Raw genomic sequence first — 72,089 nt, 5'->3', positions numbered from 1 at the left:
GATATAACCAATTAACAGTAAGTTGACCCTTCACAAATTTCTCGTAAGTACAGTTGGGTCAAAGTATCGTTTTACTCCTATAGTTACATTTAACTTCTTAAGTAATACTGGTCCTTCTAAGAAACAATTAGTTATAGTCCAACTATAAACTAGACCTCTCTGGTTAGTGAAAGGGTGAGGTGTCTCATTGTTCAAGACCCAGAATCAGCCCTTAAGGGAGCTATTCATCTACATTCCCTTAAAACAAGAAGGAGTAAATTTCATCTTGTGTGGTTTTGTTCCTATCTCTTCATTCAAATAAATCCCCAAAATGGTAGGCATATGAGTCGGTGAATCTGGCCACTTTCACCCATAAAGATCAAATAATTGCCCTCATAGGTAGGAGTTTACAACTCACTAAGGATTAAGGTTAGGTTACTTATGGTCATCCTAGTAAAATGTAAATCTTTTCAAGGAACGGCGTTACAAAAAAAGACTAATCATTTCGCGGTTCGGTCTTATACAAACTCTCTATATTGGATACCTCTATTCACATGTCTCCACATGAATGATTAAGATCAAATCATTTGTAAGACTTTACAACCATTGTAAAAAGTTACAAAGTGGGCCGCATTTGTAGTATCACCCAAGATAAGTCACCCAACCTTATCTATATACCACAGACCATTTAGATTATTACTTAAACATGATTCACTTGTATGCCAACCACATATATGTTTAAGATACATTAAATAACCTCGAATCTTGTTTATTGGATTGAGTTATACAATTAAAATAACTTCTTATTTTATTAAATAAATGAACATTGTTTATACATCACAAACCATGAGATTTAGGTCATAATCCCCAATAATCTCCCACTTGTCCTAAAGCTAATGGGGCGTATAAAGCAGTAAAAACAACAATTCCAATACAATAATGTACACTAATACAATAAACTAGGGAATACACTATATCCAATATAAATTGTTTCATACAAGATTAAGAGAAATCCATGTGTTTATCCTAAGTGGTGTAAATTGGACTACGAGACAATATTTTGCTTGTGAAGCAATAATTTCCATAGTCATGATATATCCTTAAATATCTAAAAGTTGTTTCAAATATGAATTAGTCTATCCACTATATGAGATAATGTGGTATGAGGACTAAGTTTGAGGATATTAGTAAGCACCAAGTTGTAGGAATATAATAGAATGAGAGAAACATCATGGTGGTGACCAGATGGCACTTGTTGACATTACAGTTTGAATTATATAAAAGGATTCTCTAGGCTAAAGTGTGAGATGATGTTCTAGAATATCTAGGACTATGAGACATGTCTTTAGTGTGCTAAGGTAAGTGGGAGAGCATGTTGGGTGTAGAGTATGCCCTAAGATACATGTCTTATCAGCTTATGTTTCACCGACTTTAGTGCAAGTGGGAGATTGTTGGGATGTATGCTCTAAAGCCTCGTAGTTAATATGTTATTTGAAATAATGGTTGATTATTTCATATATGCAATTATCCATTAAAGAAAGATTCAAGATTATTTTATGTAGCTTAAACATGTATGCAGTTGACATACAGGTGGATCATGTTTAAGTATAACCTAAATGGTTTGTAGTATATGGATAAGGTTGGGTGCCTTATCTTGATGACACTATGGATACGACTCACTTTGTAATTGTTATAAAAGTTGTAAAGTGTTACAAACGATTTGATCCTAATCGTTCATGTGGAGACATGCGAGTGGAGGTATCCTATACAAAGAGTTTTTATAAGAGCGGACAACGAAATGATTAATCTCTCTTTATAATACTATTGACTAAAGAGATTAACATTTCATAGGATGACCATAGGTGACTCAACCTTAATCTTGAGTGAGTTATGAACTATTGTCTATGAGATCGGTTTTTTAATCTATATGGGTGAGAGTGACCAAATTTGTCGACTCAATATGCCTATCATTTTAAGGATTTGTCCGAGTAGGAAGCTAGGAACTTAGATACACGAGATGGAATGTACTCCTTTCCATCTTTAGGGTAAGTAGATGAATTACTCCCTTAAGTGCTAACTTTGAGTGTTGAACAATGGGACTCCTTCCTATCATTGGCTCAAAAGAGTTTTGTTTGTGGTAGGACCATAACCAAATTGTTCATTAGAGGATCAATGGGATTAAGAAGTTAGATGTAATTACATAGGTAAAACGGTAATCTGACCCAGCTTTAATACGAGCAGTTCGTGAAGAGTTGACTTACTGTTGATTAGTTATATTCGTTGACACAGAAATATATCTACAATGCGAATAGTGCAGCTGTGGATCTTTAATGGAGTGACCTGTAGTTAATGAATGTTGAATAACTTAATTAAATAGTTTAATTAATTAACCTCGTATCATTAGAGCTTCTACTCTGTAGATCCATTATTAAATAAGAGAATTAATTGTATAAGATACAATTAATATAATATATATAAATACATTATATATAAAGTTAATTTTGAATAAGATTCAAAATTATACTTTCTAATATATGAGAGATAAATATTTGAATAAGATTCAAATATTAATTATATTAATGAGATTCATATATAGGTTAAAAATTAATATGAGATTCATATTAAAATTATAAGTTACCATGAATATGAATAAGATTCATATTAAAACCATAGGTTACGTGAGAAGATATTATTTGAATATGATTCAAATTAAATTAAATATTTTATATTTAATTATTAGTTAATTAATATTATTATTTAATTATATACTAAATAGGGTTTAATATATTATTTAAATAATAGAAAATCAGGAGTTATTTTACATGATGATGGAACAGAGTTGTAACTCCCTATCCATCCATCTCTCTCACTTAGTCTAATAGGAATTTTTTTGCAGAGTGAGTTCATCGAAGGCAATTGTTTATTTGGTGTTCTCTACAAAAAATGTTCTCTAAAAAACCAAGACCTCTCTCAACACACTTTTACAGAAACGTTGTTCTGTGAATTTCTCCCCTTCCAAAGGATCTCACAATCCTAATTCTGTCTAAAGAATAGTAAGATTTTTGAGTGGTGGTGTCCTTGTTCATGGTTGTTTGTGAGATTGCAGAGAAGAAATTCTTGAAGAAAGTCTTCAAGAAGTTCGTGCAAAGGAAACTATTGAGGAAGGTCTTCAAGGGTATGTCTTTTTCCTATAAAGCATACTGTAAATTCATGTTTATCCTATTATGTAATTTCTATTTTTTTCAAATTTTCAAAAACGAAGTTTACCAGCACACACACGCATCTTCTGAGGAATTCGATTCCTTCACTTATTTGGCTCGAATTTCCACAATGGGCTTGAATTGTGTTACACTTTAGACCCAAGCAACTTTAATTACTAAACTCTATCCAAATGGACTTGGACTTTCGTTATGATGACATGACAACTTGTGATTAGTTGAAATTTCTCATATGGCACACACAAAGCTTTTGACCAAGGGTCACACCTATTTATTCCAAAACAAATGAAATGGAGAATGTTATTCCAAAAAATCTGCTTTGTAATATTGATGGCTTGATTTTTACTTCTTTTTAGAAAAAATAATTTAAATGAATTACTCAAGTAACCAGAACCATCCCAACCTACATATTTCATACTTGGGTTAGGTTGGTTTTTATCATGAGTGATTTTTACCAAATGACATAATCAACAATCATGCAAATGGCATAAACAATATAGTTGAGAAGATAATAAGATTCGGCCCAAAAGTGTCAACTTAGGATCAAAATAGGCTTAGAATATGGGGCTGGGTTAGGCCAGGACCAAACAAGTATGTTGGATCTCAGTTAAGGTTGAGGTCAAGCCTCACAAAATATCTATTGGGGCTTGCCTTGCACATATCCCAACCTAAGGGATCACCCTAGTCTCTGAAATATTACAAAGATAAAGTGTTCTACCTTGGCTTGTTTGTCGACCCTAGCAAAATAAAAAATGGATATTAAATTGATCCAAGAAGGATAACGAGAGTCTAAAATAACCCATAAAGCTAGGCCCAAAAGAAGGTCTAGGAAAAGAAAAAGGAATAGGTCAGAGCCCATTCGATCTCTTTGGCCTCAGCCTAGGCGAGAGCAAGCCTGATGAATCAACTGGCACCCCTTAGGCCAATGAAAGCGGAAGAAATGGGTTGAACCCCATTTCGAGCCCGACTAATAGACCTAAAAGTTGTCTCGCTTGCTCTGTACGATCTAAAAGCCTTAAAAAGACGCTTTATAGATTCTGAAATCTAATTCTAAGAGGATTGGGGCATGAGAACTTTAAATAGACCATGGAAGTGTTTGGTTTATTTCACTTTAAGTGAAAGGTCCACAATTAAGGTCCACTAGGGCCATATTAGGTTTGTTTTTAAACCAAAAATAGCAACAGGTTTTTGTGTATCACGCAAACCGAAGAGAGAAAGAAAATGGTAATGAGATTTGAGGATTGATTTGTGGTTTGATCGACCTGAAATTTTGGCAGTGTGTCCTCGACATGAGGTCTTCAATCTAGATGATGGAGATTTCATTTGGAGCTACCAACAATCAGATATCGTGGATAATTGGTTGCCACTTCAAGTGAAACGTTTCTAATTTTTTTTTTCTCAATTTGTTGTCGTTTATTGCCAAGATTGTTAATCTTGAGATATTTACTGTGTATACCTCTAGTTATGACTAAAGAGAACTCGTTGTAACCCATTATTGATTATAGTAGAGATTTTGACTTCAGCTCGTGTTTTTTTACTCCTTAAATTGACGAAGTTTTTCCACGTTAAAATTGTTTGTGTCCTTACTTGATTATTATTGTTGTTTCTAGTTGATTAGTATTATATTAGACTCATATAAGAGTGAGATAATTGATCCAAAAGATATAGTGTTTATTCCAACGAAGTGGTATCAAAGAGTAGGTGATAGCACCAAAAATGTGATTTCTTCCTTTACTTAATTCGGGATCGTTAAGCTATGTAATGTGTTTAAATTGATGGTTTTGTAGGACTCGAGTCTACAAAAGGTTGAATGAAGCGTTCGAAACAAAAAGACATTAAAATAGCCAAGATAATAGCTCAATTGCACAAATGGAGAAAAAGGACCAAGAAAATAGAAGATTCTGCCCAGTCGAAGCATTACAACGCTTGAATTGAGTGTTGCGCATGGCTACAAGGCAGCCCATCCATGAAGAACAAGACAGCATGTTGATGCTATATATAGCATTGCAATGCTACGAACTTGAGGCGGAAGCGCTGGAGATAGGACAGCATCGTGACACTGTGCATAGCGTCGCAACACTACGATGGCTTCTTTAAATAAGTGGTTAGTCCAAGAGTTTAAAAAAATAGCCACCAATCCGATTTGACTCGATTTTTCCCTCTCCTCTGAACAAAATATTGAATTTATCTAACCTTTGAACACCATATAACTTGAGAATTCAATTTAGAAGATGATTTGTGGCTAAAGGATAAGTACTCAGCTTAGGTTTCGTAGTTTATTTCCATTCCATTTCATTCTTGAATCTTTGGTTTGTAATTCTGTTCAGACTTTTCTTATCTAGAAGCAAGGGTTGAGTAAAATTTGTGAAGTTAAATTGGGATTTCATTTTGTAAGCATTACTTTCTAACCTAGATAAATTTCACTCAAGTAATTGAATAGATGATGGAAATCGACTGTTTGGCTTAGTGTTGCCTTTTATCTTAATGCTTGTTGATTTGCTGTTTAGTTAAGGATTCTCGCTTTTTTTCTAATTAACTTGATTTTATAGACTACCAGTTAGGATTCTAAATGAGTAGGTTAAGTTTTAATTGGAATTTTTCACATGATATTTTGAACAAGTTTATGATAGAAGTGAAAAAGGAATGGAATAAACTAGAACGATCCAAGCTAAGTGTTATGTTTGATTGAAAATTTTTACTCATTTAATCTCACCGTGTGTTTCAATTTTCACAACCTCCCCCATCCCACCCCCCCCTCTAATTACATCCTATAAGCTTGGCTTGAAACTTGAGAAATCTAAATCAGCTCTCTGTGGGATTGACTCCATACTTCCCTTGTTATATTTAGTGAGTAAATCATGGAATTTCATTTGGGCACGATATGACTTAGCATGTGGTTCAAACCGTAATACACCAGTAGGTTAATTTTAATTGTGATTGCCTTGTGTTAGATATGGATACTAGTTCAGCTAAGATGGTTATGCTTAATGGGTCAAATTATCAAGTTTGGAAGAGAAAGATGGAAGATATTTTATATGTGAACGATTTGCATGTTCCAGTTTTTTATGAAAAGAAGCCTACTGATAAAACTGATAAAGAATGGGAATGATGCCATAGGAAAGTGTTTGGGATTATGAAACTATGGGTAGAAGATAATTTTCTAAACCATATTGGGGATGAAACTCATGCACAAACTATGTGGAACAAGTTTGAGTCTCTATGTGTTCCTAAAACTAGTAATAATAAAATGTTCTTTTATTAAACAAATGATGAAGTTGAAGTATCAAGATAGAACACCCATGTTAGATCACTTGAATACATTCCAAGGTATCATGAATCAGTAATCTAGGATGAATATAAAGTTTAAGGATGAGATATGTGGGTTATGGGTCCTTGGTACATTGTCGGACTCATGGGAGATATTCATACTTTCCTTATCGTACTCAGCCCCGAATGGTGTACTAAGTATGGACATAGTAAAAATTAGTGTGTTGAACAAAGAGATGAGAAGAAAGTCATAGGGCACTTCTTCACAATCAAATATTCTCGTTGCTGAAAAAAAGGGAGGAGTAAGAGTTAAGGTCTAAAGGGTAAAGATAGAAGTAAAAGCAAAAGTGATAATTTGCAAATATTGAGTGTTATTATTATCATGTGAAAGGGCATATAAAGAAGCATTGTCAGAAACTTAAAAGGGACGATAAAAATGATAAAGCTAAAGAAAAAGAATAATGACAATGGTAGTTATGCAAACACAATTATTGTAGCCACCGAAGATTTTACATCTTATTTGATGGTTATGTTATAAACCTTGCTACACAACAGAGCAGTTGGGTGATTGACTATGGCGCCTCAGTTCAGCTACATCAAAGAAGGATTCTTTGCATCCTATACACTTAGTGATTTTGGCAGTGTTATGAGGATAATGATGGATCAACAAAAGCAGTTGGCATCGGAGATGTATACTTGGAGAACAAGAATGGTTCTAAACTAATTTAGAAGAATGTGAAACACATTCCTAATATTCGCATGAATTTGATTTCGACTGGTAAGCATTATGATGAAAATTTCTACAATACCTTCTATGATGGTAAATGGAAGCTTACTAAAGGCTTTATAGTAGTAGCTAAGAGAGATAAATATTCCTCATTGTATTATATGGAGGTTGAGATCATTAATTGTCATATAAATACAGTGGATGATGAAGCGAGTGTTGAGCTTCGACATAAGAGATTCAGTCACATTGGTGAGAAGGGTTTGAAGATTTTAGCGAAGAAAAATCATCCACCTGATATAAAGACTGCACCTCTAAAATGTATCCTCGTTGTTTGGCAGGAAAGCAAGCAAGAGTTACTTTTAAGTTATCTCAGCATTCAAGGAAACCAAATGCACTGGACTTGGTACATTATGATGTATGTGTTCCCATGAAAATAAAAAAAAGAAAAAAAGAAAAAAAAGAAAAACACTTGGAGGTGCGTCATATTTTGTTATGTTTATTGATAATCATTCAAGGAAAATGTAGGTCTATAACTTGAAGACTAAAGATCAGGTGTTACAAGTGTTAACAATTTTATGCCCTTGTAGAGAGAGAAACTGGTAAAAAGTTGAAGTATATTAGGACTAATAATAAAGGTGAGTATTGTGGACGTTTTGATGAGTATTGCAGAAATCTGGTATTCGACATCAAAAGACTCCTCAGTTAAATGGGATAGCTGAGAGAATGAACATAACACTAGTTGAGAGAATGAGATACTTGCTTTCAGAGTCACAGTTATCGCAATCATTCTGGGGTGAAGCATCAAATACAGTTGTACACGTTTTTAATCTCACACCATGTGTTCCTTTGGGATCAGAAGTTCTGAACGGAATATGGTCAAATAAGGATATATGTTATGATCACTTGTGTGTCTTTGGTTGTAAAGCTTTTGTTCATGATCCTAAAGAAAAGAGATCAAAGCATGATGCAAAGACTAGACCATGTGTGTTTCTTGGCTATGACCAAGATGGCTTCGGTTATAAATTATATGATCTAATACAGAAGAAGCTCATAAAAAGTCGAGATGTTGTGTTTGTAGAAGACCAAACGATATTAGTCATTGAGAAGATAGATAAAACCAAGTTTGAGCACAGTGATGATCTGATTGATTTGAGTTCAATTTCTTTGACACGACCTTCTACACATATAGAAAATGAGGTTTAGGATGATTAGTTTGTTGATACAGATGAGAGTTTTGAACAGGTTGAGACAGATGACAGCGTTTAGGAATAGTTGTCAAAAACAAAAGTTCATACAGATGTTTCACTTAGGAGATCTGTCAGAGATGGACGTCTGTCAACAAGACATTTAGCTAATGAATATTCATTATTGATTGATGGGGGAGAGCCTGAGAGTTATGAAGAGGCCATAGAAGATGAGCATAGAAGAGAGTGGATTGATGCCATGGAAGATAAAATGAAGTCTTTACATGAAAACCACCCTTTTGAGCTTGTAATGTTGCCTAAAGAAAAAACCACACTGAAAAATAAGTGAGTTTATAAAGTGAAACAGGAAAAACATACCTCAATGCCACATTACAAAGCAAGATTGGTTGTCAAAGTGTTTAGTAAGAATACAGGTGTCGACTTTGATGAAATTTTTGATCCAGTTGTCAAGATGTCTTCTACACGTGTCGTTTTGGGTTTGACAACTAGTCTTGACTTAGAAGTTGAGAAAATGGATGTTAAGACTGCATTCCTTCATGGGGATTAAGATAAATAAATCTATATGGAACAACCAAAGGGTTTTGAGCAGAATGAGGAAGTGTATGTTAAACAGCCTAAAGGATTTTTGGATCTTTCTAATCCTGATTATGTGTACAAACTCAAGGCCTTTTATGGACTCAAACAGCCACCTAAAGCTGGTATGAATGTTTGACCAAATTCCTTATCAACAATAGGTACAGTCAAGGAGGAGTTAATAAAAATTTCTTTCTTAAAAACTCACAAGAGAATTTTATGATTGTCTTGATTTAAGTTGATGGCATTGTCTTCGATGGGATGTCACAATAGATGGTTGAACTTTTTGTGAAACAAATGTAGCAAGAATTCGAGATGAGTATGGTAGGAGGACTGTCATATTTTCTGGGGTTTCAGATTAAACAACTGAATGAGGGAATTTTTGTCTCTCAAAGTAAATATGCCAAGAACATTGTGAAGAAAGTTTGGTTTAAGAAGGTTAGTATTAAAAGTGATGGAATTGTGAAGTTTTGTAATAGAAGCAGGTATTGGCCCAATTTTCAATTTCTCACAGAAAAATGATTTTACGGAATACAAATAGAAATTATGAATTAATTAAAAATTCACAACATGCTTTTAAAGAGGAAAAGGGGAGAAGAAATTCATACCCTTGATGAACCGAAAATCTTTACGAAATCCCCTTCTTCATGAACGATTACGAACAAGAAAACCTCGAATCGGTCACAAACAATTTGTGAGGACACTACCATGAGAATTACCTCTGTATTCTCCTTAGGGTAGGGTAAGAATAGCAAGAAGTGTGGGCTTTGCAAAATTTTGAAAGAAGGGCAAAGTTTGAGAGAGGGGAAACTTTTTTCTAGATAAAAAAAAATTACATAGGTGAGTTGCAGTGATAAGCAACATAGTGGCCTCTATCTTCTTCAAGAAAGATATTGTTCAAATTCAACCTTCATTCTAGTCCTGATGAAAAATTGAAGAAAAAATCTATGCGTGAAAAACCACCCACTTCGCACTCTCTAAGTGGGATCTAGAGAGAAATAAAGGGACGAAAGTTATTTTCCTCCCTTTAAATTTAAAATTAAAATTAATTTAAATTTTAATAAATAATATTATAATAACTAACTTATTATATATATATATAGCTATATGGTATTTCATATATAACACATATCCTATAGTTTTATATTGTATCAAATACAATATAACCTACAATTTTAATTCTCTCATTAATTTGTAGTATTTAATATAAATCATATTTATAAAAAAAATTAATTATATGAATCCAATCCATATAATTAATATTTGAATCATATTCAAATATTTATTTCCTCTCAAATAAACTTTATATTATAATGTATCAAATATATTATATTAATTATATCACATATAATTAATTCCCCCAAATTAATTTGAACAATTTCAAATTAATCTGAAATTAATTCTCAATAACCCCTATTGAGCTACAAAAAGGACCTTGTGTACCTATTTGAAGCTCCAATGGTACTTAGATAATTAATTAAAATATCCAACATTCATTAATCATCAGTCACTCCACTAAAAACCGACAGCTGCACTTTTTGTACTACAGATATATTTTTATGTCCATTGGATATAACCAATCAATGATGCCATAACCCTTCACAAATTACTTGTAAGTATAGTTGGGCCAAAATTACTATTTTGTCCCTGTAGTTACATCTAACTTCTTGTACCACGAATCCCTCTAATGAACAATAAGTCATAGTCCAACTATGACCAAACCCCTCTCAGGCCAAGAGAGGGTATGGTGCCACATCGTTCAGGCCCCGAAATCAACCCTTAAGGGAGCAATTTATTTACTTACCAAAACATTAGGGAATGAGTGAATTCTGTTTGTGTAGTGATGACATGGAGAAATGCATGTCATCTTAGGCCTTTTACCTAGAATTATGAGGGTTGATAAGCAGAATATGCGGCAATTATGTTAGGAATTCATGAGAAAATAAGCTTGCGTTGTTCAGTATTAAGAATCTCGGCTAACCCAATATTATGCGTTATTATGCGTTCAATGTTCTATTTTTGTAGCTAACGCAGGAAGTGGATGCAAACGCGGAATACGGACTACCGCATAAACGATCGCATGCGGAGAAAACTCTCCATCACAAAGGCGAACGCGTTCGATCAACGCATGGGTGTTGTGGTAATTAGCCGCATGCGTCCATCGCATGGGAGTTGTGCTCGTCAAGTGATTGCGGTCATCATGTAGAGTTGCGGTATTATGCGAATGCGGTCACTGTATGATTGCGGCTACACGATAACGCATGATAAAGGGATCAACGAAAGGTTGGTGGAATGAACACATCAACGCATCTACCTTGGGAAAATCAAAATATGATGTTGACATTTCACCTACCACGACGTTGGCAACAGGGATTCAGAAAGGACTAAACGCGTCAAATGTCAGAATCAGAGCAGTCCATTAATGCTGTCGGCGATCCAGGCTCTATATAAAGAATCCAATGAGCAGAATTTCAAGCATCCAAGGTTTTCGCCTGAGGTTCGTCTAGGGCNCCAAGGTTTTCGCCTGAGGTTCGTCTAGGGCGGATCCTTGTGATCCAGACAAATGCATGAGAAAAAGCTTGAGAGTTATTCACCTCCTTCATCCATTTCGAGTGACGACCGGAGCCTTCGATCGAAGCTAGATCTCGAGAGAGTCAACTCTACCACCCATCCATGGCACCACCGACAGCCTTGACGCACATCCGCTAGAAGCAAGTCATTGCTTCCAACCGGTCAATTCATTTTCTCTTCTTTTCTTACATTGTATTGTATACATTTTGTGGTTAAGGAATTAATACATTATGTTTTCAATGCATTTCTATGTTCTTTGGATTCCATCTCCACCCTCTTTACTTAGCATCTTTAACTTTCATTGCATCACTTAGTGAGATTGCTAGAGTATTGCATACTTAGTCGTGTGGATTAGAGATATGAAGCATGTAGCAAACCATCGAGAGGTGTGCATTGCGTGAGTGCGTGAGAAAACCTTATTTGCTCGGTGTGAAGTTGTAGCAACGCCTGTCTATAGGCGGACGCAATGCTTGTCTATGAGTAAAGTCAGCAACAACTAACTGCCCGAGAGGGTAAGTGGTTGGTGGCATTAAGCAATGTAAGTCATTGTTCACTAGAGATAGGAATAATCTTATGTCAGGAAAGTTCATGCAGTTACCTTGTCTTATGTATACGCCCATCACAACTTTAGAGCTTCTCGAGCGAGAGTCTAAAGAAAGAACCTCGAGAGAGCTAGGTTAGAATCGATGCTCGAGAGGGCTAGATTAGGTTTGCATAAGCAAGAATGGAGACTAGGAATAAGCTCTGTTTGTTATCAGCGTATGCACCCTACGGAGAGGACAATGGCTACGTCCAAGTAGGATATGGTGGCTATATGCGAATCTTGACATTTATGCATACACATCGCATACGTCCTAGATTTAGGCTTTTAGTATGTGTAGCATGATCGCATGGCTTACGTTGACTAAGGTTGCCCTTGTGGTCACTCTTAAGGGTTGCAATGAAATCATCTCCACATTTTATCTATTTTTTCCATTCATTTATTCCATGTCAAGAGTTGTCGTGTATCTACCTCTCTTTCATATTCTCATTGTGTTAGCTAGGAGTAGGAGTAGTGTTAGTGTAGAAACCCCTCCATCATTCTTTTATTCAAACTGCCGCATGCACATTACCGCATTCATTTTGCTACAAGTCCCTGAGTTCGACCTCAGATCACCCGAGAAACTTGCGTTCACATTATACTTGGCATGAGCGCAAGAAAACTTGTGACAGGACGCATGGCATCGCATACATTTATCAACATATAGCCATTCCAACACATGACAATCAACGTATACCTTAAGAACATGCATCGCATATTGCATCCAAGGGATGTTAGTTGTTGAGTAAATTGACATCTAATTTCTTGTCATCATGTAGCTGTGTTTCTAACTCCCTAATCAGACGAATCCCCAAAATGGTAGGCTTATTGAGTCAGCGACCTGGCCACTCTCACCCATACAAATTAAAGGACCGCCTTCATAGGTAGGAGTTTACAACCTACTCGGGATTCAAGTCATGTCACCTAAGGTCATGCTGGTGAAATGTAAGTCTCTATTATGAAAGGTGTTATAGAATGAGATTAGTCATTTCATGGTTCGGTCTTATACAAACTCCCTTGTATAGAGTACCTTTGCTCACATATCTTTACATGAATGATCAGGATCTTACCATTTGTAACACTTTACAACAATTGCAACATCTACAAAGCAAGACATATTCGTAGTTCACCAGGATAAGGTACCCAGCCTTATTCATCTACTACAGACCATTTGGGTTATCACTTAAACATGATCCATTTGTATGTCTCATACATGTTTAAACTACAGATGATAGCCTTGGATGTTACTTTATTGGTATATTACAATTACAGACTACAGAACCCATAAGATTTAGGGCATCAACCCCAACAATCTTCCACTTGTCCTAAAGCTAGTGGGGTGTACATCATAAAAGTCATATTGATATAAAAGTACACATAAAACAATAAACTATGGCATAATATGCGCCCAGTACAAAATCTCCCACTTGACCTAGACTAAATGTGGCCTATCTCATAGACCCATACTCTGCAGGTGACCCTCAAACACTTTAGCCGTGGAGGCCTTTGTAAATGGATTAGCAACGTGGTGCTCCGAAGCTATCTACATGACGATCATGTCCCCTCGATGCACAATTATTATCATACTAAAGGGTGACGGGCTTTGACATATCTGGAACTACTTCCAGATCTATCAGGAATTTCTTGAGCCAAACAGCTTCCTTAGTAGATTTACAAGCCACTACGTACTCAACCTCCATAGTGGAGACAGTAACAAACCCTTGTTTGGTGCTCTTCAAGACTACAACTCCTCTGTTAAGAGTGAACACTGATCTTGATGTGAATTTCCAAGGTAGTATGGGGTGCATTTGTCCTACATTGATTAGAATAGGATGACCAATATGATACTTAAGTGGCTTGGCACTCCCGCCCCAATAGCTAGCTTTTGAGGCATAGTTTTCCAAGGTGCTTAAGTACCTAACAAATTGGTATTAGAGCTGTTCATCCTAGAACATTAATTTCAAACATGAATCGTGATTGGTTGATTGAAGTATTGTTAGACATACAGAAAGAAATGAAGGCAATACAGCAGACGATCAAGGAGTCTCAACAAAGAGACAGAGAAAGAGAATAAAGAAGATCAGCAACCATTGAAGCGGAGAAAGAAAACTTTATTCGAAAATTATCCATTCGACTTCGAAATGTGGCTGGAAGACGAAGAGCTTACCAGAGGGCACCACTTGAAAAGAGGAGTAAAATCTATCGATCAACCAAGAAGGAAGGAAGAAAAAGGGAGTCATTAGCAAAGTTCGGTATGGAAAAGAAAAAGAAGGGGGAGGAACAAAGACGTAGAGAACGAGTAAATCGTAGTGTTAATTTCATAAGGAAGTGAACACGAAAGCATAGAGAAGATATAGAAGGGATCGAAATGAGTTACCATAAAAAATGGAAGGATCGAAAAGGTAGATTTGTGACGGGATAGAGTTTAACATTAATAATCGGAGAGGCTGAGTTTGCATCTGGAATGTAGAAGATTGTTGTCTAAGGGGAGGTCGTTGGCCTTGGTGAAGGAAACAGAGGTTTAGTAGCCACAAGTTCCAAAAGGAACGATGAGAAAAGGAGGGAGACCATTGTCGACATCGTTGGCAAGGGCGGGCAGAGGTGAATCATCAAAGAAGATGCCACCTCAAGGGACATACAGAGAGGAATCGACGACCGATGGTCAAAGAGAAAATAAAACTAAAGAAAAATGGAGATTGATTAGAGTACCTTGCCAGTGGCTAGCGAAGGCGTGAATGGAGATGAAAAAATGTTATGGTCAACCGTTGCAAAGGAAGAATAGTCACAATTGAGAAGAAAAGAATAGATCACAGCGACGGATGAGAGGATAACCGATGGGGTAAAGGAAGTATGCTGGCATCCACGTGGTCGGAAAATCAAGGTAGAAGAGGGAAAAAGTCGCGGCGGAGGAATGAAAAAAAAAGTGGTCACTGGCAACCAGAAGAAGAAGAAGAAGATTGTGCAGTTGTGTTAATTATGGAGGACGTTAACTTGCAATGGGAAGAGAAGAAGTCACGGCAGAGGAAGAATGCAGGGCAATCACCACCATCCGGAGGAAGAAGAAGACACGATACGCCCTAAAAATTTCAATCGAAGGTGATGGAAATGGAAGAAGATGAAGGTTGGGAAGTGGTGTAATTTTCATAAAGTGATGGGAAAATTAATCCTTTTCCACGTGAAATGTCAGGAGGTGGGACCGATTGTTGGGAAAAACAAAAATTTAAAATTTGTGGGGATTATTTGCGGCAATGGCATGAAGAGGTCTATTGTAGTGGGAATTATTAGCTTTAATTCTACATCAGAAGGTAGGCCGAATTTCTTATTGTTCAAATGGAGTAATGGGTCGTGTAAAAAGCTGAAGTAGAAAGAAAGTGGACAGTGGGCCCAATATATTAATTCTTTAATAAATGGAAAGGCGATTTGGATTAAAAGTAAGCTAAGATTTTATGTTTCTGGGTTGCTTAATGGGGTAGAAAAGTTTAATTGATGTGTTGAATTATTTGAAGCCCAAGTGCGTTCCACATCAGCTGATGCAAAAATCTTTTTATCCAAGGTTGAAGACAATGCTGGTGGGTGGCCTGGTTTAGTGGAGGGAAAAAAAGGAATAAGATAGAGGCCCAGTTTTGTGATCATGTTTGTAAGCACACCTTGATGACAAGGTGTTTTCGAAGTGCAGAGTAATGTAAGGGCCCTAGATGTAGAAATAATGGGAGTATTATGTTAGGAACCAAGGTAGTATGGATGTCTTTGTCCCATATTGGTTAGAATGGGATAATCAATGTGGTACTTAAGTGGCTTGGGGGGTATTGTTAGGTACTTAAGCACCTTGGAGAGAACCACACCCCAAAAGCTAGCTACGGATGAAAGAGCCAAACCACTTAAGTACCACATTGGTCATCTCATTCTAACCAATGTGGGACAAAGGCATCCAATATTACTTTGGTTCCTAAGGATCAGATCCTTAGAACCATACACGAGCATGTAGTCCCTCGTTCTTCGTAGATACTTGTGGATGTTCATAATGGCAGTCTAGTCATCAAATCCTAGATTAGATTGATATCTACTAACAACCTCACCGCATAGCATATGTTTAGTCTAATACATAATATCACATACATCAAGCTACCAACAGCCGATGTATAAGGGATCTGTCTTATTTCTTGGAGGTTTGCATCAAAAACTTGACAAGCATCTTGTCAATGTACAATGTCTGAGACAGGGCTAGCGTTCTGTTCTTTCGATCTCTGACGATCTGAATTCCCAAAACAAACTTCGCCTCTCTCAAATCTTTCATTTGGAATTGGGTTGCTAGGCAATTCTTAATTTCAGTCAATAGACATACATCATTTTCAATGAGTAGGATATCATCTACATACAACACTAGAAAAGCTACTGAACTGTTGATGATTCTTTTGTATACATAAGGCTCATCAACATTTTGATTAAATCCATAAGATTTGATCCCAGTATAAAATCCTATATTCCAAGATCGAGAAGCTTGCTTCAATCCATAAATGGACTGATTATGCTTGCAAACCTTCTGCTCTTGACCTTGGGTTATGAATCCTTCAAGCTACTCCATATAAATGGTCTCCTCAAGATTGTCATTCAGATAGGCAGTTTTTATGTCCATTTGCCAAATCTCATAGTCATAATATGAGGCAATGGACAGGAGGATCCGGATACACTCTAACATGGCTATAGGTGAGAATGTCTCCTCATAGTCAACTCCCTCAACTTTGGTATAACTCTTTGCCACAAGTCTAGCCTTAAAGGTTTGGCACATTCCCATCAGCACCCCGTTTTCTCTTGTAGATCCACCTGTAACCTATAGGTTTAATCCTATCAGGTTGATCTATAAGATCCTAAACAGAATTGAAGTACATAGACTCCATTTCGAGATCCATAGCTTTGATTCACTCATCTTTGTAAACATCCTCCATTACCTTCTTGTAAGACAATGGAACATCAACATCTCAATAACTACCATAGTTAGGGTTTCTGTTAAACCTATATAACGAACAAGTGGGTGCGCAACCCTTCCACTATGTCGAGGCTCCCTCAAAACTTAAGGTGGATTTGACCTACTAGATGATCCAACTTTAAAAACTCTTGTTGAGGTATTTTGTCGCAACCCCCTTCTAGATTACCTTTTAGACCTTCTTGCTGGTACTTACTGCCTACTATCCTGCTTGACCTGACTTAAACCTTGATATGCATATATATATATACACTCAAACATCAACTTAAGACAAATGACAAACATTAACAGAGTTCTACATTACTCTTCAATAGTACAATTTATACACTTTACATAAGCAGTAGCCCAACACACTCAACTAGTCCCTACAAGGCATAATACATGAGTACTACTTTATACAAAACCCTCACTTAGACTTCTAACATTTTGGTCTTGAGTGGCAAAGAAACAGCAGAGTCGTCTCCTGGGGAGTGACCGCTACTTGGGGAGAAGACATTTAAATAGAGTGAGCTAGAAGCCCAGTCAATGACTAACCTTTGAAGCATAAAAGACATATATATCAACCATGCTTAACAAAGAGATCATGAACTGGAAAAAAAATGTAGCTGAAAACTGAGAAATTAGCCAAGCAAGTAATTACATAAAACTTCTCTTACTAGAATTTAACCGTAACATAGGCATCATAGGCATTAGCTCTTGGAGACCCTTAGGCCTCAGCTTCCACATTAAATATTTTTACAAGAGAGTGACTCCTCTGGTCTGCTCTTGAGAGCAACATTACTGAACCTCGGCTTGGTTGGGGGAGGAACCCTCCAGCACAACTTCCAGTATCACCTTAGTCGAGGTGTGTCACTTTGGACCATTACTTATGTCGTTAACTATAACTCATCGAATAGTTTCATAACACTTGAAGCGTAAAAAATAATAACATTCTATGGATACTTCCTGAATCTTAGTTGAAAACGAGCATTCATCGGTCAAGCTCTCAACGTCTGTATTACACCAAGATACCCATACTTCGGCCTTGGCTACTAAAATATGGCCTAGGAGACCCACATTGATCTCTCAAATATGGCTTAAAAGACCCATACTTTGGCCTCTTCTTCCAAACCTTCTATATGCACGTGAAGTTATTAAGTATCGTCAACACCTTAGGTACTTCCTGGACAACTTCCATGCTTTTAGTATCCAACTTACTAAAGATATATCATGCTTAACATCATATATATTATAAATCTTTCATAACCTAGCTTTACGCTCCATTTTTGGAAACTTAGCTACAGTCCTTAGAATGCATGCTTCAACATAGGATGCTTTATATGAAATAAAGCTATCATATTACCTTGGCATGTGATCAACCATGTATATACTTGATGAAAATGCTAAGTAGTCTCATGAAGCTTAATTGCTTGAAACCTATAAACTTATCAACAATTATCATTTAATGACATAGTTTATCCCTCTTCATAGTCCTTATTAATACGAAGCCAACTCATCGCATAACATTCTTCATTAACAATTTTTACTAAAACTTGAATTCATCTCTTAGGATGTGGATCCTCTGTCTTTCACCTTCCTAGTCATGTTGACCCCACGTGTACGTAGCGAGGACTCCATCAACAACCGTCTCTAAACTCGATTACCACTTCGAGGTATTGAGCTAACCATGCGTTACTAGGAATCCTTCACCTAAATCTCACACTTAGCTTATCTTATAGACCCAGCTTTCCCTAGTAGCATACACTAACCATTCAGATTCTGTCTAAGGAAACATACTTCATAAGCACTAGATATTAACTACTTAAGAACATCATGCCCGTACCATAACTATCCATACTCTATGAATTATTAACCTACCAAGCATTCATAAACATCAGTAAGTTAAATAGCTAGGTAAATGTTTGAGGTCGGCTATCAGTAAGTGACTTTTCATAAAAGCATGACTTGTTAAATCATTCATAAACATTTATAAGCATTAAAGTCACTCACAGCCTTTGGGAAATCCTTTTAAGGTTGATGAGCTTCTCCTACTAATTTCAACCCTGTGGACACATCAAATTACTTTAGTTACTAGTCACGGTTTCCCTTTTTAGACTCGCTTTCATCATTAAGCTCACATTTAGACAATTTGCTTTCAAATCTTCTTAACTTACCTTAGGACGTCGGGTACCTAGTCAAATTTAAAAGGGATTAAACTTCAGTGGGTCACCTCCTTTCTGACGCCCACACCCAGTACTTAGTAAGGTTTTTGGGGTACGAAGCCCACGTTTAGCAAGTAGTTGTCTGTTCGCCCAACAAATTCTAGATTCAGATTCTAATGTCAATAACTCGAAATCTAGAACTCATTTTAAGAAAATTCCTTCTTCAAACATGCTTGGAATCGTGTTAACAATATTACTTCAAAAGTTCAGCATAAAACTCTTTGTGGTTTGATCTAGAGCTTTAAATCTTTCTCAATGGCCCTAGATCACAAAAGTGCCTTCTTGTTCAACACTTTCTAAGTTTAGCTTCTAAAATATGTAACTCAGACCCCAGGCCTTATCTTGCAAAATTTCCTTCGAGAAACTTACTCATAAGAATGATAACAATGTTATCTTAAATTTTCAGCTTGAAATTCGATGTGGTTCGATCTAGATCTACATTTCTTCGTTGAATGCCCAAAACACTAGAAAAAATGAACCTTTGCCTCTTCCTTCCTTCTCCGGCCCTCTTTTCAGTGAGATCTTCCTTCTAAAATGCTCGATTTCAAAACTAGACTCGTAGAGCTTTCCAATGGTACCAATTTTGTCTGGTGTGCTCCAGCAAATCGTCCAAAACGAGCCCTTGAAATTTTCTTCCTTTTTATACTAATGTCTAGCCCTTTACATGAAATCTCCTTAAGCCACCTCACCCACTAGTGGAGATCAAGGGCCAAGATTAAGCCATCTGTCCAGGTAACTAAAAGAGAAGTCTAAAACTAAGCGTTTAAATCTGAGCGTTTCGAGCAACTCGATCCTCACTGGGAAAAGTCGATGGAGAGAGGCCCTTACTTGACGGAAAATTTCAAGGCTCTTTATTAATACTTGATGGGAGGACTCGCTACTCGATGGGGAAAGTTGACGCTGGGAGCTCGCTCGATGCATGCTCCTCACTCAATGCTCAAACTCAACACGTGATCCTTCTTCGCTTACCTTCGACACTCATCTTCTTCCTCGCTCACTTATACTCGACACTCGACAACCTTTACTCGATGCTCGAACCTTCTCGATTACTTATACTCGACGCTCGATAGCATTTACTCTATGCTTGCCTGGCGCTCACTCAATGCTCAGACACCCTTCAGCACGACCAACACTTAGCTAGAAATTCTCTTTGTAAGGCTAGATCAGTAAGTAACCGAGAGTTAAGTTCCCATACTTAAACATTTTTCCCTTTTCAACTTATCCTTTACCTCAAACGCATAAATCCAATCTAACTTAAACATTTAACCCAACATTTTGCTTACTTAAACAATAGACATCATGAAAAAGGGGAAAGTGAGGTGCGGGTTTTACATATTTGGTTCTTCAATAACTCTTCTTGAAGGTTTAGTAGTTTCATTGAAAAGTTCACTCAACACAATCTTACTTCGGGGTTTATGCTCTCTTATGTGGTCCTCTTCTAAAAATATAGTGTTTAATGACACAAACACCTTATTATCCTTAGGATCTTAGAAGTAACCACCTCTCGTTCCTTTAAGGTAGCCTACAAATATGCACAATGTAGAACGAGGTTCCAATTTCTTAGGATTTGCCTCATACACATGTGTTGGGCAACCCTAGATCCTGAAATGGCGTAAACTACCTTTACGAACATTCCATAATTCTAAAGTAACACTTTTGAATGGAACATAGTTCAAAATATAAGTTGTAGTATGTACTGTATAACCTCAAAACGAGTCTAGTAGGGAAGCATAACTCACATAGATCGAACCATATCCAACAGGGTTGGATTTCTCCTTTCTTATACATCATTCTACTGAGGTCTACTAGGTGTCGAGAGTTGGGATACAATTCCATGTTTTATTAAATAGTTTTTAAATTTTAGATCCAAATACTCTTCACCTCGATCAGATCGAAATGTTCCAATGGTTTTATTTAATACGTTTTCAACTTCAGCCTTGTACTCCTTGAACTTTTCAAGGGCTTCAGACTTATGTTGCATTAAATAAAAATACCCATATCTAGAATAATCATCAGTAAAAGTAATGAAATATTCAAACCCTCCTCTTGCCTTAACATTCATCGGACCATAGAGGTTTGAATGTGTTCTAAGGGTTCTTTGGCCCTGTGATCTTTTCCAGTAAAAGATTTTTTAGTCATTTTGCCTTCAAGACATGACTCACACACAAGTAAAGAATTTTCTTCTAACTCACATAGAAGTCCATTCTTAACCAGTCTCTCAATCCTATTGATATTTATGTGTCCTAATCTCAGATGCCAAAAATGGACATTTTCTTTAGGAGAAATTTTAAGTCTTTTATTCTAAGTTACTATAGTTTTAAATAGTTTAGTATTTAGGAGGTCTTTAATTGCTAACGGTCTTAGCACATAAAGATTGTCTTCCAGCTTTGCATAACAAAGTTCTATACCATTCTTATAAATAAATGCTTTATTCACAGAAAAATGTACAGAATATTGTTGTTCAATCAAACATTTTACAAAAATTAAGTTCCTCTTTAAATCAGGAACAAAAAATACATTTTCTAATAAAATATATATATTCTGTAAAGTACACTGGAGTCCTCTCTCTGCCACAGTTGAGACGACGTGCCTAGTTCCTACACGCATCGTCATCTCCCCTGCCTCCAGTTGCCGCCAGGAACTCATTCCATGAAATGAAGAACAAACATGGTTAGTGGCACCTAAATCTATTATCCAAGTTGAATCATCATTCTCCATTAAACAAGTTTTGAAAACAAGTAAATCATATTTACTTTGTTTGACCTTCTTCTTTTTCGCCAAGTATTCGAGACAATTCCTCTTCTAATATCCCTCATGGTTGTAATAGAAGCAGATTCCCTTTGTAGCCTTGGCCTTCTTGCCCTTCTTAGCAGCAGTTATTGGGTTAGCTTTTCCCTTTCTACCTTTCTTCTTCTACTACTTTTTGGTGTTGGAATGAGAAGGCACAGACTTAGTTCCAAAGGTCAAACCTCTATAGAACTTCTTAGAGGATGAAGCAACATTTGCGTCACCTTTCTGTTCCTTGGTTTTCATCTAGGACTGGAAATTCTATAGCTTATTGAGCAAAGTGGTCAGGTTGTAGTCAATCTTGTTGATAACAGCATTGCTACAGAACTACATGAAACTTTCAGGTAAAGATTCCAGTATGAAGCTAACCTGACTAGCTTCATCGATGACGGACCCATTCATCTCTGCCACATTGAAGTGGACTATCATGTTCTCTAACAAATGCCCCTTTTTGCACACGGGTATTGAAGATGTTTTTCAGAGCGTCATGCCTCAGTTGTTCAGACGGTTGTCCGAACATTCCCCGCAGGGACTCCATGATCTCATAGGCAGTGATCATAAGCCCATGCTTCTTGGCCAAGACTTTAAAAAGGCTTGTTAAGATATACACTCAGGCCTTTTCATTTTCCTTTATCCAACGCTCATATGCCTCCCAAACATTTCGAGCAACATTTTAACCAGGAATAGGAGGACAATCCTCCATCAAGACAAACCTTAGGTCATCTATGATTAAAATTGTGTTGATTTTGTTTTTCCAAGTTGTGTAGTTTTCCCCGGTAAGTTTGTCTACAGCGAGTATATTTAATATTGCAGAAGTCATAATGAATTTGCTGAAACATACAAATTATTTATATTAGGATTTTAGCATTATCCATTTGAAAAATCAATCAAATTTAGCAAAATAATATATTGCACTCTATGTGACTTCAATTTTGCAATGATGTTTCAATGAGGCAGGGTAAAAGCTACTATAGGGTGATTAGGTACCCCTTCACTGAAATGAGACCGTCACAATCAATATACAAAACAACTCCTTGTTATGTAAATATCAGTCACCATTGTTTGGTCTAGAAACTGTTAACTTGCTTAACATTTTCTTGTAAGTGTAACCCCTCATTTTAGATTCTAGATTTGTGTCCTAATGAGCCAACCGTAGGGAAAAATCGATTGGGGAAAAAACTAAGGCAATCCTCCATTTCTGGAGTTGGAGTAAAATGTCATGTAAATGTCATCCGTAGGGGGACACAAGCAAAGGTGCCTTGAGGCTAAGCATGAAAATTTACTACAAATTAATGAGAGAAGTTGAGGGATGTGTTGACACACATTCCGCTCCCACTTACTATAAACACTCTCTCCATTCACCTTGGTATTGAACTATACAAACATCACCCTTAGGGGGACACAAGCAAAGGTGCCTTGAGACCGACTATAGATTTCACGATGTGAACTTTTAGGAAAATATGTGAAAAGAAAAAATGAAGTATCATATACCTCATTTCCCTCCCATTGAGTGTTTTACCTAAAGTTAATTTAACTTAGAAAAATACGGCTAATTATTTTACTAAGTGATTGTTTAAATTTGTCCAAAAATAACAATTACTTTGGATAGTTAAACAACTTTGATTAATGTTCATTAAATACTTTAATAAACCTTAATCAATAATTGCATGCATGTAGCAAATCTATCTAATTCACCTTTCTAGGTTAGTTTCCAAGTAGGGGTATTCTGTTTCCTTCCGCTTAAATACCCCAACCTAGACAAAACTAGCCTTAGATAAAAGGTCCCTTATAGATACATTTGCTACAAATTTAATCTTTAATTAAAAACAATTTAATGCTATTAAACTGATTTCTAATCTCACTAGAAATGTGATCTTCGGTCTATATGAATCATGTTTTAAAACTATTTTTAATTTTAACCTAAGGTTTGCATGCAATTCTGAATTATTGATTTTAATTCTAATTTCATTCAATTATAACTTTTATGAAAGAAATGAAGTAACTTAAAATCAATTATTGCATGTGCATGCATATATAAATAAATTATAACAATTAAAAAAAAAAAAAAACCTAAAGTAGTGATATGCTTCATGCAATTCCATTCCATTACGTAACATACATAACACTTATATAATAAAGTAATGAAATTATTAATAACGTACATCCATCCATACATTCAAACTATATATTATAACATTTATAATATAAATGATACATGATATGTTATTAATGCATGAAACCATATATTATAATATTTATATTATATGATACAAGAGCATGCTATAAATTAAATTCAAATGCAACTTAATTTATAATATTTGTAATATAAATGATGCATGAATTGCATAACCTATGGTGGGATTCTACTATATGACATACATTATGACATATAAATATATAAATAAATAAAATCATACATCATATGCATAATTTAAAACAGTTATTGTGACCGAGATTGGATTCCTAAACAATTAATTAAAGTAATATAACAATTATATTAATTTAATTAAAAATAATTAACTATTACAAAATAATAGTCAACGGGTTTAAAACAAGCGAACCAGGTCATAAACCACACGAACCGAACCGCCCAGCACCCGAACTAGACATGAACCAGCCGAGCCATGAACCGAACCATGCACGAATTGATTCGTTCTTTCCGTCTCGGAGCGTTGCAATGCTATGGTTCCACACTTCGCGACGTTGTAACGTACAGAAGCCACTGTACAATTGCAAATTCAATTGAAATTCCTCCAAATTTGGCCTCGTTATCTCCAGAAATTCACTGGATGATCAGGAACGACTCAGGACATTGAATTACAGACTCTATAATTTTAATTATGCCCAAAGCATAGGGCCCTTATAAATCAAAATTTGTAAAAATAAATAAATAAATAATGCAGTATTACCAAAATCCAATCCCAAAACATCCAAAAATTGCAACACATTCATTCCACACATTCATCAATATACAGGATGCAAAACCCACCAATTTTGTAAAAATAATTCTGGAAAATTTGAAAATTTGGGACTAAAAACCACCGCTCTGATACCAATTGATGAAATTGTGAAGTTTCGTAGCAGAAGTAGGGATTGGCCATATTTTCAATTTCTCATAGAACAACAATTTTACAGAATACAAACAGAAATTAAGCCTTAATTAAAAATTTACAGCATGCTTTTAAAGAGAATAATGGGAAAAGGAATTCATACCCTTGATGAATCGAAAATCTTCACGAAATCCCATTCTACACGAACGATCACGAACAAGAAAACATCGAACCGGTGATGAACAATTCATGAGGACACTACCACGAGAATTACCTCTATATTCTCCTTAGGGTAGGGTGGGAATAGCAAGAGGTGTAGGCTTTGTAGAATTTTGAAAGAGGGAGAGAGTTTGAGAGAGGGGAAACTTTTTTTAGAGAAAAAAATTACAGAAGCTTTTTCTTTCACCCTGGTCTTTTCTTCTCTGTGAAGAAGAAGATGAAAAACTGAAGAAAAAAATTATTTAATTTTAATTTAAATAAGTATTATATATATATATATATATAAAACTATATGTTATATCAAATATAACACAAAACCTATAGTTTTATATTGTATTATATACAATATAACCTATAGTTTTAATTTTCTCATTAATTTATAGTATTTAGTATAAATTACATTTATACTAAATTTAATTATACGAATCCAATCCATATAATTAATTTTTGAATCATAATCAAATATTTATTTCCTCTCAAATAAACTTTATATTATAATCTATCAAATACATTATATTAATTATATCACATATAATTAATTCCCTCAGTTAATTTGAACAATGCAAATTAATTCTCAATAACCTCTATTGAGCTACAGAGAGGATCTTAGGGACCTGTGATTGAAGCTTCAATGGTACTTAGTTAATTAATTAAACTCTTTAATTAAATTATCCAACATCCATTAACTGTCGATCTCTCCACCAAAGACCGACAGTTGCACTCTTCGCACTACATATATATTTTCGTATCCATCGGATATAACCAATCAACGGTGTGATAACCCTTCATAAATTTCTTGTAAGTACAGTTGGGCCAAAATTACTGTTTTGCTCCTGTGGTTACATCTAACTCCTTAAGTACCATCGATCACTCTAAACAATAAGTCATAGTTCAACTATGACCAATCCTCTCTCAGGCCAATAGAGGCTGTGGCACCATATTGTTCAAACCCCGAAATTAGCTCTTAAGGGAGTAATTTATCTACTTACCTAGACGTTAGGGAATGACTGAATTTCTTCTTATGTAGTTGCGTTTCCAACTCTATTATGAACGGTGTTATATAATAAGACTAGTCACTTCGTGGTCCGGTCATATACATACTCTTTTGTATAGAATACCCTCACTCACATATCTCTATATGAATGATTAGGATTAGATCATTTATAGCACTTTACAACTATTGCAACATCTACAAAGCAGGTCATATTCATAGTTCACTAGAATAAGGTACCCAGTCTTATCCATCTACTAAAGACCATTTGGGTTATCACATAAACATGATCCACTTGTATGTCTTTACATATATGTTTAAGCTACAGATGATAACCTTGGATGTTAGTTTATTTGTTTATGGGTTAATGCTACTAAATATTGAATAAAAAAATCTCATATTTTATTAAATAAATAAAATATTTGTATATTACAATTACAAACTACAGAACCCATGAGATTTAGGGCATCAACCCCAATAAAAAGAACCCCTACTCTTACTCATATGAAAATGTCAAAAGACTCGAATATAACTCAAATTGATGAGAGTCTATATAGAAGTATCATAGGAAGCTTGCTCTATTTAATAGCCAGCAAACCTGATATTGCATTGGCTATTGGTATTTATGCCAGATATCAGTCATGTCCCAAGTTATTCACTTGCTTAGTGTTAAAAGAATAATCAAATATATCAATGGCACGAGTGATTATGGTTTATGATACATGTTTGATACAAGTAGCTCTCTGGTAGGCTAGCGTGATGCTGATTGAGCTGGAAGTTCTGAAGACAGGAAAAGTACATCTAGAGGTTGTTTCTTTCTTAGGAATAACCTGATTTCGTGGTTTAGTAAGAAACAAAATTATGTTTCTTTTTCAACACCTGAAGCTAAATACATTGTTGCAAGGAGTAGTTGTACCTAGTTAATATGGATAAAACATATTACAGGAGTATGATGTCACACAAGATGTCATGACTCTTTACTGTGACAACACGGGTGCGATTAATATATTAAAAAATCATGCTCAGCACAGTCGTACTAAGCATATCAACATCGACATCATTTTATTCATAACCTGGTGGAGTACAAACAAATTACGTTGGAGAATATTAGCACAAAAAATCAAATAGGTGACATTGTTACCAAGTCTTTAGATGCAGTTTGTTTTGAGGTCTTGGAAGCAGCTTTGGGCCTTTGTGTTCTAAAGGCATAGCAATTATTTCAATGGGTCGATTTGAGATGCCACTTGGCCCATCAAGCTTGAAACCCTAAACGATTAATTAATATTGAAACGATATTAATTACGGTTGGTAAAGGCGTGAGGAAGTTCAATTGGTGTTTGATTTTAAATTTTCTTTTGAATTTAAATTACTTTCGGTTGAAGTGTGATGGGTTTTGCTTAAATAGTGGGTGCTCCTTGCTCTCAACTGTTCCGAAGTAGTACCTTGCTTACGATCTCTTTGATTTCCTCTCAAATGATTAGCACTAGACAAGGAACACATACTTCTGATAGAAAAATGATGAGATAAAAAGAAAAGGCTAAAAGGAAAATGCATGTTGAAGAAGATGTTCCTTCGATTACAATAAACAAGTATGGAGTTCGTATGCATGGACTTTCTACCACAAAGAAAGAAATTGGAATTCCTTCTTCTTTGAAAAAAAGAAGGTGTTTCAAAGCCAACCAGTTTGTTGAAATGAAATGAAAAGAAAAGATGAGTACTTCATTTCTCACTTTGATTGATCTTGTTGGTTCAGGAGTCAAAATTTTTCAGAAAAAGAAAAATCCACTTCTAGTGATTCTTCGAGTCACTTGCATGAGTTTGTCACTTTATTTAGAAACCCTAGAGATAATGTTATTTCATCCGGTGCTGCACAAAAAAGAAGTTAGGGTTCTTGAGGGTAGCATAGTGGGTGATGATAATCTTACATCTATTTCTGGCAATGTTGAGTCTACTTTACCTGGTTCTAATACGATTAATAAAGAGAATGTTGTTGTTCCTGGTTCTTCTGAGTTAGAAAAGGGGAGTTTGCTTGTGACTTATGAGAATGTTGTACATGATTTCGTTGACAAAGTAGTTTCTGAAACGATTACTTCTTTATTCACACTGATTGTAGTTAGTTCTTTTGAAAATATTGTTGAGATTATTAATCTTGATGTTTCTTCTAAAACCATGCAACTTGGTAAGGAGATTATCAATGATCCTTTTGAAACAAACATCTTGACTGACCAAGAAAATGTAAATAATGAGTTTTTTTATGACCCCTGAACCACAAAGAATGACGAGAATTTAGAAGATGTTGTATTGTCTTACCTTGGTCCGAATAGACTCCTGAAATTTTCTCTGAATCTGCCCATGCATTTAATGAAGACATTGACATTGATACTCCTCTTGTTGAGCTACATTCGAAGAGAACTGAGGATTTCAGTGCTAGTGTGGCTACTAGTGTTGTTTCTGACGATGGACTTGTTGTTGATTCTTCCGAAAATGATTCTGAAAAGTCTTCTTCTGTGGAAGATTCTAACTGGGGTCTATGAAGTAGCTCTGATAATGAGAACTCTTGTAATGTCAATGTCACTCGTGCAACAGCTAAAGGCAAGGGAAAGTAGGCTACCGAGTATATTATACCTTTTATTCCCTTGGATGGAGTATCCTTCTATACTAAGGAGAGTGCTAGTTTGTGGAAATATGTTGTGAAAAGAAATATTGTCAATGAAAAAGAGTAGTCTGAGCATCTTCAGGAGTGACTAAACCTTATGGAATTATTACTTGATGTCAGACTTGAAAGGACTATGTTGAATTTAGGGTCCTATTATCCCCAACTAGTTTGAGAATTTTTTATGAACTTGACCTCTAATTTTATTGATCTAACCAGCCCTGATTTTCAGAAAATATGTATCATATGTCATTCTTTTGTTATATCTCCTACAATTATCAATCAGTTTCTTCACAAAAATGTTCCAAAGAATATGACTGAACAACACCCATTTTTAAGGGACTTGTGTTTGAATTAACAGAGGGTGCTTGGTCTTCATGGCCAAGAAAGGGATAGCTTCCCACAGTAGTGATCAATGACAAATATGCCCTCCTTCACAAGATAGTCATCTCGAATTGGTGTCCTTCTTCCCATAAGTCTGGCCTTTCAATCTCTCTTACTATATTGATCTATCATATTGGAACTAGGTCTCAATTCAACTATGGTGCATTTGGCATTAATCAAATAAGCGGCATATTGGGTCTAAACCAAGGCATTTACCCATTTACTACCCAAGGTTAATTTATGGGATTCTCCTGTCTCAAAAACCTAATTTGATTATGCCTACTGAACCTACTGGCTCACTACCTAGCCATTTTATCATACATCCTAAGCTTTTACAAGTACATCATGTTCCTGACCACTAGGGCCTCTCATATTGATGGCCCTAGTCAAACTTTTATTGAATCTTCTTTTGGTAGTTGTGTCCTACAAGTATTATCTAATGAGTTTCGAGACATTGAGACCTTGATGCAGAGTCTACAGGTATGAAAGTCTAAAGTTGATGGGTGTTGCATGTCATGTGGGTTGTACTGTCTAGGTCTGAAGGGGCTTCTTCTTCCTAAAGGCATCCTTGATTTTTTTTCAGCTAGAAAGTGAGAGAATTGATGTTGTGTTGGTGGTGTGTTGATCTGATCTAAGAGTTTGTTGACCCTACTCTTGATTTTGTTGGTTTTGGTGATTGTTTTGGTTGATTGGTTGTTTATTGCTGTTTGGTTCTATGGTTGGTTGACAAATTGACTTTGTTTGTTTATTTTCTATTTTAAAGTCTTCTACTCTTCCAATTGTTACTAACAATGTTTCAACTCTATTTCTAACATTCATTTTTTTGTTGGTTGGTTGTTAAATATCCTACCTTAAAAAAATATCAGCCAAAGAGGGAGCTTGTTGAACATTTGCTTATTGTCATTATATTTTTCCTAAGGCAGATTTGGGAGTTTTCACAGTTGTCTCAAATGAAGTCTTAACATTTGCCTCAGACAAGTCATATTTCCTACCGAATATTTTTTTTTCCTAATCTAGAATTTATTTACGAAATATTTTTATTTCCTAATCTAGGAAACCTCAACATAAGTATATTGATCGGTATTTTTCTTTTTTTATGGTGGATCTTATTTTGAAAAAAAGGAAAATATTTTTTTGGAAGTTCTTTCCTTATTTGGCCTCGCTTTTAAAAGAAGAATTCTAGCCCTCATTTAGAGTCACAATTTTTGTTATTTGAGCAAGACGTTTTCTGTTATGTGGTCGAACTGTGCAATATTATGTTTTTGCTCTTTGTTCACTATTCCATTATTCAAGTTATTTATTCGTTGAGTTCAACACGTTGAAGATAATCACGGTCTTAGGAGGAACCTAGGCCACCATTGTCGAGAAGGGATTCTCACAGTTTTAGGGGAAGCTTAAGCCATTGCTAAGAAGGAGTTCTCCATCTTAGGAGATCCTAAGATTCATCAGTGAAGGAAATTCACTGACTTGAAGGAAAGATAACAACGTTGAAAGGAGTCTCACACATTTTCGGAAGTCAAAGTGTTCAACACTAATTTATCAAACTTAGGGGTAGCCTAAGTGCATTTGAAAGGGAGTCTCACATATAGGGGAGCCCAGGTAATCAGTGAGTTGAGCTCTACGTGAGTCACTTTATAGTCGTGTATTACAGGTAAGTACTACGTTATAAATTACTTAACTTATTAATATTAGTGGAGTATCTTTTCCGGGCACACTGTCCCCCAAACCTTGGTAGATTTCACCGAACTAGGTTACCAACTTTTGTGTGTCTTTATCTGTTTACTTATTGTTGATATCTTGTTGTTATAGTTATTGTCTGTACTTCTCATTTAACATCCGTAATTCGAGTGACAAGTCAACCTAATACTTTTTCAAAATTTCTTGAATAATGTGTTAAATTCTTACTTAATTTGCACTACAACTTTGGATTTTGAATTTGATAGATGATCACATACATACACTTGTGAAAGTTTATATTGGTAATGTTGTAATTGTTTCAATTTAATATTTGTGTTATATATATCTTTGAACAATCTAAAAAAACATTCCAACGACAGAATTTCAAATACTTGGGGTGTTGATATTTGGATTCTTGAAAAAAAAAAACTTGACTAGATTTTGATTTTCTTAATATTCTTGAAATATTGAGGTGATGAAGTTATTCTGGGATGTTAAATGAAATTCAAATAAAAACTTTTTAATAGTCTTTGGTCTCTCATAATTATTGTTTATTATTTATATTAATAAGGATCAATTAAATATGAGACATTTAAAATCAAAACACTCTCTTTTACAAAAATGTTTTTCTTTAATAACATGAGAAAAATAATTTTTGTTCTTTCTACATGTGTTCCATGCTTCTTGTTCTTTCCTTCAATGGCATGTTACTATTTCGATGGAGATATGATGAGGACATTACATTCGTGTTAACCTAGTTGAGATATTTCCATGCGTCTCTTTGACCTTGTTTTTTCAATAGTCTTTTCAAAAAAAAGAAAATAATAAATCTTGTTTTTTTATCGAGTTTTGTGGAATGCTAATACTTTCATCTTACACAAAAGACCTCCGAACACTTTATCTTTTATGTGGTTACCATTTCGACATATTTTAGGTGCTAATCACACCCTCTAAAACAAATTCGGTGAGTTTTAATACATTATATTCTTACATATTCACATCTGTTTTAAGTGTCAATATGAACATAATTGAAATGATATAAAGTGTGCACTATCAAAATAAGTCTTATGCCACTTAATTAGTGTTTGAAATGTTTATTGTAAAAGGTCAAACATACTGGAAAATTATTTACTACTATAGGAAAGTTTGACAATTTTCCAACCTCATCCAAATCTTAATACAAATTACACCATGCATAATGTGTGTATATATATGTGGAACTCTTATCCATGTACCGTTTTGGTTCTTTTCTTTTTTATATAATATATGGTTCTAAAGGACAGAAGACGACCCTATAGTTGGTTCCCCCAGGGCAAGTGTATGTGCTGGTTGCGTCGTCTTTTGGTTAAGTGTATGCACCTGGGCACCGATCCTTGAAGACTAGAGTAATCCGTCGGCCCACAGCTGCTGTTCGGGTTGGTGCAGCAGTATTGGTCGCCACCGAACATGGTGCACGGACTGTTGCACCCTCCAGGAGCCCTCAGCTCATTCAGCACTGCCCATTGATGTCCACGGTGCAATTTTACAAAGAATATGAATAAAACATTAAATTTATCGTAACTCATCAACTTAAGTTAGGATAACTTACTAACATACCTGACGTTACGAGTGCACTCGCCAGATGTTGGGCCGAACTCCATCGGAACATTAAACCCATGATATCGAAGAAGTCCAAGTTATTGAATTGGTTCAATGCGTATTCAGCGAGGTTGTTAGGCGAAGTGCCATAAGCTTGGCATTGGAGAAGACCACCACAATCGCCAGTCTCGCATCCACCATAGCCAGAATCGTCGAAGTTGCAGTTAGTTCGAGCCCAAATACATGCGACAATGGTGCCGGGATTCACATCAAATGTCCAAACATCATTCCGATTAAGTTGTTGTCCGCCGCCAGGTACTCCGGCAGCCCAAACAGTGAAGGGGCAGTTGTTATGGACTTCAAAGGTAGCTGCATGGGTGTGGGAATAGAAAGAAATAAGAAAGAAAAAAGAGAGAACAAATATTAGGTATACCCATTTGAGGAAATATGGCAGCTAATGAAAGATAATAGATATGTTTCTCTATGGAGAATTGAAGAGATCCAAATTAATGGTGTTTTTATAATAGGGAAATAAGGTAAAAAGAGTAAGCATTTGAAGATGAACTTTAATTTAGTTTATTAATTAATATATATAGTAGCATCGAACTGCCTAAATTTTATAAATGGATTATGAGTGAGTTGCATCCATTTTTTTTATGCATAGAAATAGATGCAATACACGATATATCAAAGTATTTTTCAATTTCATATATATGAAAAAGAAAATCGTGGTCTATAATTATTGAGATGAAAAGATACTTTGGTGCATATGAAATTGGACCTATCATAATACATACCATTCATAATTTGCCATCTTACAAAACTTTTCTTTGTTTTCCTTTTTTGGTAGAAGGTGGCAGCACCAAAGAAAAAATGTTAGCCAGGATTTTATTTATTTATTTATTTTTGGAATTTAACAAAGATTTTGAGTTGCATGAATTTTACGGAGCCTATATTAATTTCAGCGAAATTATGAGTTCCACTTGCACTAATTTAAAAATGAGTTATGATTGGATGAAATGTTTCCTAGAGGAATGGAAATTTTCTAAATTGAGACTATTCAAAGCCATAGTCTTTGAATATATAAATAAATAAGGCCCTAGTTTTTTAAGTAAGCAAGAACGATAATTAAAGATTAATTATTGTCTTCGTGATCTCTTATCATTTTAAATTTGCATCCTTAATTACCTACACTATTAGGTCACGGATAACTAAAGATAAAGATCCTTTCTTTGAAGAAACTTTAGTTGAAAAATAATAAGGTATTAAGTGATTATTATTTGAGACTACTTCTCTATAAAATTTGAGAAAAATCAAAATTTCAACTTATAAATGAGATTACAAGCTTCGTTTTATATCTATTTAGTCTTTGAATTTTAAAAATTAATGGATGCTTGAAAAAGTCTCATTTAGTAACCATTTTGATATGTTGTTTTTTTATTTTTGAAAATTAAATTTATAAACAATACTTCCACCTAAATAGCATTTTGTTTTGTTATCTATTCCTACCAATGTTTTAAAAAAACTAAGTCAATTTTTTAAAAGTAAGAAAAATATATCAAAATTTTATTTTTGTTTTTCAAATTTAATTAAGAATTCAAGTATTTCTTAAAAAAAAATGTGAGAATCATCGTATGAAATTTAGAAAGAAAAAAAAATATAAATTTCAAAAGTAAAAATTAAGGTCTCGTTTTTTAACCATTCCGTTTTTCGTTTTCAATTTTTGAAAATTTTAGCCAAATTCAATAAAAAGAAACAAGTTTTAAAAACTTTTTTTTTAGTTGTCACATTTTGGCTTTGTTTTTTAAACCACTAGTAAAAAGTAAATAACAAATGAAAAAAATTGGAGATAAAAGTAGTGTCTATAGACCTCATTTTCAAAAGTAAAAAACTAAAAACCAAATAGTTACCAAATGGACCCTAAATCATTACCTAATGGGACCTAAGTAATTTGTTTTTTAATTTTTAGTTTTTCAAAAATGGTTTGTTTTATTTTCGTAATGAAAAAAGATTGTTTTGAAAACATGTTTTGTTTTTCAAAATGTGTGCGATTTTTATTTATAATATAGTGATGCCATAAATAATAAGATTGTGTCTTGGACATAGAATTAAATTTCGGTCAACATGTCGATATTTTCATCGCTATTTTCACGTTTCCATGGGTTCGATATTGACATAAATGGAGAATCGATATTTCCATTATATCGTAGAAAAATCCATGAAATATAATAATTAAACAACAAAATATCACTAATGTAACTATAATATAAATAATATACATGTTAACTTGTTTAAAAATCATAAACGGTTTATTTATGAATTTAAATTAATTTTTAAAATTTTTTATTTTATTCTTTTTTCAAAAATATCCATCTAAATTGAAATTTTATCAATATTTCTGTCGAAATTTTCATTAAGATCTCGATATTTTTATTGACATCGACATTTTAAACAATGATCTTAGTTCGTATTTGAATTCCACAGGTTGCAATATTTTTCACTTTTATTTCTTTTTTATTTTTAAGAACGTTTTTAACTTTGAAATTGAATGCTAAATAAGGTCAAAATTGTTTACTTCTACCCTTCAAATTCTCATCCATTCTTCCTTTTATTTTACCGATAATTTTTTAGGATTTGATAACTATTTTATCTTTTTTTAGTTTTTCATCTCTCTCTCATCTAGATTTCTTTATTTTATCATCTATTTTTTTAGTTTCTATTAAAATTATGAAAACTGAGGTAATTTTTTAGAACTAAAAAATATATATAGTTTTTAAAATCGTATTCTACTTTTTGGAATTTGGCTAAGAATTCAAATTTTTATTTAAAAAAATGAAAAACATGATAAGAAATTGAGAGTATACAGGTTTAATTTTTTTAGACAATTGCAAAAACTTGAAATTTTAGCAATGGTTTCTAAAGTTTACAAATATAGCAACAATATATTAGATCTAGTTTCGTTTTTAATAATTCCAGTTTTACTCTTTTTAGTAAATCAATATATATATCAGTATTATATCTAATATACTTTATGTTTAGTATATATATTTATATTTTGTATATCAATCAATTTATATATTTTAGATTTTGTAGATCGGTCAGTTATACAACTAATATACTAAATTTACCCGTTATTATAACAAATTTATCAGTCAATAAGAACTCATGCACTTATTATTAAGAACTCATGTACTTATTATTATTCGTGGATTAAACTTGAATCATTATCTTTTGTTTTTAGAGTATTAATTTTTTAAGTATATCATCATCAACTTATAATAGTTCAATTTCTCATATTGATAATCATTTTGAATGTATGCTGATAAACAATTGATACACTAATGTTACACTTGAAATTGAATTTTGAATGAATGGTTATCTACTACTATATATTAGAACAACTATATTTTTAAGAAGTTCTAATTTATATACAAATAATGATACATCGTTGTTATACTTGAAATGAATTTTTAATTGACATTCATATATTACTATTACACATGTACTTTAAATTTAATTTAGAATGAAATGTTATTGACGTTTTGTTGATACACCAATGTAAGCCTTGAAATTGATTTATAACGAGTGCATAGTGATGATATATTACTGATGTACCAAATATGTACTTAAAATAAGTTTTTAATGACGATTAATATACTATTGATACACCGGTATTAAGTTTTGAATGAATTTCGAATGAGTGTCAATAAAATACTAATTTACCAATGTCATACTTAGTATACATTTTTAATAAATCATAATATACTATTGATACACCAATGATATACTTAAAATTAATACCGAAATAAAATTGAAAGACTAAATGCTATACTTTAAGTATCTCAGTACCATTTTGAATAATATATTTCATATTTAGTATATCAACAATATTTTTTTATATGTTTTTCTTTCTCCTTAAAACTAGTTGATCATTAATCAACCGATATACAAAATATGATATACATATATTATAAAATTTATATATCAAATTAAATGTAACTTAGCTTAAGTGTCATCAAAATCATATCAAAATTTTGAAAATATAACAAATTAATCACTCTACTTTATATTTGACATATCAGTTAAAATAATTAATACAATTAAAATACAACATCAAATTTAGATTAAAAAATGGAAAATATATTAAAACTAATGCCACAACCCAAATCAGATCATATATCATCAAAATTGAAATAAATCGAGTGAAAACAACACTCCACATCAAAAGAATGATACAAAAACAAAAACAAAATTTATCAATTAAAAAAGTAAAAAACTTTGAACCAGTTGAATTATACTATTTTCATATTATCTCATGCATAATTATATTTAGCTTTACCCTTAAAATTAGAAATTTTAAAATTTTATTTGTTATATATCACGTGATAAACATGCTATCTATTAAAAGGGAATACGAAACATGTGATCGAGTTTATATAAATATATATTGAGATCTTTCCATGGGTATGTGAAACAAGTGAAAATTTTTATTTTATATATTTTTCAAGTGAGTGGATAATAAATTATATATTTTAGAGTGGATAACAAATTATATATTTTAACTTTTTTTCAATTATACTCCTTCAGTGAACTAGTAATAAATTTACCTAACATGAATTTAGGAAGAAATTAAGCTCACGTAAAAAGAACATTTTCCAATATTTTCTAAAAATTTTGTGTAAACATTACTTAATTCACGTGAACTCATGGTTAGCTAATTTTTATATGCATCAAAGGGCAAATTTTTTTGTACATGATTTAACCTTGGTTAAGGAAAGATCTAAAAGAAAGTCTAATAATTCAAACATATTAAACATAAAATTAAGAAAAAAAAAATTAGGTCAGTAAAATTTAAAAAATTTAAATCTTAGTATTTGTGCCCAATTGATCGGTCAAATTAAATCTTAGTATTTTTGTTTAATGGTTTATTAATCTCAAAATTAAAAAGTTTACAAACAATTTGAAAGTCGAATTCTTAATTAATTTATTTCTTTATAAGAGACAAAAATAATATTTATCACCCATTGGATTAATTTTTAAAATAAAAAATGAAGTTTAATTAAATATTATTTTGTTTCGTGTACTTTCAACTTTGAATTATTTTGACATCTATATTTTTTATAATATATCTATTTTAATTTTTATATTTTAAAAATATTCATTCTCGTCACTTCATTTTCATGCTCACAATTTAATCATAAATTTCAAGATTTACCATTTTAACTTCATTTTTCTTTAAAGTTCTAATTTTTATATTTAGTGTTAATATCTATTAGTTACGTTTCACTCTTTTTTATTATTTTTAAAATTAATTCAAATTTTTATTTCACAATTATTTTGATAATTAATAGATACTAATGCCAAACAGTGAGTACTTGATTTAAATAAATAAAATAATGAATTGTTTTCCAATAAAGAAAAAAAGTCGATTTATTTTTATGTTATTGTACAATGACATCGTACTATACTTCCAAATATTTTCTGTGGTAAAAAAAACAATTGAGACTCGATTGATATTTCTTTTTTAGAAAATACTCGATTGAAATCAAACCGTACTTTTCCCAAAAATCAATTGACCATTTACTCTCACGAAATAAACGGATAAGAATCTTGAGATTTGACAGATACGATACCATGAAAGATCTCAAAGCTAAAAAGTGACGTACACGCGCAATTTCAGCGCGTTTGAAATGTTGATGAACATTAAATAGCGCGCCAACAACAACGAACTGAGAAAAGAGGACGAAACAAACTCTGTAAAAACAGATTTGACGATCTTTCCATTAAAAAGCTCGCCTTTTTTGGCGTTCTTATCCAAAAAATTCCCAAACCCATTTCTATTTATCTCTTTCTTCAAATTTCCAAATTTCCAACGTCTCAATTTCCCATAAATATTCACCCATTTCCCTTTTTCATTTCACAAACAACGAAACAATCTTCACTCCCCCTTTTCCACTCTGATCGAGAACAGAGTTATTTGAATCGTTTCTGGAAATGGGGAGCTTAGAACGGATGATTCTCGTCACTGGTGGAGCTGGATTCATTGGTAGCCACACTGTTGTTCAGCTTCTTAAAGAAGGGTTTAGGGTTTCCATTATCGATAATCTTGATAATTCGGTTATTGAAGCTGTTGATCGGGTTAGGGAATTGGTCGGCCCTAAACTTTCTCAGAAACTTGAGTTTAATTTGGTAGGTTTTCTTGGTGGGGTTTCGGTTTAGATTGGGGAAATGTTTAAATTTCGTTTTGATTTTAATTGGGTTTTTTGGATTTTGTCATTCTTTGTTTGTAGGGGGACTTGCGAAAGAAGGAGGATATAGAGAATTTGTTTTCTAAGACGAGGTATGAGCATTGAAATTTTGAGTGTGTTTTAATTCCTATGAACTTGTCTGATTCTGTTTTGAGTTGATGTTTGTGAGTTGGGGTTCTTTTTTTTAGATTTGATGCTGTTATCCATTTTGCTGGTCTTAAAGCTGTTGGGGAAAGTGTTGCTTTCCCACGTAGATATTTCGATAATAATCTTGTTGGAACCATCAATCTCTATGAGGTTATGGCAAAATATGATTGCAAGAAGGTAGACATTCGTTCTTGGATGTTTTATGATTGAACAATTTGCTTTTCATGATTTGATTTTTTCTCCTAAATGTGTTTGGGAATAGATGGTTTTCTCGTCCTCTGCAACTGTCTATGGTCAGCCTGAGAAAATTCCATGTGTTGAGGACTTTGAATTAGTGGCACTGAATCCTTACGGTCGGACGAAGGTTTGATTACACATGTTCTTGTTTCTTTCTATGACTTTGGGAGCCTGCTTGATGGAGAATAAAATCCTGCATTGCCGGGAATTTTCTGATTGGAAATATTGTTCCTTATTTACTTGTTTTGAATAGCTTTTCTTGGAAGAGATTGCTCGAGACATTCAAAAAGCAGAACCCGGTTGGGGAATCATCTTGTTGAGATACTTCAACCCTGTTGGGGCTCATGAGAGTGGTAAAATTGGTGAAGATCCAAAGGGTATCCCTAACAATCTCATGCCTTACATTCAGCAAGTCGCAGTCGGTAGACTACCGGAACTCAATGTATATGGTCATGTCTATCCAACAAAAGACGGTAGCGCTGTAAGTATTTACATCGTTGCTGATAAGAGTTTAATCCGACGTAGCCATAGTTGGGGACTGTTTTAAACCTCTATGACAGTAATGTCATATAACATTTTCCAATTCATGCCTTATGTTGTATGCTTTTATCTATTGGTTCATGTGTTTCTGTACTTAGTTATTGCTAAACTTACTTGAAACTAGATTTATTTGATAATGTTGGATGATTAGATCCGAGACTATATCCATGTTATGGACCTAGCTGATGGCCACATTGCTGCTCTTCGAAAACTTTTTACGAATGAAGATATAGGTAGCCATTTTCTTTCAACTATGTATCGAGATAGTTTGAGAAATTCCTGTTTAAGAACTTCGGTTTTCTGATATTGACATATTCTGCCGTAGGGTGCACTGCCTACAATTTGGGGACTGGACAGGGCACATCCGTGCTAGAAATGGTTGCAGCGTTTGAGAAGGCCTCAGGCAAGGTATAATGTTTATCCCCTTCTCTTTCAACTCTCCCTCTATGCTATGCTAAGAGTTGTACAAAATCTTATGTTGGTTTTTCTTATTGTCCAGAAAATCCCTACGAAACTATGCCCGAGGAGGCCCGGTGATGCAACAGCGGTGTATGCATCGACAGAGAAAGCGAAGCAAGAACTCGGTTGGACGTATGTAACCAATCTAGTCCTTGTAAAGGTCTCAAACACGTTGGCTATGAGTTTGCTTTGATTGATTGATTGCTTCCATTTGGTGTTATGATTATTTCAGGGCAAAATATGGCATAGAGGAAATGTGCAGGGACCAATGGAAGTGGGCAAGCACCAATCCATGGGGCTACCAGAAGAAACCTTAAAAAGTACATTATACTTTCATACATGTGCAGAAGTGCTGAATAAGAAACCTGACGAGGAAGTGCTTTTACTTGCCTTGGTTCTTGAGTTTTTTAGCCTCTACCTCTCATGCCCCATCTTTGGTTCATGATAATTAAATATATACTTCAATGGGTATTTATCATTCATATTCCATTTACTCCCTAGGCTTGACATCTCTCAAAAAAAACGAAATATTACTCTTAATCTTTCATAGATGTTACAAAACTTTTCTTCAAGTCAAAATTTGGAGTCTTTAGTTAAAGAATGGTGTGAACAAAAAAAATTGAGCCTTGAACACCGATACATGATATACTGATATACATGTTTCCAGTTTCAATTCTCATCTAAATTTTATTGGATTTCTAGTAGTTGGTGGGTGAATGCAAGGGCATAAGAGGAGTAATATTCCAACTTTTGGAAGATATATGAATATTAAAGTTTATAGGTATTGTCTAATATTTATGGAGTCTGTCTAACTTTTTGAAATACATCTCCCCTCAAAAAGGGGCAAATTATAAACATACATGTTTTAAATTGGGGCCCAACTTGCAAAATTTATAAATGCAAAATCAAAATTTATATCTATTTTTCTTTTTTAAGAAAAAACCTAAAAAAAAGTTGTAGTTTATATTTGGAAAGGTTAGAATATGTACAGAGCATTTGAAAGAATAATGGATGATGGAATTAAAGGGGAATGTACATTGCATAATGGACATTTATAAAAAAGCTTGTAAAGTTTAAAACCAGAGGATATCATCTGTTCTAAATGCTCAAGTTTAATAGAATTTTTTTTCAAAAGAGTATTCTATAAAGTTCAAAATAATTTATATTAGTTCTTTCTCAAGCTGATGTAGTATATGAAACTTAATTCTCTTTTATATTATTTATGTTTAAATTTATGACATCTCTTTATTCAAGTGAAAACTTATTAAACTCATTAATTATTATTTTAGGTGTGTTTGAGTAAGAACTATTTAAAGACTATAATGACCATCTCTTATTACAGTAAATATTATAATTCTTTGTCTTAGTGTTTATTATTTTTTTCTCAAATTAAAATAGTTTCTGTCTTAAGTACATACTATTATGATCCAAACTAAAATAATACATCATAAACACAAACTATTATAATCCAACTATAATAACTAGGATTATAATAATCAACTTCTTATCACAAACATCCCCTTAATAGTTGCAAGGTGATAGATTTTTTTAATCTAGATAATACTAATTCGCCGAAGTCTCATCATTATGAGTCTAAAGTATTGTCATGACTTTGGAGTCAAAACCCCATAGGTTTGATGTAATTGATAATTGATAATCATAGATGATGTGGCATAACATAATATATAGCAACGCCACAATAGAGTCTAGTAGTAATTCATTAGAATGTTACACTGTCTCACATTTAGAGTAAGATATTTGAGTTTGATTAAACCTTACAAACCATTTTTAATTTTTTTTTCCAATGGTCAAGAAATCTATCTCCTTCCACCGTTTTGTTTACTTAGCTATAAACCCAATATATACAATTAATTATCATGGTTAACCAAGATTATGACTTATTTCCACATAAATAGATAAAAAACATGTCATTCATTTAGTTTGACAAAAATTTGCAATATAAACAGTTTGCCATAGTCAAACAAATTATAAAAGCAAAGTAATAACTAATGACCAAGTTGAAACCCTTTTAACTATAGTGAATAAAATGAAATTAGGAGTTTCTATACAAATACCCAATTTACAGGTATGGCTTTTGAAATATGAGATTTGATAAATAATATAAAAGAAAAAAAACCAATTATATGTCCAATTTTCAACAATATTTATTCAATATTCTTTTATTTTAAATTATTTTTTAAATGATCAATTATGCATTATTTTTTTTCAAATTATAAATCCAATAAAATGTTATAATTTTATTTTTAAAATGTAAATATAAAATCTAATTGAGTAGAATAAATTATATATATTTTTATATTCTTAGAAGTAAATCCATAATATCTAAATTTTGAAAGGAACAAAAGAGAACTGAACTGAATCTTTAAATTAAAATTAGATTTATATTATATTATTTTATCATATCTATCTGAAATATATTTTAAGATGAATTTTAAATCAATTAAGTTAGAATTAGGTAAAATGAGAAATCAAATTGGCAGGAGATAATCTAACCAACTTTAAACTAAATTGGAATCTTCTTGAAAACGAAACCTCGAAAATGGTTGTGAGTCATACTTTCTCTATTTTTTAAAAAAAACAATACATTGACACCGTAAATGAAAGAGTAAGAAAATTAGTAATTTATGTCCATCACTTTTTTAGGTTAATAATTTTATTTTTAAAAATTAAATTTATAGATATTATTTCCACTCTTTTTTCTTTGTCAAAATTTTTATAAGAAATGTGAATGAAATCAAATAATTATACATTAAAAATAAGAGGATGAAAAAGCCTTAGCTTTTTATTTTTGAAATTTGGGTTTGTCTCATCTCTGTGTAGTTTTGACAAACCTTTACACTCCGAATTAAATTTATAAAAACAATGTTATTAAAAAAAAATTACTAAAAACAATGAATTTGATTTGAATTTTTAAGATAAACATTAATAGAATCTGGTTGACAAAATAAAACATTAAAAATAAGTTTTAAATTTTTTAATTTGTCTGAGAAATTAAACGTTTCTTTTAAGAAAAAAATGAATACTATCATAATTTAAACGAGTTGCGGATAAACTTAAATTTAAAAAACGGAAGACTAAAAACAAAATCATTATCAAATAAGATCTATATGGTAGGGCCTATTTGATAAAGTTTTATTTTTTTAATTTTATATTTTTAGGATGTATGCTTGTTTTCTTTAACCATTTTTCAATTATGATTTTAATCTTCCTTAGAGGAACACTTGAATTTCTACTCAAATTTTAAAAACAAAAGTAAGCTTGTGAAAACTAGACTTCGTTTGATAACCATTTTAATTTTGTTTTCTGATTTGTTAAAAATTTAGTTTATAAACACTATTGATACCTTATAATTTTCTTTGTTATGTAATCTAACTTTTGTACGTGTATTAAAAAATCAAATCAAGTTTTGAAAACTAAAAAGTATTATTAAAAGAAACCTTGTATTGTATTTTTTAAATTTGTTTAAAACTTCAATTTATAAAGGGCGAAACAAAACCATTCTAAAGATTTGACATAAAAAAAAAAAGAAAAGAAAAGAAAATTTAAAAACAAAAATCACATGGTTGGTATAAATTTCTAAATAGAAATCTAAGACCACGTAAGATCCCTGAAAATCCAATTCACCACTAGGAAAGATCTTAGTATCAAAATTGGGCCAATAATTGGACTCCCGGCCCATAAAACGGCCCAAACAAAAAGGGTAAAACAGGAAAGAAGGTAAGGGAAGCTTCTGGAGAAGATTTTGAAGAAGGGAAGAAAAATAAATAAAAAAGAAGATCCACAAGGGATAAAGAGACACGCACGCTTCTTTACCTCAATCCTTCTGGTGCCTTCCTATCCCCCCCTCTCTCTCTCTCTCTCTCTCTCTATGATGTCTCTTCTGTTGTGGACCCCACTTCCTTTTTTCTATTAATTTCTTTTTTTTTTTCCAAAAAATATTTTCCCTTTCCTTCTCGAACCCACGTTTTTCTTTTTTCCTTCCCACCCTTCTCTTCCTTATCATTTACTCTCCTTACCCAGAAACTTCTAGAAACAACAAAACCTCTCTCTCTCTCTCTCTCTCTCTCTCTCTACCCGGTGGCTTTGCTGAGCTTCTCACGTTGCAGTGACGGAGGTCATTTTCAGGCACGGCGGTGTTCTTTACTTCTCCGATTCCAATACCTGATTCTCCCTCGGGTAATTAATACCATACCTTCTAATTTTAATTCAACTTCAATTTCTTTCTACAAGGAGATTGGAGGGAAATCCTTACGTTTTATGATCTGTTGATTCTAATTTCTTCGAGTTTTCTAGAACAAGAAACTATTGCTCCATTGTATTATCATGAATTCGAGGGCTTCTTATTTCTAACTGATCCTGCGTTTGGTATTTTTTTTTTTTTTTCTTCCTGTCGTTGTGCGTTTTCTAGTGTGTTTTTCTTCGGTTTCTAATCCGGAGGGAAGTTTAATTGATCAGATTGAGAGGAGACTTGTTGAAAATCGGAGATCCTTGTGGTTCAGATCTGGGAGAAGAGGCGATGGCTCCGTCGCCGGCGGAACCGATCGGCGATTCTGGAACAGGAGATTCTCAGAGATCTATACCTACGCCGTTTCTAACCAAAACTTATCAACTGGTTGATGATCCGGCTGTGGATGATCTTATCTCGTGGAATGAAGATGGATCTACCTTCATAGTTTGGCGACCCGCCGAATTTGCTCGAGATTTACTTCCTAAATACTTTAAACACAATAATTTCTCTAGTTTCGTCCGCCAACTCAACACTTACGTAAGTTTCTGCCGTTTCAAACTGTTTGCTAAATTTTCTATTTCTTGGAAACAATGGATGATGATATTATGCCTCTGTTTAAGTACTTTCTTCAATATATTTCTCTCTGGAATCTTCGCTTTATTTTTGTTTTTTTCAAAATACCGCTTAGGGATTCCGAAAGGTTGTGCCGGACCGATGGGAATTTGCGAATGATTGTTTCCGGAGAGGTGAGAAAGGACTTCTCCGTGACATTCAGCGGCGGAAAGTAGCGCTGTCGTTAACAACAACGACCGCGACGGCGACGCCAGCTGCGGTGGCTGTGCCGGTAGCGGTGGCGGCGTCTCCAGCAGTGTTGGCTCACGTGATATCGCCGGCGAACTCTGGGGAAGAGCAGGTTACGTCCTCGAACTCTTCACCGATGACATTTCAGCGAGGTACGAGCTGCACAACGACGCCGGAACTTGTGAGAGAGAACGAGCGGCTAAGGAAGGAGAATATGCAACTGAGTCACGAGTTGACTCAGTTGAAAGGACTCTGCAACAACATACTTTCTTTGATGACGAATTACGCTTCAGATCACAACCATCAGTTGGAATCGGTGAGTGTCCGGGACGGGAAGGCACTGGAGCTTTTACCGGCGAGACAGGTGATGGAAGACGAAGGCGCCGTCAGCGACGGAGCTCAAGAGGTGAGACTGAAGATGGAGGAGACGATGGCAGCGGCGGTAGGAATGACGCCGAAACTGTTCGGAGTATCGATCGGAGTGAAGCGGATGAGGAGAGAGGAACAAGATGAAGAAGAAGAGATGGTGGGGCAAAACCATGTACAGTCGGAAGAAGGTGAGACCGGGTCAGAGATCAAAGCTGAACCGTTGGATGAAAACTCTGAAAATCCAGAGGGATCCGCGTCGCCGTGGCTGGAACTCGGAAATCAAGGCTCTTGACATGAAACGACGTCGTCGAGGGAGTTGGAAAAATGCCGTCGTTCCGATGGGCTGTCGTCATAAATGACGGAGAAAAAGAAGATAAGGTTTTTTTTTTTTTTATCCTTGGAAAATAGAAGATGGCAGAGACAAGAGGAGACCAAAACGGGCCTAGACAGAACGAAGAATCTCACGTGCCAAACACGCGAGTTGGAAAATATACAAATTTTACAATATTTATTTGTTTTTAATTTATTTTTCTTTCTTTGATCTCTTCTTGACGGGCTTAGGATGGTTGGTCCTTGTGGAAGACGAAACCGTGGAAAATCCACCGGCTGGGTCGGTCGGTGAAACGGGTAAAATGACGGAAAAACCCAAGAAGAAGGGTAGTATCAGTATGTAATTTTTAATTTAAGTACGGAAGAAGGGAAAAAAAAAACCCCGTCAGTTATGTGGTTCTCTTGTTTCCCGGTGTCCGGTAGCGGGTTCGAATGTGACGTGTATTGTATGGGCTAGCCCAATGTAACGTCTTTCCTTTGGTGTTTACCATTTTTTTACCGTTTGATTGAGGAAAATAGCAACTTCAATTTTGTGAATATAAATTTTGGTAACTTTCTCCCTTGTATTTATTTTCTTCTAAAAATATTAAATAATGTTCATATACTAGTAATTGGTTCTTTCAACAGATACAAGTCGATCAAGTGGTTTGATTTGGTTTTTTTAGCGTGAAGTTTGAGAAAATAAGGAAATCAGTGGCTTGATGTTTTTTATTGAAAAAAATCAAATCAAAGTTACATATACCTTTAAATTTGAATTAACAATGTATTATTGGTATTTTATTAAGTTTGATGAATGATTAACTATATTATTATTTAAATTTTAATATTTAGAAAAGAAATAGAAGGATGAAAAGGCCCAATAGGGCCCAAAATTGAAAACCAAACCAATCAGAAATCGAAGTAGGGGTTTATTTGGTTTTGTATTTCATTGGACATCCGTTTGATTCTCTATTTTATAAAATCACTTTCTTTTTTGTCTAATTTTTGGTTCCAAAATTGAGAAATCAAATCAACCATCACAAGTAATTAAAGTATTATATTATCGCCTGAGAACTTAGGAGTTTACAATTTTATTAGATACATTAAATTTTAACAAATAATTGGAAGACATAAAAGAGAGAAAAAAAAGGGTGTAAAATAAAAAGGGAAACAAGAAAGTTCCTTTGCAGGGCAGGTTGCTTTTCAAGGTAATGAGTTATTAACTCCTGAGAGCAATCAAAAGTAAACTTGACTAGAAAGAGGCTTCGACTAAAATAAAAAGACAAGAATCTAAGATTCACAAGGGAAGAGAATCCTCAATCACGTGCCAGATTTTCTAAAATGTCAGTTTAAATTTTGTTTTCGTAATAAATTTGGAATTTTTTTAAGGAAAAGATGCATTAGGATGCTAAGCACAATTCGAGATACAAGCATTCTCGTAAATAGTGAAGGAAAACCAACCAAGTAGATCAAAAAAATCTCGTCCAACTTCTTTACAAAAGAGAGATTTATAAAACAAATTAAATCTTTAAATTATCAAAAAGACACTGCTGCATCAGTGAGGCAATATATCGTCCCATTCGCAATCTCAAACACCAGACGAAGGACACAACCTGAGAAGCCTTAGACAAGGAAACAATTTCCTTCACTAAGTAGCAAAATTCAGACAAATCATGACTCACATGGATAATAACATTGATGAGATCAACACAGTCAGATTCCATAATTAAAAGGAAGATAAGACCACCTTTGAATCGAGAAAAGATATTAGACAAACCCTTAATCATGACAAGGGCTTCCAGGTTTCAAGTGGTCGATTTCTCTATCACTCTCTCATATCCTGCAAAGACCAGAGACCCAGTGGTGTCACACACAACCCTACTAATTCCTATCCCCTCAAAATCAACCCACGAAGCCTCGATATTGAGCTTTCAGAGACCGATATCAGGCAAACTACGATACATGACTCAATTCACTGTTTGCCCTATACGGGAGAGATGCCCCTAGAATCCCTTGAACCACTAGCCATAACTTGGATGCTTATTCTCTTATCATTGGCTTTCAAATTAAAATATTAAAATATTTTGTTTTTGTTCATAAATTTTTCATTAAAATTTGTTTCCACTTAATTTTTTTTTTAGTAAAAGTGCTCTCGTTTAAAAACACTTAAACAAGTATGTTTCGGACTCTCTCTATCTTTTGTATGTCACATCAACATACTTTTGAAATAGATTGAGGTCTAGTAACATTATATATGAGTCTACTAATATTTATGAAGAAAAATTTATAGTATTAATCAAGAAAGAATCGTACTAGCATAGTAAATCTACGGTGTGAACAAAGAGAGAGTGGTATTCACGTAATACTAAAAAACATTTAAGCATATTCCAATCACACCATGAGTTTATCTTGTTGGTTGGTGGTATACAACCTCAACGGATTGATCTTTACTTAGATTGACAATCAAGTTTTATTTTTATCTATGGTCTTCTAACTTAGGTCATGTTCATCCCAAGGGAAACGTAATAAATGAATGCTAATTTGAAAAGTAGATCCCATTTTATTACATCTATTGTTGTTTACTTATGTTCCAGAGTTGTAATGAAATGTGGGACCCACATCCAATTCTATAATGAAGAATCAATTTGATTGAGGAGTGAAGGTGATCGATTCGATTGCGTTTGAAAATTACATGAGACTAGAGGTGTGCACGGTTCGATTTGGTCCGATTTTAGGTAAAACCAAGGAATGAACTGAAGGGCTCAGTTTTGAAGGACCATCGAAAACCAGTCTTCCTCAATTTCGATTTTTTAACCGAACCAACCTGAATTGGTTCAGGTGGATTCGGTTCGGTTGTTTTTCCTCCTCTGGCTGCTGCTACATTATATTTCAAATAATAAATATACATAACAATTAAAAATAACTTTGAACGATGTTGTTGGATTTTCGAACACGCGAAGCGATGGCCGTGGGGTGGCTACTTCCGATGGTGACTGTCCATGGAGCTTCAAAAGAAATCTTTGATGGCTGAGTGGTGGCACTAGGAGTCGTTAAGGTCTGGGTGGCGCTGGCGGTTGGTGTATACGTGCTAGGTTATCGTTAAGGGTTGGGTTTTATTATTAAGTGTTGGGTTAATTATCAAGGGATTATAACAGTACATATATACTATAAGTAGAACCCTTGGTTCGTTCAGTTTTCATCGATTTTTTAGTTGTGGGAAATCGTAGACCGAATCGTACTCTTCGATTCTATACATTAGTGAACAGATGCTTCTATTTTATACAAAGAAAATAGACTTAACCATTGGTTAAGTTCGTCGATTTTGTCCAACTTTTTACACCCCTACATGAAACCCAACAGTTTTTTTCTCAGACACGTTTGAATGATTTTAAAATTTTTGTCAACAGTTATCAATACAGATATCGTTACTATTATAGTAGGATAATCATGAATCTGTCATAGCCATAGATACTATTACTGTTACAAACACAATTACCGATTGACCCTAAATGGTAACGATAACGGTAAATGATAAGAAGATAATGCAAAGTAAATAACCTCAGTTGTAATCAGATTACGTTTGCAAAATGTCTAAGCAAATGTGATAAAAAACAAACATCAATCCATATATGTTTGTTTTTTAGGCCATTACGATTCATCAATAGAATTCCATTTTGATTACACCAATTTTTGTTATAGATTGATAATCATATCCTTAATTTCAATTGATATTCTCAACCTCGTGTGATCAAAACACAATGGTGATTTAACTTTTAAATCCCACATTAATGTAGATTGTTTTTCTTTCTGTATTATTGTAACATAGTATTCTACCAAACACAGCTTTTGGAGATGTCACATGTGAATCTCAACCAAGATACTAGGGATATGAATCTCCAACTATATATGTGGTCACATTCTAGTAAGTTGTGTGGCAAAGTTCATTCCCAGTTAGCAGGAGTCATTGTGTGTCCAAGTTGCTTCCAAAAGTGATTGGGTTAGTGACAATAGGTTTAACCGCTAGCTTCAAGAGAGTGAGTCAATGTCAATTATCGATATGCTAAGCTTAATATTTGACAAATATTATGTCATCATTACTAATACTAATACTAAAATATTTATTTACCTAGGTACCATTGTTGAATGATAATTTTTGGACTATTCACAAATTATCATGTCATTCACTAAATTAATGACGAAATTCTAAATAATCAAATTTAGTACCAATTAGGAGTTGACATGTGTCCCAAATTGTAGTTGACACTACAAAAAATATCAATTACAATAGCGTTAAAAAAACGCTATTGTAGATTTTCTATAGCATTCCGAAATGCTGTCGTAGCCTATGTTATTCAAAGTCTATGTTTTTTTCAACACTATGAGAAATGCTATAAAAATCTGTTTTGATTGCGCATATATGATGTTATAAAAACTTTTTACAACGTAAAAAAACACTATTGAAACATTTGGATAGCATTTTTGATAGCGTTATAAAATCGTTATCAAAACGTTTTAATAGCGTTTATTCAACGCTAAAAAATCGTTATTGAAATGTTTTAATAGCGCTTTTCCAATGCTATAAAAATGCTATCAAAATGTTTCAATTACATGATTAATAACATTGTAGAAATGCTATAAAAGAGTCTTCATAATATTTTATAAATGCTATCGTAGCCAATGTTATTAAAAGTCCTCACCTTTCCATAACGTTTTTGTTCAACTATTAATATGTTATAGAAAGTTGACATATGATAGCTTTAACTCAATGTTGTGGAATCGTTCATTGTATTGGAAAAAGTACCATAAAAAGTTTTCATAGCAATAACAAATGCTATAGAAGACATTTTATAACGATTTTAGACACGTTATTGAAAGTCCCTTATTTTTAGTAGCATTTTTTCATCGTAATGGAAAAAAGCTATAAATACCTCATTTTCAAGCATGAATTTTAATGTTAATGAACTTTTTATAGTATTTTTTGTAATACTAAAAGCAATGCTATAATTGATTTTAATAGCACTTGTTAATAATATTTGTTTAGATTTTACAATTTGTTTCGCAAACATTTTTGTAGAATTAATTATAAACATATATTTATAGAAGCCGTTTATCCATATTATTATCTAGATGAAAAAAATATGTAATTCACATTTCATCCTAAACTACAATCATAATTATAACCAAAATCTTCAAATTTATAGCATAGAAAAGAAATAAAACACTATATTCATTAAAAAAAAAAAAAGGTTTGGTATAGTCATCAAAAGTATGTTCCAACGAGTTCTTACCTAATAGAACAATTTGTAAATTCTTAATCCAAATAAAATGACTACATATACAATCCTAAAATGTTGATACAATCAAATGATATGTTTAGATTACAATGATACCAAAATTCTCCCACACAAAATATGTAGCTCCGATGTTTGTCGTTGAATCAATCACCTAATAAAAAAATGAAACAAAAATAGCTTTCTTAAATCATCATGATCTATCTATAACAATAGATTAGCTAATGAACTAAATAAACACTTAATTCACAAAGTAGTAGCCACATTTTCTTACATAGTTTGACTTTATCTATTAGCCATGCAACAGTATTGCCTACAACATCGTCAATAATAATAATGTCAAATGCAGGCCTCCATAAGAAGGAATTTGGTATTTTTATCGTATCAATCCACACAGGAACAACATTCAGGCAAAGAGGTATGTGATGGACAAGGATTGATAGATCATTGGAAGACCATCTACCTTCAGCAACGACTTCTCTTTAATCGACCCAATCTAACAGAAAATACTTATGAGGAGTGTTGGTAATAACACTCTTTTTCATCAATAATATGATTAGAAAATTTTCAAACAATAATAATTTTGAATACTAAATGAATAGAAAAATTTATAAATGAATTTTCCTATGGGGAATCTAGGATTGGAGCTGGAATATCTGTCGATGCTGATAGTCTAATAGGATTATTAGAATATTGTTCCTTCATTTTTCCTATAGAAACAAAATATTCAAAGAGTTATATAAAACACAATTTCAATAGATAAAGAGAATTAGGACAAATTTACCTTGTCCTTATTAAGGAAGCTACCATGCTTTTCAGTTCATCTTCATTTGTTGTTAGGTTGTTACATTTTTTTTCAAGAGATACAATAGTCTTATCTTTCTAAGTTGATGTAGACAACTTCGATCTAGTCACACCGAATCCTAATCCTCGTACATGGCCATGATCAGTACCGAAAACTCTACTAATTGCATCGTCAATTATACTACTTGAACGAGATGTTCCCATACGATTTTGTTCAATACATTCCTAAGAAAAAAAATGCATGAAGTAAATCACTACTCAAAATGCTAACAAGCCAACAAGTGATCATTCAAACAAAATCAACTCAATAAAGCATTGAACATAAAAAAAGATCATTTGGAGGAGGGGGGAGGGGATGCCTTATGACCAACACGAATTCACAATATTTAGAAACTCCTACTTCAACTAAATCACTACTCAAAATGCTAACAAACCAACAAGAAACCACCCAAAAAAAACCAACTCAATAAAGCATTGAACATAAAAAAAGATCATTTAAAAGAGGAGGAGGGGGGATGCCTTATGATCAATATGAATTCATAGCATTAAAAAACTTCTACTTCAATGAAATCAGTACTCAAATGCCAACATGCCACAAGATATCACTTAAACAAAACCAACTCAATAAAGCATTGAACATAAAAACAAATCATTATGGGGGGAGGGGATGCCTTATGACCAACACGAATTCACAACATTTAAAAACTCTTACTTGAACTAAATCACTACTCAAAATGCCAACAACCCAACAAGAGATCACTCAAACAAATCCAACTCAATAAAACATTTAACATAGAAAAAGATCATTTAAGAGAGAGTGGGAAGGGGGATGCCTTATTACCAACACGAATTCACAATATTAAAAAAAACTCCTACTTCGACTAAATCACTACTCAAATGCCAACAAGCCAACAAGAGATCAAACAAAACCAATTCAATATAATTCAATTTGCAACACATACCAGAAGCCTATAAGAGAGATTTATATGACTTAAGACCTATAAAAAAATTAAGAAAAAATACAAAAAATAATCTAACCAGAGTTTTGACCACTTGCGAGTTAATGAGTTTTCCATCTTTTTTCAAATGTGCTTTTGTCCAAGTATCTACTCGGGTAATTGGAGTTAAAGAATAAGAATTTGTCTACATGGAAAAAAAATATTTAGTTAATATTATCTTTAGTGCTAATTAAAATAATGCTATTAGTATTACGGAAATTTATACCAAATCTTCGGCTAGTTGAGCATAACCTCTACGACTACATATGTATGGAAATTGATTTTTTTCATCTCCTTAACTTTCTTGTTTTTTGCCTGAAATCATACTCAAACAAAGTATTCAACAAAGGTATAAAGACTAAACCTGTTTTCATATCTTGAATCAAATAAATAAATTTACTCAATAATTATATCACATACCTTAAAATTTGCACTTGTTTTATCTTTGATAAAGTCATTCCAATCCTGTATTGAAGAAATGTTATTTGGCTTTAGTTTATTCAGCTCATCATCATTTGAAGTTTGTCCAATTTTCCTCAATAGGCGAGATTTCCTTGCTCTCCACAACTCACCCATCTTTTGAAATAAATATTTTTTTCTACCATTCTTCATTAACATTATATCGTGCCTAAAGAATAAAAACATTCACGTAGTGATATGTAAGAAGTTTAAATTATATTCATTATATAAATATATAATTATTTATTATATGCTTGGATAGAATGCCACAATACTTCTTTTTGTCTAGTTGAAAGTTTCTTCCAAATTTCAACAGTCACCGACACCACTTCTCTGACAAGTGAACTCAAAAATGAGGACAACCCAACCGGTGTATGTCCAATAGGTTGTCCATATACATTACATTTAATTACATTTTTGGCTCCACCGCTATTTTTTGCATTTTGGTCCGACCTCTCATCTTTTTGGTGCCCAATTCCTTCATATGAACTTCAACAACATTTTCCTCCAATTGATTTGGACCCTTTTCAGTGGATAATTTACGAACCACTGATCTAGTACGAGCAGCAGGGGAATCTAATAGGTTAATTTGTGGCTTTTTAGATTGGGGATGAACAATTTCATTGGCATGTGGGGATGGAACTGGAGTAGTAACAGGTGAAAACTCCCTATTATTTTGGTGAAATGGGTCAGAAAAAGGAGATGTTTCCCTAACATCTCTCTCTATACTAGGCTTGACGACATTATCTGTATCATCTATAATCTTTCTTCTTATGCTATTTGTTGAATGAGGATCCTCTTCCTCATCCTGCTTATTCTCGCGACTCGGTTGAGTTAAGTCCATACTGAATGACTTTGTGAATCTCCATGATGTTTTCACCTAGGTGAGATCAGATTGTCGTCGTTCAAATGTTTGTGTTGTAGTACAAGGTCTTTTTGATTTCTTACCAATGGTTGGTCCAATCTTTTGCTTATCCACATTTTAAGACATAAAACATTGAGATGATATTGTATATATAATATTTTTCTATATAAATTAACATTTAAAAAAAATTTAAATGCACATTTGACTTCATTGTATTCTAATATAGCAAGCTCTTCGATCCAAATGGTTCCAGTGCCCACAATTTGAAAAAAAAAAAAAAAAAAGAACACTAGCATGCATAGCGATAGTTAGAGTGAGAATAAAGATAACATTTATATTCATATATTGAATATACATGTAAAATATTTGTAGAACATTACAAATTGAAATGGTTCACAATGCATATAACTTTGCAATATATTGCGCATATTTACGGAATGACCATCAATCACTATATTCACAAAAAGACCAACTAATATTATATTAAATGTCCCTATGTATACACTATAAGTGCAAATTTACGAAATGGCCACTAATTCTATGTTAGTGTCAATTCACAAAATGACCACAAGTTATGTTAGTGCAAATTCACAAAATGATCGTAAGTTCTAAGTTATCATAATAAGATGTCTTCACAATCGCATCGTACATTGTTACGACGTTCAAACTCTTCATCAATATGGTCAAATGCTATGAAGGATCCCTCACCTACAAAGTTTGTGTCAACATTCTCATCATATTTGTCTAATTCATGAAATCCTCTAGGGCGTATTTTCAATAAAACATACCAAGGAGAATTGTCATTTTCTCTTGCATAGAAAACTTGTTTAGCTTGCGATGCAAGAATGTATGGCTCACATTCAAATTGACTTTGGTTTTGATGAAAAAATGTAAATCCATCATCAACTTTAACACCCTTGTGGATTTTAGTCCAATCACACTTAAACAATGGTAGTCGATAGGCATAGTAATCTAACAAAATTATTTCAGTTAGGACTCTATAATACGTAACCACATCAATTTTTCGAGATCCATCTTCAGCACTTGATCTACATACTGTACTTGCATCAACTGAAACACCACTGTTTTGAGTGGACCTTTCTATGCTTTGTATATAGAATCGTTGACCGTTTATAATGTATCCTGAATATGACATTGTGGCCTTGCGAGGTCCATTTGCAAGCCATTTCAATATATCTGAGTCTTCTGTGTTACCAACATCTAATGAAATATGTTCCATTTTAAAAAAACTGTAATGTTAGATGAATTCATGATTATGATCATTACCATAAGTGAACAAAACATTACCTTCTCTTTTAACCAGAGTGGAAATTGTTCTAAGTGAATCTTCAATAGGAGACTATCACCATTTGCAAGTCTTTTATCCGATAGCATCAATTCCTTCCTATGCATTCTAAAATATTTGATAAATCACTAATTAAAATTCTAATACCTTCTTCAAAAGAAAATGAATGGTCTCCAATTGATACACTACTCACTCTATATATGGTTCCACTGCAGTTATGTTAAACAAGACATATTGATGCACTAGGTTGAGCATATTGGGATTTGTGCCCTAAAGTCTCATGTCCAGTAGTTTGTAAACAACTTTGTACGAACACTTGTGATATATAATATAAATGATATTTACTTCATTACTTGACTTTGTACATTTAGATTTTACCATAAACCAATAAACATAAAATCTCTGGTTATCTATATGTGACTCAAGCATGTATGTGGTGACATACAAGTGGATCATGTCTTGAATGATAACCAAAATGGTCTATAGTATATGGATATAGGAGGGAAACCTTATACTACAAGAAATCTGACTTCTTCCGACGTCACAATTTTTCGAAAAAAGTGTGAAAACGCGTCAGGAGAGCCTCTCCCGATGAATAAAGGGTCGTCCGGAGTTTGGTCGGGAGAAACCTGTCGGGAGAGGAACTCTCGACGGTTGTTCTATGCGTCCAGAGTTTCGGAACTCCCGACAGTTTTATTTAATGCATCGGGAGTTACAACGCAGTAATATATGCGTGAGGAGTTCATTCATTAGTTGAAAATTATTTATCGAATATTTTTAATCTATCGTTTATAATTTTTTAAAATTTGATCTGAATAACCTGTAAAACATAATAAACCAAATAAAGATTCACATAATTAAACGACGAAAATGAAGTCCATATTATAACAAATAAATAAAAAATTACAATATCCAAATAAAGTCAATACTAGAAGTTCATAAACATTCATATCACAAATACATAAAAGAAATGAAATGAAAACAACGTCTAGAACACGTCTGGAACACAACATCTTCAACAATTGTCCAAGCTCATCTTCGAACAGCATTCTACAATAAAACAAAAACATTCAAATGTCATATCGGTAAACATCCACAACACGTTCAAACTTCAATACAGGTGTAATGAAACTCTACCCACACCCCATGACAAACATGGAACCTCCCGAACATAAAAAACACACAAAACGAGTAAACAAGGACCAACACACCGAAAACTCAAACTTTGTCCCCAAAATGGTTTAACCCAATCTCAACCCACCCCCCAATAATACATTAGAACTTCGTAAACATTCATAAACACACAAGAACTCTAAGTTCAAGGACAAGACGGGTGTAATAAACTCTATCAACCCCTCACGACAAACATGAAACCTCCTGAAAATAAAAAACACACAAAACGAGTAAACAATGACAAACACACATAAAACTCAAACTTTATCCCCAAAATGGTTTAACCCAATCTCAACCCAAACCCCAACAACACATTAAAACTTCGTAAACATTCATAAACACACAAGAACTCTGAGTTCAAGGACAAAACGGGTGTAATGAAACTCTACCCACCCCCCACGACAAACATGAAACCTCCCGAACATAAAAAACNAACTCTGAGTTCAAGGACAAAACGGGTGTAATGAAACTCTACCCACCCCCCACGACAAACATGAAACCTCCCGAACATAAAAAACGCACAAAACGAGTAAACAATGACCAACACACATAAAACTCAAACTTTGTCCCCAAAATAGTTTAATCCAATCTCAACAACCCCCTCCCCCCTCCCCCCTCACACTACAACATATTAAACTTCGTAAACATTCATAAACACACAAGAACTCCAAGTTCAAGGACAAGACGGGTGTAATGGAACTCTACCCATCCCCCACGACAAACATGGAATCTCCCGAACATAAAAAACATACACAACGAGTAAACAAGGACCAACACACATAAAACTCAGACTTTGTCCTTGGTTTAACCCAATCTCAACCCCCCATCACCACAATACATTAAACTTCGTAAACATTCATAAACACACAAGCACTCCAAGTTCAACGATAAGAATCATGTGTAATGAAACTCTACCCACCTCCCACGACAAAACAACAAAAAACACATCAAAATCCAATTGTTTTGCTAACATAACTGCAGGATAGTAACATATTAGACAACTAAATAATGTAGTAATCATACCTAATTCGATGGGTCTTCTCTCTGTGATCGTATCATGTCTTCAATCATTTTTTTCATTTATTCCATTTGTCTTGCATGATCCTCTTTCATTTGTTTCTGAACATCTTTAAATTCCTTAATCCTTGATTGAGACTATTGGAAATTGGCTCTCAATTCCTCCATTCCCGTCTCCGTTCCTTGAGTAGATGATGAGCTTGATGAGATGCTACTCCTTCTTGACTTAGTCTTAGGGCCTCAAGGCCTTTTGTGATGGAAAAATAGGCATGCGCAGCAGAAAAGAGAATCGGTTTTACTCTAATTGTACAAATAAAACATGCAACCCTAAATAAACTAATTAGGATTATTTCGAAATATTACCTTTCAAGCTTCCAAAAACTCATCTATCTCCGCTCGAACACAAACTGGACAACCACTAGAGCTGACCTACTATCCTCTGGACTCAGAACCGGGTTGTGGGACCCGATGGATGAAAAACCCGAGAGAGAGAAAGAAAGAGATGGAAATAGAAGAAGGGATTTTGGGTTGGGTTTGAGTTTTTTTTTTTTAGCCCAATTTTAGAAAACTATTTTGATAAAAAGTCCAAAAGATTTTAACCCAAAATCACAAGCCCATATTTATAGAAAAGGGCCATGCAAAATTGCATGAAATAACTTCATAAAATCCCAACACCTAGAATCCACTATCTAAGTGGGCTTAATGTCTCCACTATAAGCCAACACCTAGTCCATTATTTTGTTAGTAGAATTATTCAACAAAAATTTAGATTTTCCCACTAACTTTAGTCAAAGGGCAAAATAGTCATTTGGTCAAAGTCAAACTTTGACCAAAAAGTCAACATTTTCACTTTTTATGATTTTTTCGTGTTGACTAATTTTGACCTCCCGAGCATGAATCCGCATTCATTTTCTCGAAATTCAAATCACATTTGAATATAAGGTTTGTCAAAGTTTAACTTTTCAAAGTCAAAAGTCAACTCTTTGACTTTTTACATCTTTGACCATTTCCATTATTTTCGAGCTTCCGAATATGAACGTATTCATATTCTTGATATTTAAATCACATTTAAATATTAAAGCTGTATCTCTAAACTGAAAATCGACTACTATATCACATAGACTTGTCAATTTCTCTCTCTTTACCTAATTCAAACAATTCGAATCATTCTATCATACTGTTCTAAGTTTATTCCATATGAGCTAGTAAGGAAATCTAATGAACCTATAGATCATGGGCTCCAACGATCTGAGATTAGCTGGCTAAAGTCATTAGACGGAGTTAATCAACATTCGTTAACTAACGGGTCATTCCACTATAGTCCCGTAGTTGCACTCCCCTCACTATAGATATATTTGTGTCCATACGATATAACCATGATTAGTAAGCTAATCCTTCACAGGTTATTCGTAATCTCGGCTGGGTCATAAAAACCGTTTTACCCCCCGAGACTACATCTTGTTCCTTAAGTTTCACTGATCCTCTAATGAACAATTGGTTTAAAGTCCAACATTTAAACTGAACCCCTCTCGAGCCAATGAGAGGGTGGGGCCCCTTGTTCAAGACCTGGATTCAGTACTAAAGGGAACAACCTATCTACTATCCCTATAACGGGTAGGAGTGAATTCCGTCTTGCACCCTATGTTCCTGTCTCTTATACACATCTAGATGTGTATAAGAGACAGATTCAGTACTGAAGGGAACAACCTATCTACTATCCCTATAACGGGTAGGAGTGAATTCCGTCTTGCACCCTATGTTCCCAGCTATCCACCTGATCTTACCCCTGAAATGGGAGGCTTATTGGGCCAATGATAATGAGCTGCCCTCACCTATGCTGATCTAAGGATAATTCCATGTGAACAGAAGTTCATAGTTAGCTCAAGACTAAGATTAAGTTACCTAGGTCATCAAATAGCGAAATAGTCAGTTTTATACATAAAACGAAATTTAGAACGTAAAAAGTGACTATTTCATGATTCAGACTTATGTAAACTCTTTACATAGGATGCCCCCACTTTCATATCTCCACATGAACGATTTAGGATCACATCGTTTGTACTAACTACAAAATGGGCCGCATCCATAGTGTCCCCAGAATAAGGTGCCTAATCTTATTCATATACTATAGACCATTTTGGCTATATATTTGAACTTGATCCACCTTTATATCACAACATAAAGTTCAAACTATATTAAATAGCCTCAGGACCTTAGTTTATTGGATTCAAGATAATAGAATTTAAATTTACTAAAGATTTTCAATAACAACTTTATTGAACAAGAATATGATGTTACAAACTATGAGTTTTAGGACATAAAATCCAACATTTTGAATATCCGGTCGTCTACCCAAAACCGTCTCACAGATCTCATCCCCTATTAGTGGTTAAGAATCTTCTAGAGTGGGGTTAGATTGTAATTCCAACATTTGATGCTAGACATATTAATAAAATGGGTAAGAATGAGTGACTAAAGTTAAAAATGAAAAACAACATGATAGTAAAGCAAAAAATATTACATGTGCATTTTTAGTTGCCTCGTTCACAAACTTGCCACCTTTAGAGTGTGTTTCCCTCAATAGGTCAACACGTCCTATTTCTCAACCTTTCTTGCCTGCAATTCTGCCTGAATTTGCAAGAATGACTTTGATCCACCTACATGGTCAAGCGGTAATTTCTCTCTATTCTTCCTGCTCGTCACAGACATTTCCTACATTTCAACAAAAAAAAAAAAAATGTCAATAGTGTGATGTATTAGTAAATTCAGCAAATGATACATACCCTAAATATTCTACCTGAAACGTTTTACTCTCGAAGCGATCACACAAAAAGTACCAATCTTCTGGCCTATTTTTAAGCCAGCTATGCAAGTTGGCACGTGCTTGCTGAGGATCTCCATATTTTTTGTAATGTCTGTGCAAATCTGCTCTAAATTCTTTGAAGAAGTTTTGCATTTGATGTTCTATAAAACGGTTAAGTCGTTGACTGGACAGATCAAGTTTGAAATGAGGCTACAAAAGAATGAAGGAAGAATTAGCATAGATGATGTTCATGACTCTAAAAGAATAAACTTATAATTACTTACCCATAAATGACTCTTAGTCAATTCTATAAACTGTTTGGAACCTCAGCAAAAGTACGACATCGTACTAGAAATGCAGATCTCACGGCGATGCCGATCGCATTACTAAATCATACCAAATGTTGAGATATCGGTTTTGTCTCCCCCTTATTTATCATGATTGTAATTCTGCCATGTTTTTTTATGTAACTTTCCAACTCGATGTTCCGCGAATGCTCGTGTTTCCTCCGAGTGGATGCTGAGCTACTATCTGACGAATAAAAAATTTAAAACAGTTTATGATGTATTTCAGTTAACAGAATATATTTCAAAATATACTAACCTAAAGTATCACCCACAGAAGATACCGTGTTGCCTAGATATATCTCCTGAAACTCTTCATCAGCCTCCTGTTGCCTATTAGGGGTTGACATCATATGTATACAAACACAAAAAAGACAAAACAATATTAAATTAACAATAAATATGTGTAACCTAGAGAAAAAGAGAATTGAGTAGATACATCATTACTCATCATCGTAATCTAATTCAAATTATTCATCAGCACTTGATCTGTTGTTGGGAGATAATTGTTCACCTTTATGAAGTCATGATCGCCATGTACAATAATTGGTCTTTCCACAACTGTAGGATCAACGTCAACTCTACATAAAGTAACCTCCTCAATGGTTTCATTCACTTGGACTCCACCAACAATTTCTAGTAAATCTAATTATGCGTTTTCAACATCATCCACTTCTGGTACATCCCATATTCGTTTATTTTGGACTACTTGAACAACTTTCCAATTTCTACCATATTTGATGTCATCAATGTAAAAGACTTGTTGTGCTTGGATAGCAAAAACGAAAGACTCATCAACATACCAAAAGTGTGATATATTGATCGATTTATATCCTAAATCTACATGTGTCCTATTACTTTTGTTGTTATCTGTGTCAAACCATCTACACTTCAACAAGAAAACATGTCTTCTGTTCGCATATTAGAAATCTAATACTTTGTCTACAACACCGTAGAAATTGTTATCCACACTTGCATTCTCACTGATCTCCCCAGCCACTAGGACTCCACTATTTTTGTGTAGCTCGAAGATTATCATGCTCTATAGTGTGAAACTGTACCCCATTAACAATGCATCCATTGTAAGAGCGCACCTCAAATGAAGGTCCCATTGCAAGTGAAAAGAAATCATCCAAGATATCTTCTCTCTCGCGCCGTTGTAGAACCCGATAATTAATTATACATTAAAAATGACTACGAAAAATGAATCATCCCTCAACTATTGCCTACAAAATGACTATGTATACCTGAGATTTGAACCAATTGGGAAATTTGCGTTGATGTTTTATATATAAGTCAGAGGCGCTTTAAGCTTAACGACAAATTAACCTCAAATGTTGCCTACAATATTATATCAAAGGAGTTACCCTAGAATTTAGAAAAGGAAAAAAACGTACTTGCGAAAGTCTGTTATTTCTTTACAATTGTTGAGAATGTACCAATGTGCAATACGCTTTTCCTCCGCTGATAGCGTCCATAAAGTTGACGCCCCTAATGGTTGTACCCTCTGCCTAAATAATTTAAATTCACCAAATATCTCGTGATCGGGAATGTTATCATCATTTCGTTCATCTCTATTGAATCTCGTTTCAATCTTACTTAGATATCACGAGCAGAAGTTCCATGATTCATTCATTGCATATGCTTCCGCTGTAGACCCCTCAGGACGTGCTTTGTTCCGTAAAAATTGTTTTAATATTCGTAAACTTCTTTCAATAGGATACATCCAACTGTAACTAACTGGACCCACCACTTTGGTTTCATATGGTAGATGAACTGCAAGGTGTACCATTACATCAAAAAAGGCAGGTGGGAATATTTTCTCCAAGTTACAAAGTATGACTATGATGTCTGCTTGTAGTCTATTCAAATCACTTACACATATTGTCTTTGCACATAAGTCGCGAAAGAATGTACACAACTCAAAAATAGCAGTGGATACGTTCTTCGGTAGGTATGCTCGAATACCAATAAGGAGTAGTCTGTGAAGCAATACATGATAATCGTGTGTTTTCAGCCTCGATATTTTTCCATCTTTGTCATTCACACATTGTGATATGTTAGATACGAATCCATCAGGAAATTTCACTGATTTCAAATACTTACAAAATGAAATCCATTCACCATTTGTTAATGTGTATGTTGCGTGTGGTTTTATAAATCTGTTATCGACCTGTATCAAGTGTAGGTCCTTTCTTATCTTCAAATCTTGTAAGTCTAATCGAGCGTTCGTTGTATCCTTTGTCTTTCCTTCAATATTTAACAATGTGCCCATCAAATTGTCGCATATGTTTTTTTCAATATACATTACATTCAATTTATGTCGTAACAATAGTCTGGACCAATATAGAAGTTGGAAAAAGAAAACTTTTCTTAGTCCAGTTTAGAATTCATTTTCTTTTTTTTATCTTGCTTTGATGGATGTTTGCTAAGCACAGAAAAGTTTAGCGTATTTATTTGTTGTAAGATCTCATCTCCATTCATTACGACTGGTGGAGGTCTACATTCAACTTTTCCATAATGTTATCTACTTCGACGTCAACTATGATTCTCTGGAAGATAACGCCGATGTCCCATAAATGATATTATCTCTCTCATCCTAAAGGACGAGTTATCTTCTTTGCATATTGGACATGCTTGATAACCTTTTGTACTTCACTCAGATAAGTCACTGTACGTAGAGAAGTCATTAATCATAAGGTAGCATATAGTTGAAAAAACTCACCAGTAATAGAATCATAAGTTCGTACACCAATTGTCCATAACTCTTTCAACTCTTCAATCAACTGTTGTAAGTAAACATCAATTTCCTTTCCAGGAGATTTTGGACCAGGTATGAGCAAAGACATGAATAAGTTTGTTTCCTTCATGCATTTCCAAGGGATCAAAGTATAAGAAATTATCACCACAGGCTACATACTATAAGAAGTGCTCATATTTCCTAACGGATTGAAGCCATCTGAAGCTAATCCCAAACGAATATTTCGAGGATCTAAAGAGAAATTCACGAACAAAATGTTTCCACCCCTCTGCATCAGCTGGATGTCGCAATACATCCTCTGTTTCAACTCGCTTATCTTTATGCCATCTCATGTCAGAAGTGTCTTCTTTTGATGCAAACAACCGTTTTAATCTCGGTATCAATGGAAAGTGATGCAATACCTTATGTGGTATTTTTTTACCCTTACCATCATTAACTTTGTACCGAGACTCACCACAAACGAGGCATTGTTGCAAATCTGCAAACTCTTTCCAATACAATACACAATCATATTTGCACATATAAATAGACTCATAATCTAGGCCTAAATCACACAATTTTCACTTGGCTTCATAAAAGGAAGTAGGTATAGAGGTGCCAGCTGGAAACACTACTTTTAACAATTCCAGCAACATGTCAAACGATTTGTTACTCCAGCCGTTGAGAACTTTGATATGCATCAACTTCACTAAAAAGTTCAAAGACGAAAATTGCGAACAACCATGGTATAATTCATTACATGTTTCGGTTATTAAATCCTCGAATAAGTTCGTGGTATCTCTTTCTTGACCATTAAAGGACATTTCATTCTTAATCATTCCTTCATTTGCATTTTCGTTTTCAATTGGAACTTGTAAATTCTTTATAAGATTCAACGTCTCATTTTCTTTGATAACATTACTCTCTATACTATCTACTTCAACATTCTATATTGAATGACTTGTATGACTTCTAGATAAGTTTATTGGCTCTCCATAGTATACCCATTCACAATATGTGGGAGATATTCCATATGTTAATAGATGTCGTTCCATAATATCTATCTTTTCCCAGATTGAATTCATACAATTCTTGCATGGACATCTTATTCGTCCAGAATCATTAACATGAAACTTTGCCATATCTAAAAACTGGGATACTCCTTTTCTATACTCCGCTGATAACTTATTCCTTAATTTAATCCATTTTTTATTCATCCTTAAAAATAAATATTTTCTAACCAACTTGTAATCCAAAACAATAACTTGGATTAGAGGACAAAGTACAAAGTATTTATTAAGCATGGACTTTGATTAAAAATTTCCAAGTTTGTTCGGAGTATTTAAAATTTTAACTAATTTATAATACGTGATTTGACTTTTTTTGCCCCTAATCTTATTGATTTTTTTCCCCTAAACTAAGTCCAAAATTAAGTAAGTTGAGACATCCACAATCCATGGCTTATATAAAAAACAATCCACAATAACATCCATACTCCAAGAAATTGTATAAATTGAAATATCCACAAATCACAATAACATGCTATGAATTAATCCACAATCCACAAAAATTTGAATAAATTGAAACATCTACAATCAACAATAACAACTCAATCCATAAATTAATTCACATTCAACAACAATAACAACTCGATAACAACTCAATCCATCAATTGAAACATCCACAATCCATAGGAATCTTGTTTTGGTTTAATTTTTGGAGCTTTTGAAAATGGTATTTGGAAAGTCAAATTAATTCACATTCAACAACAAATGGGAATCGATCAATAATGATTAAAACATATACAATGATTAATTGAAACATCTACAATAACACAATAAAAATTTGCATAAATTATTTAAATCATAATTTTTCAATTAATCAATCAATAATGATTAAATTAATATACAAGAGAAAATAATGATTTAAATAAATATACAAGAGAAAATAAAATGAGAAGACTACCGGCGGCGGCGGCGGGTGGTTAAAGGCGGTGGCTGAACGAGACGAGGAGACGACGGTGGCGGCGGGCAGTTGATTGTAGCTGCTGACCGAAGGGAGGAGCGGCGGCAGGAAAAGAGGGGAAAATGGGAGAGGGAGGGAGAGGAGTGGGGGGAGGGCGAAGGGACAGCGGCGACGGCGGGAAGGAGGGGAAAAATGGGAGAGGGAGGGAGAGGAGTGGGGCGACGGCGGGGAAAAAAAGGGGAAAATGGGAGAGGATGGAGAAAGAGTGGGGGGAGGGTGAACGGGCGACGGCGACGGCGGCAGCGGGGAAGGAGGGAGAAAAATGGAGAGGGAGGGAGAGGAAAGGCGGGCAGGGGGGGGAGGGTGAGGGGTTGCGGTGGCGAGGGTTAGGGTTAGGTGAAAGGGAAGAAATAGGGAAAAAATGGGGAAGAAGGGATCTGGTTTCCCATCTCCTAACACCGCCCGACGGGCGTCGGGAAAGTCAGAAATCCCGATGGCTAACATATGGCATCCACCAATTTTTAATCATCGAAAGTTCCCCGGGAACTCCCGATGGGCCTGAACGACATCGAGAGAGATAGTTTCTGTTGACAAACAAACTCTCGATGCTCGATTTAGGGTTCGGGAGAACTTATTTTTCTTGTAGTGTTATCCTGGTAATGCTACGGATGCGGCCCACTTTGTGGAATGGTCACAAGTGTTGTGACTTGTCAAAGATGATCCGATCCTGATCATTTGTGTAGGGAACTTGCGAGGTGAGGCATCCTATACAAAGAGTTTGTTATAAGACATGACCACGAAATGTTAACGTCTCATTATATAACACTGTTCATAACTGAGACTTCTCAACTTCACTAGGATGACCATAGGTAACATGACCTCAATCCTGAGTGAGTTGGAAACTCCTGCCATTGAGGGCGGTTCTTTGATTTGCATGGGTGTGAGTGGCCAAAACGCCGATTCAAACCTATTATTTTGAGGATTCGTTTGATTTGGGAGTTGGAAACTCAACTACATAAGATGGAATTCACTCTTTCCCCGAGGCAGGAGCAAGTAGATAGATAGCTCCCTTAAGGGCTAATTCCAAGACTTGAACGATGTGGTACCACGCACCTTCTCATGGCCCGAGAGGTGTTCACACATAGTAGGACTATGTTGTATTGTTCATTAGAGGGATCAGTGGTATTTAAGAAGGAAGATGTAATTATAGGGGCAAAATGGTAAATTGGCTTGTTATAATTACAAGCATCTATGAAGGGTCATCGTACTGATGATTGGTTATATCCAATGGACATAGAAATATATCTATGGCAAGAAGAGTTCAACTGTTGGTCTTTAGTGGAATGTCTGGCAGTTAACAGATGGTGGATATTGTGACTAAAGAGTTTAGTCAGCTATTCACGTATTGTTGGAGCTTCGAGCCATAGGTCCATAAGGTCCCCTTGGTAGCTTGGATACAAGTTGAGAGCCAGTTTTTGGGTCAATTTGAAATGTTCAAATTGACAAGAGGGAGTTTGATTATATATGATATAATTGAACGAGTTAATTAAATATGATATAATTAATTTTATGTATGAGATACATTAATTTGGAGAAAATTGGATATAAATATGATTTATATCTAGTATAGAAAAAATATTATAATTAATATTTGATATTAATTTATAAGTTATGAATGTGATAAGATCACATTAATTGGACGGTTTCAAAGGAAATGGGAAGGCGCCTCTTCGTTTAAAATAATGTACGAGTGTATTATAAATAGCAGACGGTGTGTTGATCTCAGTGTGCGTGGATATTGTGAAGAAGATAGTGTCATCGTTTAGAAAATCAGTGCCTATACAATAGTACTGCACGATTGCTTATATATACGATAATGCTAAGCGATCGCATACCGATTACACCGTCACGCGCTATTATCTAAACGATCGTTTACCTTTTTCCTAAGCGATCGTTTAGCTCCCGGTATTTACTAAATGATTGTATAAGCGATCGCTTATTTTTTCCTACGCGATCGTTTTGGACGATTACTCACCCATTTCCTACACGATCGTTTACCTTTTCCTACACGATCATATAGACGATTGCTTACTTTTACTACACGATCGTATACTTCACCTAAACGATCAAGCATCCTGTCTATGCAATAGACAACCTCTTCTCCCACTTTCTTGATCATTATGTACGGTCGCTCTTCCTCCTTCCCTCTACCAAATCCGAACAAAGCCTACACTTTGGATTCTCATTCCAAGAATACTGAGGGCTCTAAGTGGTGTTGTCTTCTCCGATTCCTTCTATCCGAGTGGTGATTGTTCGAGGTAAACGGTTGGGCTTCAGACTCGCCGTGAAGAAGAAATCTTCATCTGGAATGATTTCTTGATCCCTTTAGCATTATGAAAGTATGTTTGAATGTATGTGCGGTAATTCTGTCACAGTGAATTGGAAAGATCTGTTTCCGCTCATAGGTACTCTTGAATAAGAGTTCCTTCAAAGCATGCCATCAAATAATGTAATTTCATCTCCTGTATATATAGGATGACCTTCGAGTATGACACCATTGTTAAATTCTTCACACTGACGTTGTTTGGCATCAAGGTCCAATTTAATCTCTAAAAAAATTCTTATAAAAAAGAATGCATTCCTCAACTAAATAACGCTCTGCAATACACCCTTATGGACGTGATTGATTCTTAACATACCTTTTCAAGGTCTTCATGTACCTAAGGATAATCTCATAACATTTATAAGACACTTAAGATATTTAACTAATTGCTATCTATAATATATGATATGATATGCTAAGATACCTTTCGAATGGATACATCCAACGAAATTGAACTGGTCCACATAAGCGAACTTCACGCCACAAATGAATGACCAAATGAGTAATGAGTCAAAGAAGGAAGGAGGAAAATACCTCTAAAAAAGGCACAATGTATCAATTACCTCCTTTTCAGTTTTCAACATAATTTCTCGATCATTTTACACGTTGTTTATTAAAGAATGCACATATTCGTGTTATTGAATGTCTTGGACCCTTTGGAAGCATTCATCTAATGACAACCGGTAGAAGTTGTTGCATTAATATGTGATAGTCATGAGATTTTAATCCCATTACCTTGCATTACTCTACTTAAACATAGTTCAAAATGTTTGAACTATAACCATCAGGTAATTTCAACTTATGTAATCTCTTGCAAAACAATTGTTTCTCTGCTTTGGAAAAAGTGTGTAGAGCTAGAGGAAGGTATACCTGACTTCCGCGTTCTTCTAGGTGTAAGTCGTGTTGTATATTCATGTCTTGTAGATCTTTTCGAGCATTGTATCCATATTTTGATTTTCCATTAATATCCAACAATGTGCCTATTATGCTCTCGCATACATTTTTCTCAACATGCATGATGTCCAAGTTGTGGCGTAATACCAATTCCTACAAAAAAGTAAAAACTTGTCAGTACATAACATAATGTACATCAGAGCCTAGCCAACTAAAGGACATTAGTGAAAAAAATGTATGTACCTTCCACTATGGTAAGTCAAAGGACATTAGTTGCTTGAAAAATCCATAAACCTTAGCGTGAAATTCATTTGGAATGCACGCCCTTTTATATATAAATTTTTAACAATATTTAGTCACTCACGGGTCTTTATGCTTGTTTTTCCTAGGCTTGGTATGCTTTCCCAATGGACATTGCTCCTACACATAAGAATAAGAATTTTAGTTACTACTATGATCTCCCTTTTGAGACCACTCTTTTAAAACAAGCTCACACTTAGCAAGAAATTGCCTGTTCGTCCAACAAATTCCAAATTCAGACACTAATGTCAATAACTCGAAAACCAGGACTCTTTTAAGAAAGTTATTTTTTCAAATATGCTTAGAATTTTGTTAACAACGTTACCTCCAAATTTCACCGTAAAACTTCTTGTGGTTTGATCTGAGGCTTTAAATCTTTCTCAATGGCCCTAAACCACGAACTCCTTGCTTGTTAAAAAATTCTACGTTTAACTTCCAAAATATGTAACTAAAACCTCATATCTTATCTTGTAAAAGTTCCTTCTACAAACTTACTTGTAATGGTGAAAATTATATTACCTTAAATTTTCAGGTTGGAATTCAATGTGGTTTGGCCTAGATCTAAGATTCTTCGTCGAGTGACCGAAAACACTCGAAAACATACCTTGGCCTCTTCCTTCCCTCTTTGGCCTTCTTTCCGATGAGAACTTCCTTCCAGCAGCTCGATTTTAGAAACTAGACTCACACAGCTTTCCAATGGTATCAAGATCATTTGATTTGCTTGAAGGAATCATCCAAAACGAGCTCTTGAAGTTCCCTTCCCTTTTATACTACCGCCCAACCCTTTTGCATGAAATCTCCTTAATCCACCTCAGCCACTAATGTTGATTAAGGGTCCAGATTAAGCCATTTGTCCAGATAACTAAAAGAAAAATTTAAAGCTGAACATTTCAAGCACTCGATCCTCGATGGAAAAACTCGATAGAAATGGGTAATTACTCGATGGAAATTTCAATGGTATTCTGATGAATACTTGATGAAAAAACTCGATGCTCGATGGGATACTCAGTGCTCGGTGGCTTGCTCGATGCACGACCCTTCCTCGATCGCTCACACTCAATGCTCGACCCTTCCTTGATTGCTCATACTCGATGCTCAGTCACCACTCTTCATGACCAACACTTAGCCAAATTTTTTTTTTTTACAAAGCTAGTTTAATAAGTACCCGAGAACCAAGTTTTCCATACTTAAACATTTTCCTTCTTTAAAACTTATCCTTTATCCAATTCCCACAATTCCAAACTAACTTAAATATTTAACCCTCTTACTTTACTAAACTCAACAATAAATATATTTTAAAAAAGAATGTAAGGTTCAGGTTTCCAAGTAACCCAACCTTTTGGTTTTGTTTTTAGCATAATAATAGGTAAACTTCATATTATACTACTATCTCAAATAAACAAATAAAAATAGAAATAAAATCAAGAAGTGAGAGATTACATGAGTTTAAATAAAATTTATTATGCCCATTTGGTTAAAATCAACCACAAAGTTAAATGAAAATAGATAGTTAAAAATACATAAATCATCTCCCCACTTAATAACATTACACTGAAAAATAAGCAAAGTCTTAAAAAAAAAAAAAAATAATATGCCAATATTCAATTTTATGCGCAAATAAAAGCCCATGAAGTTTTTAAACAAATTAACATTTAAGAGATTGAGATCTTACCTTAACTAGAAACTCCAGAAAGATAACGGACACCAAACAATCTATAAATATGAGAAGTAATCTTGAGTATTATTCATAAATTCATATCATTTACAAAGCACTTTCAAAATACAAATAGGAGGAAAAAATGGCAATTATAACGTATCATAAGAGATTAACATAATTCAACTAATGCTTAAAAATCTATCTAAACTTGATTTACATACTTTTGTAAATATAACTAATTCACATAATATGTTTTGAGACATTGGTTAAACTTCAAGCTCACGAGTAATTAGTTCAGTTATGACATTGGGTGTTTAGGCATTCATTCATTTATACCCTACCATTACTATGATATGGAACAACAAGGAGAAAAAACAAAAAGTCCTAGAAAACACTAGCAAAAATAAAGGCCCATTCTTTATAAATCAAATTTATGCTTGGCAAAAATAAAGCCCTAACTTTTCTGGTGCATCTTCACTGAAAAGAGGAGAGTTTACAGGTAATGGGGTTGGTGCAAGTGGGTCAAAAGGAGGCAATAAAAATGGAGAGTTAAAAGAGAATATTTCGTTCATTAGTCAAGAATTTCAATAGGGGTTTTGAAGTTATTGTGCTGTTTTTTTCCCTCTCTTGCAGGCATTCTTGGAAGTGGAAACTATGTATCATCATTAGAGACTGTTGGGATTTGATCTTACGTCTTGAACTGAGAACAACACACGAAAGATCTGCCAGTAATGAAATCATATTTCCTTTAAACAAAAAATACTAAATCAAAATAATAAAATCATTTTCTGGCAAAAACTGTGTTAAAGCAAAAGAAAATAGGAACTTATCCTAAATTTCTTCAACCCAATTTACTCCTCCCCTATAGAATCTACAAAATCCACTCAACATGCATAAAAATTTAGGGAAGACTAAATGGTATTGTGTTTCGTTCTTCTTCAACTTTAGTAAATGGATAAATAATGGGAGATAAAAGAATACAATAATCTTTGAAGTGTAGACACTAAAGAATAAAAACTTCAAATTGTGATTTTCAAAAAACCCTTGTTAAGAAGAAAAACACACCCTGCAAAGTTGAAAATTTCCTGAA

General features: G+C 34.1%; 2 protein-coding genes and 1 pseudogene across 3 annotated transcripts; 2 read left to right on the top strand and 1 right to left on the bottom strand.

Moving 5' to 3' along the window:
- Nucleotides 1–32,318: 32,318 nt before the first annotated feature.
- On the bottom strand, nt 32,319–33,078 carry LOC120067370 (annotated as a pseudogene).
- A 5,306-nt stretch (nt 33,079–38,384) lies between these two features.
- On the top strand, nt 38,385–40,957 carry LOC120092528 (bifunctional UDP-glucose 4-epimerase and UDP-xylose 4-epimerase 1). Its single transcript, XM_039050638.1, has 9 exons — nt 38,385–38,830; nt 38,932–38,981; nt 39,078–39,213; nt 39,299–39,400; nt 39,527–39,754; nt 39,965–40,046; nt 40,139–40,221; nt 40,313–40,404; nt 40,505–40,957. Exons 1-9 carry the CDS (start codon nt 38,636–38,638, stop codon nt 40,587–40,589), a joined length of 1,053 nt encoding a protein of 350 aa, XP_038906566.1. The 5' UTR covers nt 38,385–38,635; the 3' UTR covers nt 40,590–40,957.
- A 3,197-nt stretch (nt 40,958–44,154) lies between these two features.
- LOC120068003 (heat stress transcription factor B-2b) lies at nt 44,155–46,573 on the top strand. 2 transcript variants are annotated; one of them, XM_039019662.1, is made up of 3 exons: nt 44,155–44,469; nt 44,749–45,058; nt 45,210–46,573. In XM_039019662.1, the coding sequence occupies exons 2-3, from the start codon at nt 44,810–44,812 to the stop codon at nt 45,981–45,983; spliced, it is 1,023 nt and encodes a 340-aa protein (XP_038875590.1). In that variant the 5' UTR covers nt 44,155–44,469; nt 44,749–44,809; the 3' UTR covers nt 45,984–46,573. The 2 variants fall into 2 exon arrangements, with proteins under 2 accessions (XP_038875590.1, XP_038875591.1); XM_039019663.1 differs by having other exon boundaries at nt 44,702–45,058.
- The last annotated feature ends 25,516 nt before the right edge of the window (nt 46,574–72,089 follow it).

Source organism: Benincasa hispida, chromosome 12 (assembly GCF_009727055.1).
Source record: "Benincasa hispida cultivar B227 chromosome 12, ASM972705v1, whole genome shotgun sequence".
In the NCBI taxonomy this organism is placed as follows: domain Eukaryota; kingdom Viridiplantae; phylum Streptophyta; class Magnoliopsida; order Cucurbitales; family Cucurbitaceae; genus Benincasa; species Benincasa hispida.
Note: the sequence above shows the minus strand (reverse complement) of the source record. Positions and strands in the feature narration are given on the sequence as shown.

Coding starts and splice junctions, on each gene's coding strand:
- LOC120092528 (XM_039050638.1), top strand. CDS start 38,636: ATGGGGAGCTTAGAACGGATGATTCTCGTCACTGGTGGAGCTGGATTC. Junction 38,831..38,931: donor AGAAACTTGAGTTTAATTTG/GTAGGTTTTCTT, acceptor CTTTGTTTGTAG/GGGGACTTGCGAAAGAAGGA. Junction 39,214..39,298: donor CAAAATATGATTGCAAGAAG/GTAGACATTCGT, acceptor GTTTGGGAATAG/ATGGTTTTCTCGTCCTCTGC.
- LOC120068003 (XM_039019662.1), top strand. CDS start 44,810: ATGGCTCCGTCGCCGGCGGAACCGATCGGCGATTCTGGAACAGGAGAT. Junction 45,059..45,209: donor TCCGCCAACTCAACACTTAC/GTAAGTTTCTGC, acceptor AATACCGCTTAG/GGATTCCGAAAGGTTGTGCC.